This window comes from Macaca thibetana, chromosome 2, assembly GCF_024542745.1.
Source record: "Macaca thibetana thibetana isolate TM-01 chromosome 2, ASM2454274v1, whole genome shotgun sequence".
Taxonomy (NCBI): domain Eukaryota; kingdom Metazoa; phylum Chordata; class Mammalia; order Primates; family Cercopithecidae; genus Macaca; species Macaca thibetana.
The window spans coordinates 40,519,812-40,587,353 of NC_065579.1; the positions used below are offsets into that span (position 1 = coordinate 40,519,812).

At 41.8% G+C, this 67,542-nt stretch overlaps 1 protein-coding gene across 2 annotated transcripts; it reads left to right on the forward strand.

Annotated features, from left to right (window-relative positions):
• The first annotated feature begins 874 nt into the window (after window positions 1-874).
• Window positions 875-36,160, forward strand: CLDN18 (claudin 18). Of its 2 annotated transcripts, none has more exons than XM_050779728.1 (5): window positions 875-1,097; window positions 26,123-26,287; window positions 27,102-27,219; window positions 32,314-32,424; window positions 33,481-36,160. In XM_050779728.1, the coding sequence occupies exons 1-5, from the start codon at window positions 878-880 to the stop codon at window positions 33,650-33,652; spliced, it is 786 nt and encodes a 261-aa protein (XP_050635685.1). In that variant the 5' UTR covers window positions 875-877; the 3' UTR covers window positions 33,653-36,160. The 2 variants fall into 2 exon arrangements, with proteins under 2 accessions (XP_050635685.1, XP_050635684.1); XM_050779727.1 differs by lacking the exon at window positions 875-1,097 and adding an exon at window positions 12,774-13,211.
• The last annotated feature ends 31,382 nt before the right edge of the window (window positions 36,161-67,542 follow it).

The following is a 67,542-nucleotide window of genomic DNA, read 5'->3' on the forward strand; positions in this document are numbered from 1 at the left end:
TGTTTGTGCTTTTTGTTGATTTCACTGTTTAAAATGGCCCCCAAGCGTAGTTCAGAAGCACTGATTACTGTTTAGAAGCACAAGCAGGCTGTGCTGTGCCTCATGGAGAAAATATGTGTGTTAGATAAGCTTCATTCAGGCATGAATTTCACTGCTGTTGGCTGTGAGTTCAATGCTAATGAACCAACAATTTATACTAAATAAGCTGTTTTTAAACAGAAATACACATAAAGTAAGGTTATCTATTGATGATGAAAATGTTGTGAGCACAGGCTTGCAGGAGCCTGACCCTGTACTTCCCCTATGGGCAATGATTCAGTATTCACTAATTCGGTGTTCTTTGTGACTTTATAGAATGTAATTACCATGATTAATGAGAATCAACTATACTTTATTATGCCTCATAACGGGCCTTACCTAAGATTTGTAACTAAGGTGGCAGCGTGTATCTCAGTCCCCAGGGCCACATGGATGAAGCCCTTGTGTCTCCAAGTATCTTGTGGCTTAACTACTGGAAGCCCTGCCTGATCAATCTACAGTGCCTTCCAGGCAATCACCTCTGCACTTGCTTTACCCTCTACAGAGGGGAACCTGGTTAATCAGGAAAGAAACTCCCTCAAAAGGTAAACAGTGAGTAGAGTGTACATATGGCGGAAAACAAATGACTCTTGGTACCATGTTGTGGGAATTATCTCGCTTCAATAGATAAAGGAGTAGGGCAAGCCCAGGTGGCACTGGTGAGTAACCGCCTCCATTACATTGTCCATTCCTGACGTGTGCACCAGCCTCTCGGAGAAAACCCCATCCGTACACTCGGCAGTCTCAGAACTGCGCTGTCCACTTGTCGTGTGGCTCTGTGTCGACACTGTGTGCCGCCATGGCCGTGACTGCCTGTCAGGGCTTGGGGTTCGTGGTTTCACTGATTGGGATTGCGGGCATCATTGCTGCCACCTGCATGGACCAGTGGAGCACCCAAGACTTGTACAACAACCCCGTGACAGCTGTATTCAACTACCAGGGGCTGTGGCGCTCCTGTGTCCGAGAGAGCTCTGGCTTCACCGAGTGCAGGGGCTACTTCACCCTGCTGGGGCTGCCAGGTAAGGGCCAGGTGCCTGGCTGGCTGGAGGGAGAGATTGGAGGTGGAGAGGAAACTGCAGTCTATGCCTGGGCACCATGACAGAGACTGCTGGTGGGGGAGGAACTGTGATTCACGTTTGACAGGGGCAACAGCCACCAGCACCAGGGTGGAATTGGAGGACAGGAACCTTAGGGAGAGGAAGTTTCTGGAGCTGTCTGAGCTGCTGTTCCCCTAGTTGGATGGTGCCCAATTCTCCCAAAGGAACTTATTTTTTCAATGACTCCTATGTGAGCAATGGCATAGTCTCAATACCCATAGGAACAGGACTCAGGAGGCCCAGACTTCGGGCGCTTTGTTCCTTCAGCCCCAGAATTCCCCCTCACTGAGTTGGGGACTGCCTATCTCCTGAACCGAGTTCCATCTTCAGGCCTCCTTGTGCCTGACCTCAGCTTCCAGGGACACCTAAGTAAGCAGCAGCGATAGAAATGGGGCAGAGGAAGAAGGCAGAGAAAAAGAATTAGGTGGCTGTGTTTCCCTGGGACGTCAGATGGGCCCCTGCTCTGGGGCTCCAGGTTCCTGACCTCCAGAAAATACTGGCGACAAGGAACCAGACTCAGGGCGCTCTTTGCACAGGGGCTTCTGCTGTGGCAAATGGGTTCTGCCATGCAGGGAAAGGTGTTGCAGGCTGTAGTGCCCCCTTCCAGGGACTGGCATATTCACTACACAAGGATTGTGTTTACTCGCTTAGTAGATTGGTCATTTTAACTAAGAGAAAAATTCAAGTCACAAGAGTAGAGAATGTTAAAAATGTCTTTCACTCGGAGAGTAAGACAATGAATAAACTTGTTTTTAATGTTGCTTATTTGTTTCTTTCACAAATACATATTGAAGTCTTGAGAGGGGCATTCACCTAAGGTTGGCAATGTAAACAGGATCAGAAATGGAAAAGATGGGGCTTTCTCCTCCAGGAATTTGCCATTTGACTCCAGGGTCAAGACTTAGACACACAAAAAAGGTAACAAGAGAAGACTTGAATCATATGGTGATTTATTCTTTTATACATTCAACACTTATTTATGGAGAGCTTCCTATAACCTCAGGAATCTGTGGGCCTGCCATTCCCAAAATATAAAAGAGTGCACCAGGCTGGGTATGACAATATGCCAAGTGAGGGGGACAGAGGGCCAGTGCAGCAGGAGAGGAGGGTGAAACTGCAAGACTTCGTCAAGGTGGAAAAACCACAAGTGTCTTGTGAAAAGGAGTTAAGATTTGGAGATAGCAGCAGTACAGAAAGGAAAAACAGCATAGGCAAAGTCATGAGGGTGCCACCACCCAAGTCTTACTCAGGGGCAATGAAAGAATGACCTTGGCTGGGGAAGAAAGTTTTTGTGGGGACGATTATGGAGAGGAATGGATGCCAGGCTAAGGCGTTTGGAAGTCATTGAGAGGTTGGTTGGTTGGTTGGTTGGTTGGTTGTTTGGTTTGGGATTGTGGTATTTCAAGGATATTAATCTGGCAAGATGATGCAAAAGAGATTGAATCAGTAGGACAGTCGAAGGCAAAGGCAGTAGAACCAAAGTGGGAAGGAGGGACTGGGTATAAGCAGCAGAACGTGAGCCAGATGGGTGGGTAACTGGCAGCTGGTCAGTGGGGTCTCCCTCCACTAGGGACCAGAAGGAAGGTGAACCACTTCCACATTCCTATATCCTGCTGACCCCTCCTTAGCTCTTGGTCTAACCACTTGCCACTGAGATTCTCCCTCACTGCAGATACAAAGTGCCCAAAACCTGCCCAGTGGCTAGGACTTGGGTCCATGCAGTTACAGGCCATAGTGGGGAGAATCAGCCTATGGCTGACCTCATGCCACACACAGCACCCACAGTGACATCTGAGGGCTTCATTCTGCTTCACAAAGGAGAAATAACAATGACAAATCATGCACTAACACTTGAGTAGGCAACTGCCCTACAATATTTTGTATTATCTCTACGGCCACCTTGTTAGTTTGGTACTACAATTATAACTTTTTAAGACAAGAAAACTGATTCTGAGTAACTTGCCCAAGGACACTTAACAGATGTAGCCAGAGCTAAAACTCTGTCCTGTCTGCACCTAAGCCCTGGCTTGCAGCCCTAATAGCGAGCCCTAAGACACAAAACAGAAATCTCTCCTGACCCAAGGTAGAAATTCCCAGTGCAGAAGCACCTTCCTGTTCTCATCGCTTGCCTAAGCCTGATGCTGCAGGCCCATAGAGAATTCTCCTTGAATGGGGTCCTGGACTAACAACAGCTGTCAACATCCCCCCATTCTATATATATATAGAATATATATAATATATTTTATATTGTATATATAATATATTTTATATTATATATATAATATATTTTATATTATATATATAATATATTTTATATTATATATATAATATATTTTATATTATATATATAATATATTTTATATTATATATAATATATTTTGTATTATATATATAATATATTATATATTATATATATAGAATATATATATATATATATTTTTTTTTTAGTAGAGACGGGGTTTCACCATGTTAGCCATGATGGTCTCCATCTCCTGACCTCATGATCCACCCGCCTCGGCCTCCCAAAGCGCTGGGATTACAGGCGTGAGTCACCGCGCCCGGCCACATCCTCCCATTCCTATGCTGGAGAGATAGAGAGATGGAGGCTCAGAGGAGCAAGGTGACTCGACCAGGCTCAGAGATCTAAAACCAAACCAGACTGAATCTACCTGTTATGCCTTCTCTTAAAACGTGTGTGTGTGTGTGTGTGTGTGTAAAATAAAACTATTTGACTATTTAATAGATAGTTTATAGAAGTATTTTTCAAAGAGAATATTATAGATTATAGAGTCCCTTTTAAAAGAAAAAATTCTTACATACCATCAAGGTTGATCTAAAGTATACTTATTTTAATGTTATTTTAAGATATACAAGTATAACAATAGACTTAAATTCCTTACGCGTATGTCTTATACAAGTACAAAAACCACATTTGCAAATGTAAGATACATAATACTAAAAAACTAATAAGCCCATATGTAAAATGCAACTGAGTGTGAGAGATAGTGCTCATTTTCATTTGGGGTGAAACAGGACAAAGATACAGCCTCAAACAAGTGGATTTTTTTTTTTTAATTTCACCTGTTTTAGTGTTCAACCTTGATATTAACAACATAGATTCTCTATTCACATAGAAGTGTTTTACAAAATAATACTAACTTTAAGGTAATCATGCCTCACACTTAGCCACCACCCTCTCAGCAAAGCATTCTCTCATGTCTGGGGTAATGAGGTGTCTATGACTTGATAGTTCTCTGCAATAGTGTTGCTTGTTTAAGGAAAGGTTGTATTGTGGTGCTCCTGAAATCCAGCTCTAATGGCTATCTTAACCCACTTATTTCTAGAATTAGACCAAAAAAAAGTTGTTTGCTGTGTGTTTACTACCAGTAATTGTAGCAATCAGGTCTGACCAAGACAGGCCTGTGAAATGCTTGCAGGTGATGCTAATGTACTGACCGCCAGCGTGCAGGCATTTGAGTTTGGAGTTCTCCCAATTCTATTTTCTGTTTAAGCTACATGACTCCGTTCATTAGCAATTGAGGATGTCATTTGGCTGTCCTCTGGCGCAAATATGATCATAAACACCAACACAAACATAATCCGTAAGTAGTCAGCCAAAGGATCTGGAACATTCTTGTTTTAATTTGTTTCTCATTTACATTGAAATGAAAGTATGGAATTTTAAAATTTTCATTGAGAAGCTAACATACCCTGAGGATGGAAACACAGACCCTCAGGCTCAGAGGGAAGAAGACAGATACTACCAAATCCTCCAGAGAAACCCTAGGCATAGAACTGGTGGTCACCTTACTGGGCAAAGTCATTTCACTATGCCCATAACCAGTAGTCAACCTTTTCTGGACTGACTGGGTTTAGACAAGGTCCCTTCTTGGAGGGATCAAGGAACAAAAAGCAAAGGCCTTTGGTCCTTTCACACACATGGAAATAATAAGGAAATAAACAACAATATAGAAATTGTGGCATTAGAAGAAATATTTATTCATTCAACAAACATATATTGAATACCTACACTGTCCCAGGCAGTCTGCACATGGGGAATATAGGTGTCAAAGGACTCACGAATCTAGGAAGACAGACATACAGTAAACAGATCATTGCAACATAGAGTTTCTCAACCTCAGCACTATTGACATTGTGGGCCATATAATTCTTTTCTGTAGGAGCCTCTCCTGCACACTGTAGAACATTTAAAGGCATCTCTGGCCTCCACCTACCAGATAAGAGTAGCATCAATACCCATCCACACCAGTTATGGCAACCAAAAATGGCTCCTTACATTGCTAAATGTCCTCTTATGGGCAAATCATCCCTGGTTAAGAACCACAGCAATAAATTGTAGTAAGTGCCATGTCTGGTACAGCGTGCAGACCATGAAGAAAGGGAAGGCTTCCAAAAGGAATGACAGCTGCACTGAGTCAATAACAACAGATATGAACTACCCAAGAAGATAAAGAGACAAAGGGGTTTCCAGAAAGAGAGACCATCATCTTGGAAAATCACAGTGGCATGAGAGAGTGTACTATGTTAAGAAAATTAAAAGAACTTAGTTCTGCTTATGTGTGATATGGGCTGGGGAAGGTGGAGTGCACAGTACAATGATATCTGTTAAACACTTAAGACTAATATGTTTAAATATTTGGCAAAATCAAAATGAAAAAAGTTTTACTAAGAAATTTTTTAAAGACTTAGTAGAAATATACAATACAAGTTTCTAGATGGGAATGTTATTAAAATGTAAATTTGTCTCTAATTAACATGTAATAATAATAATAGAATTTATTAAGACCTTGCTATGTGCCAGGCATTGTTTTAAGAAATTAACGTACGCCTGTTGTGATTTAGCTGGAGAGTCAGAATAATAAAAATTTATTTAAAGAAATTAATATATGCCTGTATTAATATACATAAGTTAAATAATTATAAAAATTTAGGCCAGGCATGGTGGCTCACACCTATAATCCCAGCACTTTGGGAGGCCAAGGCGGGGGGGATCATTTGAGGTCAGGAGTTCGAGACCAGCCTCACCAACATGGTGAAACCTTGTCTCTACTAAAAATACAAAAAAATTAGCCAGGTGTGGTGGTGCACGCCTGAAGTCCCAGCTATTCAGGAGGCTGAGGCAAGAGAATCACTTGAACCCAGGAGGTGGAGGTTGCAGTGGGCCAAGACTGCACCACTGCACTCAAGCCTGGGCAACAGAGTGAGACTCTGTCTCAAAAAAAAAAAAAAAAAAAAATTTAGATAAACTACCTATACATACTTTAATCTTTGCAATTACCCTATGAAGTAAGTAGTAGTATTATCTCCATTTTGTAGGTGAGGAAACAAGCACAAAGAGGTTAAAATATTTGCTTAATGGCACTGTGGTAGTAAATGGCAGAATGAAGATTCAGACCATACAGGCGTTCTTCAGAGCCTGAGCTCTTCTCCTTTACAAGAATTCTTATCAAAATACCGGTAAGAGTTTCCCCATGGGAACTTGACGAAGTGTCTAGGTATAAGAAGAAGCAGACAAAAAAACAAAAGTTTTTTTTTTTTTTAACGAATAATAAAGTGATGGGCTAACGCTGCCAGATATTCAACCAAATATTAAAGCTTTGAAAGTTAAAAGTATGCTTTGGCACAAGGATGGACAAACAGATTAATGGACCAAAATCTAAAATCAGAAAGACATATATGTGAGTTGAATATAAGATAGAGAAGATTTTACAAAGCAATGAAGAAAAAGGAAGTTATTTAGTTAATGCTGTAGAAGTTATTGACTAGCTTTTTTGGAAGGAAAAAGTAATTACAGTATGACTAACAAATATACCAAAATAAATCCTAGATTAATTAAATATTTTAAAATATAAGATAATTTTAAACATTTTAAAATTACAAAATAATTCTAGAATAACTATCTCCTAAATGGAAACTATTCTCTCAGCATAGAAATAGTGAAGGAAAACACAAAGAAAAAGTAAACTGATTTGACTACATCAAATATTTATTGAGCATACTTTATCTACCAGGCACCAGGAAGCACATAGAATAAAATACATTATATGTTTTTTCCTAAATCATGAACGGAATTTGAAAGCAAATAATCAATGGGAAAAGATGTTTTTAGTAATTACAGCAATGTATTAAAATCCTTAACAAATACGTAGCTCAGATAAACTGACAGAAAAAGTGCTAAAATTCTAGTAAATCAGTGAGGAAGGAATACAAACTGACAATTCAAGAAAAGAACAAAAATCAAATGCTTCATACAAACTTGTTGGGTTTTTTTTTTCTTCTTTTCTATTTTTGATGATAAACTTTTTTTTTTATTTTTATACTTTCAGTTCTGGGATACATGTGCAGATGTGCAGGTTTGTTACATAGGTATACATGTGCCACGGTGGTTTGCTGCACCCATTAACCCACCATCTACATTAGGTATTTCTCCTAATGCTATCCCTCCCCTTGCCCCCCACCCCCCAACAGGCCCCGGTGTGTGATGTTCCCCTTGCTGTGTCCATGTGTTCTCATTGTTCAACTCCCACTTATGAGTGAGAACATGCAGAGTTTGGTTTTCTATTCCTGTGTTTGTTTGCTGAGAATGGTTGTTTCTAGCTTCATCCATGTCCCTGCAAAGGACATGAACTTATATTCGTTTTTTTTTTTTAAAGACTCAAACTCAGTAATTAAAGAGATGCAAGTTAAAACAAGTAATCATATACATATATAACTTGCCAAATTCACAATGTAGACTAGGATGTAAAGAGATAAGAACTTTCAAACACTGCTGTTAGGATAAAACTCATAGAAAGCAATATGGTTGTGTATAAAAAAAGATTTTTTAAAACTTCACAGTTTTTGACAATTTAATTTCACTCATAGGAATCTATCCTAAAAGAGTCATCAGAAATGCTGACAAAGAGTTATCTGTAAGATGTTCATCATAACACTGCCTTTTATTCAAAAAAATGGGGGAACGTACAATCTAACTATACAAAAATAGGTGAATAATAGCACTTCTATATAATGAAATACTAACACACTCGTATTAAATGATGTTTACAAGAGCTTTGGTGAAACTAATACAATTAAGTGAAAAGAGCAAAACATCAAACTATATTATCCTTTAATTATGTAAAAAATACATACAGAGAATTGATAAGAAGGAAGTATGCCAACTATTTTGTCTAGGGTTTAAAATTGTGAGCAATTTGTTCAAATTCTCTCCAAATTTTCTATTATGAACACCAAAAGGTGAAATTAAAACTTAGGGATATATAATGTAGTAATATTTTTGAAGAAAAAAATTAATAGATGTGTCGTTTTTCTCACTAGTATATTCATTTTACTTCTTCCTAATTCCTAGCTATAATATTTTCTATTGTTATCTATGCCACCATTTTTGCCTAATTACCATAGACAGTGTTATAAAAAGTGGTGGAAATGTTTTCTCCAATGTCAGTAAAATAATATAAGCTCCTGGAAGCTTACAACCTGAAATGACGCTGCCAGGGCCGTATTTAAACCTGAATGTAGGGATGATTTCCCCTAGGGAGTCAGCAAAAAATTTAGCTCCATTTTAAAGGTGATTAAACAAAGTTGTACCAACCCCATTATTGTTAAACAGAATCAGACCTGGACTTATCTGGTAGAGATACATCGATATGTTTCAATAAAGCCTATTGCCATAAATGAGAAAGTCATATTTTCCTCTGCAGACCCCCATTCATTTTTTGGCTGATTCGGCTAAAATAGTAGTCTGCTCAGAGTCCAGAAAACTTACCAGGAAGTAAAAAATCCTATCTTCCCGGTGTTTTAAAACACATCAATATTTATTTTACACAGAAGAAGTCTGTAGATTTACAATTTCCCTCCTCTCGTTCAGTCTTCTGCCTAGGAAGAGATAGTCTTAGTTTATCCTTTAAAATTAACTTTTTCTATTTTCAAAAAAGTGACACTGTCTCCATTTCAGTCAAGAAAGAAAATTTAATTCATTGTTATCTGAGTAACATTTTTCCCTATTTTGAAACTCTGCAGGAAAACATTTGCATAGGGAAACTGGGGGAAGAACTGCCACAGATGAAAAATAGATAACTTTAATCAACTATTGTTTTTTATTTTTCCATCTTCAATTTATGTTTTTGGTGGTATTCTAACACATGTACATGTATTGTCGGGGTAGTAGGTTAGACAAATGTCATAAATTGAACATCTGAAAATCAAATCGATAGAGCTTTTTAAGAATAAAAAGAGGCCGGGCACAGTGGCTCATGCCTGTAATCCCAGCACTTTGGGAGGCCGAGGTGGGCAGATCACGAAGTCAGGAGACCGAGACCACGGTGAAACCCCATCTCTACTAAAAATACAAAAAATTAGCCTGGCGCGGTGGCGGGCGCCTGTAGTCCCAGCTACTCGGGAGGCTGAGGCAGGAGAATGGCGGGAACCCGGGAGGCGGAGCGTGCAGTGAGCTGAGATTGGCCACTGCCCTCCAGCCTGGGTGACAGAGTGAGACTCCGTCTCAAAAAAAAAAAAAATTAAAAAGATACCATTTCCCCGTCTCTACTAAAAATACAAAAAATTAGCCGGGCGCGGTGGCGGGCGCCTGTAGTCCTAGCTACTCAGGAGGCTGAGGCAGGAGAATGGCGTAAACCCAGGAGGCGGAGCTTGCAGTGAGCCGAGATCGCGCCACTGCACTCCAGCCTGGGCGACAGAGCGAGACTCCGTCTCAAAAAAAAAAAAAAAAAAAAAAAAAAGATACCATTTGACCTAGCAATCTCATTACTGGGTATATACCCAAAGGAATATAAACCATTCTACTATAAAAACACATGCACATGTATGTTTATTGCAGCACTATTTATAATAGCAAAGATGTGGAACCAACCCAAATGCCCATCAATGATAGACTGGATAAAGAAAATGTGGCACATATACACCATGGAATACTATGCAGCCATAAAAAAGGAATGAGATCATATCCTTTGCAGGAACATGGATGAAGCTGGAAGCCATCATCCTCGGCAAACTAACACAGGAACCAAAAAACAAACACCACATGTTCTCACTCATAAGTGGGAGCTGAACAATGAGAACACATGGACACAGGGAGGGGAAAAACACACACTGGGGCCTGTTAGGGGTTAGGGGGATGAGGGGAGGGAACCTAGATGATGGGTCAATAGGTGCAGCAAACCACCATGGCACATGTATACCTATGTAACAAACCTGCACATGTGTCCTGGAACTTAAAGTAAAATAAATTTTTTTAAAAATGAAATAAATTTTTGAAATGAGGATAAAAAGCCTGCCTGTTGGTTGAAATAAAAGTAAGATAGACTCTATCCATGGAAACAGTGGTAGAATCATTCCTGAATTATTCCAACAACAGTTTTCAACCTAATTGGTCAATCTATGCCCACCAGCAGAAACCAGTGTCACTTCTGGCTGTCCCCTTCCCTCCTTCTAGAACTGGCCTTGTAACTCAACTCAAGGGATACACAGCTATCAACACTCCTTCACCGTAAATCATGTAACTGTTGCTTACCGTCTTCTTTTAGGCTTTCTGGCTCATGCTTCACTCTCTAGAAACACTGATCACAGAACCTAAAGTAAGGTGTGCAGTGAAGGGAAGTGTTGCCTCCATTCAAATTATGGGTAGTTCTTCCCTGTTTGCTTTCTGTGTTTGCTGGGAATAATGCTGTGGGAGCGGTGGCTGGGTGCACCCAAGATAACAAAATGTCCAGACACAGAGGCTTGTTTCCTGGAGAACCTGTAAAGATCTATATAGGTTAAAGATTGGAGTATGTATGTGGGTAGGTGGGTGGGTAGGTGGGTGGGTGTGTGTGTGTGTGTGTGTATTTCAGGGCCTTGAGGTCCAGATTTTGGAGAGTCTCATTAAAATGTCCCTGGAGGGCCAGGCGCAGTGGCTCACGCCTGCAATCCCAGCACTTCAGGAGGCCGAGACAGGCAGATCATTTGAAGTCAGGAGTTCGAGACCAGCCTGACCTACATGGTGAAACCCTGTCTCTACTAAAATACAAAAATTAGCTGGGTGTGGTGGCAGGTGCCTGTAATCTCAGCTAGTCAAGAAGCTGAGGCAGGAGAATCGCTTGAATCCAGGAGGTGGAGGTTGCAGTGAGCCAAGATCACGCCACTGCACTCCAGCGTGGGTGGCAGAGTGAGACTCCCTCTCAAAAAAAAATAAATAAATAAAATTTAAAAATATCTCTGGAGGCTGGGCACAGTGGGTCACGCCTGTAATCCCAGCACTTTGGGAAGCCAAGATAAGCAGATCACTTGAGCTCAGGAATTTGAGCCCAGCATGGGCAACACGGTGAAACCCTGTCTCTACTAAAAATACAATAATTAGCTGGGTGTGGTGGTATGCACGTGTAGTTCCAGATACTCTGGAGGCTGAGGCATGAGAATTGCTTGAACCTGGGAGGCAGAAGTTGCAGTGACCCTGATGACACCACTGCACTCCAGTCTGGGCAACCGAGCAAGACTCCATCTCAAAAAAAAAAGAAAAAAAAGGCTCTGGATCCAGAGGCCAGACATACCTGACCCCCACATCCATCAACCAATTCTCTAGCAAAATTTAGTTGTATAAACAAAACACAACACCTGATGTCTTCAGCCAAGTCTCTCTACTGTGATTATACAATTCCTAATATTTTGACCAATTCTAGTGAAAACTTTTCTGCAAAATGTAGAAGATAGTGTATGAGATCTGAAAAGGCTCTGGAGTGTTCTAGTTTAGATCTCACATGTTGTGGATGAAGAACCTGTGACCTACAAGGGCTTAGGAGTTTGCCCCCAACATGCCCAGCACATGGCAAGTTAGGGGCAGCGTCAGGAGCAGATCCTAAGCCTCTCGGTGACCAGGCGAAGGACTTCAGTCCAGCTAGCCCTGGTCCCTCCTCTGGCCTTTGTGGGACCTTCTGTGCCAGCCACAGAGTCCTCATGTGGTTGTTGTGGTACGAGTGAAAGCATGAGATGGAAATCAACGGGATCCCTGGCTTCCTCTCATCCCAGTTCCAATGCTTGTGGACCAAGAGCATAGCTCTAGGATTTGGCTTCGTGTTCTCAAAAGTGGGGATAACTTTGCCTGCCTCTGCTGCTCCATATGGAAATAGAGAAAGAGCGCTGGACTGGAAGCTGAGGTGGGAGCCCCACCCCTGCCCGTTTTTAGAGTATCTGTGGTTTCAGGCACTGGGACAAGTCCCTTAACTTATCTGTACTTTTCTTGACTCACAACCCAAAAATGGGGATAATAGTACCTACCCTACCCATTTCTGTAAGATCAAAATGGAAAGATGTAAGTGAAAAGTCGTTTATGAGTTGTGAGGAGAAAATGTGAAAAGTCTGGTTTAAGACAGAGCACGGTGGGTGCTTCCCAGGGCCATCTTAAGTAAGGTCAGCCAAAGTGGTCTGCAGTCACGTTCCCAGTGGTGGGGATACGTCAGCCTTTTCTCCAGAAGACGGCGCTCTCGGAGGAGCCAGAGCTGGAGGGAGGCCGGTCCGGCCTGGAGCAGGGAGTCCTTCTGCGCCCTGGCACGGCTCTGCGCTGAACCCACCCGGCATGCGGAGGGCAGACAAGTGCCTCTTGGGCCCGCTTCTCTAACAAATGTCAAAATAATGCCCTTGAACCAGGAGTGAAACTGAGCTATCTAAGGAAAACACTGTGAGCAAATACTGAGAGCCTAGGGAAACCATCTGATTAGAAGAGCTCCCCTCAGGAGCGCGTTAGCTGCACACCTTCCGCAGCAGGAGGGCGGCAGCTTCTCGCAGCGGCAGGGCGGGCGGCCGGGATCATGTCCACCACCACATGCCAAGTGGTGGCGTTCCTCCTGTCCATCCTGGGGCTGGCGGGCTGCATCGCGGCCACCGGGATGGACATGTGGAGCACCCAGGACCTGTACGACAACCCCGTCACCTCTGTGTTCCAGTACGAAGGGCTGTGGAGGAGCTGCGTGAGGCAGAGCTCGGGGTTCACCGAGTGCAGGCCCTATTTCACCATCCTGGGCCTTCCAGGTAGGCACCGCACACCCCAGGGCAGGGCCAGGTGAGCCAGGTGAGCGCAGGGAAGGGGGCGTTTGCGCTGAGCCCCACTCCCGCCTCTGGGTGAGGACCCTGGCAGCTCTGGCTCAGAATAAAAGGTGTGAATAAAAGGAGAAGCTGGCTCGTGTCAAGTAGGGCAACAGTCGTGCAGGAGAAAATCGGAGGGTTAATACTGAAGGTGACGGAATCGCTAGTAAGGAGGCAGGCCTCAAGAGGAATGGGTCTACTGTAAGGGTATGTTCATGATACCTGGAATAAACTCGTGTTTCTCAAGGAGAAAATAAATTGTGTGCATTACATGCACGTGGCTTGCTCCTGCCTGCACATACATGGCAGCAGGGAAGCAGGATGCTGAGTATTTTGTTATACCTGGAAAAGTTTATTGAGAGCTAATTTCATTTTCTTTCCATTTCAATTAAATTTTTCAAAGTTGGAGTCTCTGTGGGTACCAAAAAGAATGTTGCCATTAAATTATATTCTTTCTCTGCATTTGTATTAAGAATATCTGGTATACTGTCCTAAAAATCCTTGTATATCAAAATATAATTACAGAATTATAATTATATTGTGTCAGAATATAAATATAATTACAAATGTGACATCTTTTCACCCCTAAAGATGAAATAAACCCCTGCTTTTAATACAGATAATTACTTCAAATATGCATCGTCGCAACTTTGCATTCTGAATAATATGGGAGCTCTATTTGTATTTTTTAAATGCAAACAAGAAAATAATAGATCAAGCTAATTAGTGGCTCTAACGGGTGGCCAAGATGTGAGTGTGATGGAGAAAGGAAAACAATGTTAGGTTTTGCCTCTCTGAAACAAATACCTTTTATAAACAAGCGGATGGAAATAAATTTGCAAGAAATTGTGAAGAGGCTGCAGAGCCCTTGAAACTGAATTGAATTGTGAAAAGCAATTCAACTAATCCAAATTCATTTTCAGAAAGAAATAGAAGATGGGTGTCAGAGTAGAAGAACTGGATTATTTATTCTGTTTTTTGGAAGCCACTCATTGCAGGACCAATAGGATCACTGACTCTGTGGAAATACCTGCTTAGGGAAGCAAGGGAGGTAGAACCTGGCCAGAAAAAAGAGAACCAGCCTGAGGAGGGATTATGCTGTAGTGGGAGGGGAGAGGTGAGCCTCAGGAAATGCGACACCGAGTGTTGAGTTGCTGATTATGTCTAATTTTAACTATCATATAAAGAAAAAGATTGTCCTCATATTCAAAATTAAGGCATGATATCTTATGACTTCATGTTCAATAACCTCTCCCCAGGGCCCTACTACATATTATCAATCTCTTGCTCACTCTGTATCACAGTCTCCATACATGGGGCTCCTGAATATTCCCACTCTCCTAAATGGGCAAACCCCATTGCCTCCACTGTGACTTGTCACTCCTATTCTATCAACAGATCCTATCTCCATGACACCCTCTTAGAATAGCTCCACCTCTCCCCCTTGACAGAACAAGATTCTCCTCCCTGCTTTCCTGCTAAGGTCAAACTCTCCTGCTAAGGTCAACCTCCCCAGCAGGGCTCTGAAGGCCTCATGCCACCTGTCTGGGATCATGCCCTGTTGGTCATCCCCTCTCCTCCTTGCCTCTTTCATCTCTTCTCCTCACTTATGCATACGGCCTCCTTTCCGGGGAAATCTGTTGATCCTGATCATTGTCAAGTTGTGTCTCTCTCCTGGGTCACTGACAAACCAAATTAAAAGACTACATTTTTCCACTACCTCTCACCCTTAGCCTTTCTCAGTCTGGTTTCTATCCTTCATCTCTTTAGAATGTTTGCTTTTTTGACCATAGCAGAGGATAAAGAGGAGTCTTTTAGTCACTAACTCCTAGTTCTCAGTTCTCATCTCCTTAGACATTTCAAAACCCAACCAACTTCTGTGGTTCCCCATTCCCAGCTTAATTAGGTGCACACATAACAGCCTGACACCAAACCTTCCTAACCCCTCACCTAACTTCCCTGGCGGTCTCTTACTCCCCCATCCTGTTTCTTCTGTCCTTTCAGTACCCTGGACTTGGTCCTGGACACCCATTGCTCCTGCTCCCCTGAATTCCCCCCTCCACCACCCCAACTGTCCTCTCACAAATCTTCCCCCACACCTCCTCAAGCCCCCAAATTGAATAAAGATTCCACAAGTCTCTGTACCAAACCCAGAGCATTCTCATAGCATTGAGCATATTCGCTCCTCGTGACACTGCTCTCAAATCTGGGAAGCATTTATTGCATACCTACAAAGAGTACACATCACAAAACTGGCCTTGTCGGCGCCGTAAATTCCAGCGGAGGGGACAGGCGTGTGCGTGAATATCAAAGCAAAGGCAACACATGGCATGAGGCTTTGACACAGATGTTTGGAGCACCAGAAAGGAAGCGGTTATTCAGTAGGAAGAGTCAGGAGGGGGGAAAATCAGGACAGTTTCAGTAAGGGAGTTCTGTTTGAGTCAGAACTTTAGCTTATTAACTTGGTTATTTTTACATTTGTCTCATTCAGCTTCTATGTGGCGGTTCCCTTCAGCTAAATAAGAATTATTTCCCCAGTTCCCAGAAAAGGGCCTGGTAGAGTGAGTATTCAGCAAAGGACTGATAAATTAAGTTGAATTAAATAGTACGAATAGTTCATTTTAAGTGTTTATGCAAGCCATTGAACTAAAAACAGGTTAAGGTCTTCCTCCAAAAAGGACAGTAAATCATTTCTGTACTACAAACCTTTTGTTATTATGGCTCCATATATAAAAAAGGACCTGGTCCTCCTCCTGCCTGGAACAGATTCGTTTGTTCATCCAATCATGTATTTAACAAATATCTCTTGCATGCCTACTGTGTTGCAGAGGCTAGAGTTCAGAGACTCTATTAGTCAGAGTAGTTAATGTCTGCTGCTGCAACAAACAAACCTAAACATCTCAATGGCTTAACACAACAAAAGTTTACTTCCTGCCCACATAAAGTCCACTGTAGGAAGAGCAGCCTCCTTGTAGCTACATTATTCAAAGTTTCTGGGGCAAGAGAGTAAAGGCTTGAAGGAGGCACAACAGTTCTTAACTGCTTCAATCTGAAAGTAACACATGTCACTCACAGTGCATTGGCCAGAACTAGCCATATGGCCCCAGGAGCTGGGAGATGTAGGAGCACATAGCTATTTGGTGAGCACCTACTGTCTCTACCACAGGGAGCATTTGAATTGTAACTGCCTGGGCTGCAACACATCAACCACACTTATTTCAGTTCTGCCAGACAGATAATTCCCTGAACATCAAATAGTCAAAACCAATGAGATTGCAGAAGAAGATATACCATTAATTTATATTCAAACAAATATGATTGAATTATATGTGTAAACTATCATCTGATATAAGATAGTATATAGTGTGTAATTCAGAGCTAGACATTTTGGTGGGCATGGCCTGGAATCAGGAAAGAGGAGGGGTTTGAGGTAAATTTTTACAATGTAAAAGTTCCCTAGCATTTAATAACAGAGGAATGTAAATATTGCCATGGTGGGGGCGGGTAAAAGCACATTTTTTTCAAAAAGCGAGGAGGAAGAAAGGAACAGTGGATGAGGGAGAGAGGAAGGGAAGGCGAGAAAGAAGAAAGTAGAGAGGGAGAGAGGAAGAGAGGTGGGAGAATTGGTGATGCTAGGTACTTTTATTCCATGTCAAGCCAGACAAAGACCTCTTAGAGAGGGAACCCAGTTGCCACTCATGGAAATCTGAGATGTTTCAGACCCACAAAAGGAGAGGTCCTTGGCTCTCTGAGAAGGATTTTAGGGAAGCTGGAAGAAATGACTTCCTCAAATCCCATCTGGAGGACAGCAAATGTGAATGTCAGGGCCAGTAGCAACGCATTGAGGGCTCTTGGAAACTGTTGGTCACAAGACCATCTGTTGGTAAGCTCTGTCGGTGGTAAGATTGTGGCCAGAGGACTCTGATATGCCTGTCTTTCATCTCCCACAAAAGGCCCACAGCAAGCATAGGGGGTTGGAGAAGTAGGAAGTGGGTGCTGCTTTGTGTCCTGTCTCCTAGTTGTGCTGTGAAAAGTCAAGCTGGGCTGAACCACCATGGGAACTGGGGGACAGTTCCCAGCAGCCACCACAGAAGTGTACCCCAGTTCTGCCTATCTGAGTTGAGGGAAGAGGATTTCACCAAAAGCCAGAAAAAAACACTTCTTGGGATTGAGTTTGCAGAAAAGGGGGTACTTTAAATCACTGAAAATCTGTGGCCTTCAAGAAGAGTGTGGACTTAAAAGCAGACAGTCCCCATGCAGCAGGAGTGGCTACGCTACAAATTGGCACCCCAAAATACAAATATCTATTTGATGACTTAGATAAGGAATGGGCAGGAGCTGGGAGTGGTGGCTTACACCTGTAATCCCAGCACTTTGGGAGGCCAAGGTGGGAGGATTGCTTGAGGCCAGCAGTTCAAGACCAGCCTGGGCAACAAAATGAGATCCCATCTCTACAGTAAGTTTAAATTTTTTTAAAACTAGCTGGGAACAGTGGTATATGCCTGTAATCCTAGCTATTCGGGAGACTGTGGCAGGAAGATCACTGGAGCTGTAGTTAGAAGTTGCAGTTAACTGTGATCATGCCACTGTACTCCATCTTGGGCAACAAAGTGAAACTTCATCCATCTCTAAAAATAAAATATTTGAAGAGCGTAAGAATGGGCAGGAAGATTACCAGGAGGAAAAGGCTCGAAAGAAACTCAAAAGCTAAAGGCAACAATGCAAGGAGATAAAACAGCCCAAGAGGACACTTGTGGGGCTCCTAAAGGAGCTGGAAGGAATAACAACCAGCCAGGACCTAATGCCTAACTTCCCATCAGAAACAGCCGTGTAAAGTATTTTCTTGCACTTGACGAGGAACTGGGGAAGACAGACCTGAAGCAGAGGAGCTGGATGAAATGCCTGGAGGGAGAAATGTAAGTTTGCAATGATTCTCCCAGAGAGTTTAATTTTGACCTAGAACCCAGAAAAGTGTCACTTGTTAGCACAGAAGTAAGCCTTAAAGTGTTTACAGAAAGGCAAAAGGCAGATACCTATAATACTTTAGTTAATAATCATAATTATCACTGGGCACAGTGGCTTGCACCTGTAATCCTAGCAATGTAGGAGGCTGAGACAGAAGGATCATCACTTGAACGCAGGAATTCAAGGCCACAGTGATCATGCCACTGCACTCCAGCATGGGCAACAGAGCAAGATCCCACCTCAAAAAATAAATATAAATAAATAATTATAATAATCATTACCAGTTATTAAATTCTTCCTAAGCACAATCTCTGTTCTTGCAAAATCTCACTTAACTTTTCATTCATCTGACAAAAATGTATCGTGTCTCTTTGGAACTTACAGTTGTAGAAGAATGTAATTCAATGCAACAGGCTGTATTGTGTAAACTAAAGATAGATTAATGAAGTAAATGGTGGTGGTAGCAGGACTGCATACTTGTATGTTACCAGCTCTGTATAACTGATAGCTCAAGATTCAATCTCATTGTATTCCACACAGTTGATACAGCATGCAGTGCTCTGAGGACAGTGCCAGAAGTAAAATAACTACTATTTATTGAGCTGCATATTGGCTCTTCAGCTTAATCTTTACAAAAATCAGGAAAATGTGTATTAGCTTTAGGTTTAAAAAGTTGAAAACTGAGGCTGGGGGTGAGGGAAGGACATGCCCAAGGCCTCATGGATAGAAGATGGCAGAAACAGGATGTGAACATAAGGCAAAGACTTCCAAGTCTGCATCCTTTTCCCCTGCCCAGACCCTGTTTCTAAATGCAGGAATGGGCTGCCTTTAGAATTGAAGAGCTTGGTCTAGGCTTGAGCACAATAAGCGCAGAGGGTATATGGGCGTTGACCCATTTGTAACAATATCATCAATGATGTGAAATTAGGAGTATGAATTAAGTTTAAAGCATGGATGACTTGCATCCCATTCATACTTGCCTTCCCTGGAAACAGTGGAAAGGACGAGTAAAGGGCCAACAATGAGCAGAATGGAGAGGGGGCAAAGATATGGCAAACTCATGTCCCTGGCTCCATAATGTCCCTGACTTGACATCACAGTCAAGTAATGCTTTTTCTAAAGTGCTTGCAAACATTTTGACTAAATTTGGTAAAGTGGTAAGCCTTACAGTTAGAGGGAAGTGAGCTAGAATCAAGGGCACAGCTTGGCCACCTACATCTCTGGACCTCACTTTCCCCATTTGTGAAACGCCTCACAGTAAGACATTTATATGAAAGTGCTGGACCAGGCACGGTGGCTTACTCCTGTAATCCCAGCACTTTGGGAGGCCAAGGTGGGTGGATCACCTAAGGTCAGGAGTTCAAGACCAGCCTGACCAATATGGTGAAACCCAGTCTCTACTAAAAATATGAACAAATTAGCCGGGCATGGTGGTGTGCGCCTGTAGTCCCAGCTACTCAAGAAGCTGAGACAGGAGAATTGCTTGAACCCAGGAGGCAGAGGTTGCAGTGGGCTGAGATCACCCCACTGCACTCCAGCCTGGCTGACAGCAAGACTCTGTCTCAAAAAAACAAACAAACAAACAAACAAAAAAACAAAGAAAGTGCCCTGTGACCCATTTACAAGATCTAGCTCTTGGCATCACTAAATCATCGCTGCTGTGTCTACATCACTCAGGGTTCTCAAACACTTAGGACATTTGATCTTCTAGCCTTTTTTTCCTCCAAACTCAAAAACATTTTATGAATTCAAATATCCAAAGGAGAGATCACTTAAGGCCCTGTGTTCTCCCTTCCTATCCCCATCCTACGTGTTCTGCTTACTTCACTATATCTCAGCCCCTTTGCAGGCACTGAGGGTCTTGATTTTTTTTTTTATATGACTATCTACATTTTCCCCCTTCTGCTTCAGTGTGTAAAAACAACAGCCACGGGAGAGTTACAGAGTTTCCTATCAACCTATAAATCATATTTACACACACAGGAGTGAAGTTTTAAACCAGACCACATTTAATCCAGAGAACAGTTTCACAAAACCTTCACAAAATCTAAATCAAAAATCCATAAGGGAAAAAAGTGAGACTTCTCATAAGTATCCTTTTTAAAGGAGCTTGTCTGTTTATTTCTTGCTATTGGCTGAATGGTTTCACTGGTTATGAAACCAGTTTGTCTTTCCCCATTTTCCGGTAGAAGAAACCAGCCCTAGAAGGTGAAGTGATTATAAGTTAGTTATAAAGTTGGGGAGTCTATTGGTGTTCAGTAAAGCTGCTTTCTCTCTCTTCAAAAGAGAAAGATATTTCAGCATCAGCATGCCTCTTCAAATATGTGGACAAACATCTAAAAGTTACACGTTATTGTGTATGATGAAGACACCACAGGGAGCTGAGAACAGGTCTACACAGCTCAAGAGAAACTTCAACCTAGGTAAATGAGGCTGCTTGCCCTGATTTCTCAATGAGAAAAGCTAGGAACCAGAATGCCTGCTCAGCTTGCGGCTGTGGTGGTCCCCATTTAGATGGCAGGGGCAGCTACCACAAAGCATCATGCCCTAGGATGGCCTAGTCAGTGGTGCAGCATCATTTCTTGGTGGGGAGACACATCATCAGAGTTGTAGGTGGATCTCACCTTAAAGGATGTCTTAGACAGTTCCTGCTGCTATAACAAGATTACCTTAGACTGGGTAATGTATAAACCACAGAAATTTATTCTCACAGTTCTGGAGGCTGGGAAGTCCAAGATCAAGGTGTCAGCAGATTCCATCTGGTAAGGGTTCATGCTCTTCAAAGATAGTGCCTTTTGCTGTGTCCTCATATGGCAGAAGGGACAGAAGGGCAAAAGAGACAAACAGGCTCCCTCAAGGCCTTTTATAAGGACACTAATGTCATTCCTGAGGGTACCTCCTACAGACCTCACCTCTCAGTAGTATTGCACTGGGGATTACGTTTCAACATATAAATTTTGGAGGGAAAGACACATTCAAATCATAGCAGAGGTGAAGAGGAAGGTCAGTGAAGATAGAAACCACCTATGCCGCCTCTCCTGTCAGCTAGCTCCCCTGCTCATTGAGGGTCTTGTGTTCATTTTTCCTGATCTTCCCCACTACTAAAGGCTGCTAGGTCCAGGCCTTTCTTTTCTTCCTCTTTTCAAATTGTCTTCCCCTCTTGTCCATAGCAATTCACACACATGGCTGTTTCAAATCCTCAACCATATTTTATCATCATGTGAGAGGATTCACGTTTGTATACAGTTAGTACAAGTCAAAGCTATGTGGAGTTGCCAAGGGATACGTTGTTTTTAGGGAAGGAGAGGAAACTGATATTTATTGAGCCTGGCTTAGGTTTATGCCAAGTAGCATCTGATCCTCACATATCTATGCAGGAGATATCTTTGACTCCCTCCAGAACTGAGGACTCGTTTTCATTGAGCTTAAATGACTTACCTAATAACACTCACCTGGTGTCACATTGTTCTGTAGAATTTTACAAGGTACTAAGGACTTCTGTGTTGATTCCCTGGAATCTCTAGAGAATCTAGCCTCTCCCATCTTATTCTCAAGAGCCTTTCTTCTGGGGTCTGGCCTCAGACTACCGTCTTCTGAGCTCCCCTCCTTTGGGCTCCTCCATTAGCCCTCTTGTCTCCAGTCTAGGACCAAGCTATGCCTGAAGGTATGGCTCCTCCCATCCCCCTACTCCACCAGGGCCCCGGTCCAGGCCTTTGGCTGCTAGTGAACTGCTGTCCCATCATCCTCACTCCCACTTCCACTTAGTGATGCCAGCCCCCGAGAACCCTCTTTCAGCCCAACTCTCCGCTCTGAGTACCTCTGCTGAGCCCTTCTTGAAAGCTGTTGTCTCGCATTATTTCTTGAAATTTTGTTATCGAATAATTAAATGAAAATCTCTGGGGGTGAGAACAAACATTAATATTTCTTTAAAAGCGCCCCCAGAAGATGCTCAGGTGCAGCCTGTGTTGAAAAAAACCACACCCAAGAGCACCTCACCTGTCAGCTCACAGCTACTTGGGGAATTAAGGTGTTTTGCAACAGGGAGGGAACACTGAGTTCCCATTTTTCTGTTTGCTTCTTTCAGCCCTGAATCCTGCCCACCCTTCAGGTCTGATAACACTTCATTGTTCATTGGGAAGAATGCTGTAGTCACACTTTTGGTGCAGGGAATCAGGCTTTAGAGCCTGTTGACTCACCTGTTATCAGCTGATAAGCCTCTTGATCAGAATATCAAGTAAGAGAAAAAATGGCTAAAAGAGAAACCTACCTGCTACCTGCTTTGTGGCAGTTTTCTCTGTTTACTTATCTATAGAGAAGATTAGGATCCCAGAGGGTAGGACCGTGCAGGTGGAGGGGAAGGTGAGTTTACCACCATGAATCTCCATGGTCATTACTAGACATAGGAGGTTTCTAGCCATAAGCAGGGGAGCCAATTTCCTCCCACTTACTGGCACCTGCCCCCATGACAGTTGCCAGTGGGACCAAGACTGATGATCGTTGTTTGTAGAATTCTCTTCCCAGCAGAGAAGCAAAGTTAAAATCAGAAGTTTCTTTAGGGAGAAGAGAATCAGAATCAAGTATATAGAGATCAGTGGGATAGAACTAGAATAGGTGGACACTGTCATTCATACTTCAGACAGATATCTGGTGAGAAGGCTGCTAGGGCCTCTGTTCCTCAGACATTGCAGGAGGCACTTGAACAAGTTCTACATTATCTAACTCTCCTTTTTCAGAATTTCTCATTGATTGCCGATTTTTCTGGCATGACAAATTGCTTTATGATACAAACACACCTTAAAGTGAATATGCTGGCAGCTCCACTGATGTTTGACTCAGATGCCCATGATGTTGGCTGTTGTAGGAGAGGGAAATCTTCCCAAGGTGATTGGAGAGAGTTCTCTCCCAGGACTGCTGGAGGAGATGGGAATGCTGTCATCTTGAGAGTCACATTTATAAATAATCTACCAGGCCAGGTTATTCCCTAAGACGATTTGGAGAGTGCTTTCTTCCACATTCTTAGCATCCATTTCGGAGCATGATTGTTTATGGTTGCGTCTCCAAATTTGGAGGATACATTCTGTAAGAGTTTACAGATCCTTGTACCTTGATGGAAGGCAGGACTCTACCTGTTTTTCCAGAATAAGGTGCCTCAAAACAATGTGCTGTGATGGAAAAGTAATGATTTTGAGGCAGTTTTGGATTTGACTCCCAGTTCCGCCTCCTTTCCCTTGATGTGTGTCCTTGGACAAGTTACCTCACCTGAGTGTCCATTTCTTCAACCACAAAATGGGTGATAATTATATTATCTGCATCGTAGGGTTTTTTTTTCCCATGGATTACATTTTTTAATGTCTGAAAATTCCTTACTAGCTTTCACTCAAAAGTAGCAACTGCCTGTGAAAACTAAAGCAGGACAGAACTTTCTGTTTTGTTCACAGTTTCCTCTGAGCCTTTTGCCTATAGCCCTATAGGCAGATTCCCTCAGTATCTCCTTCAAAGAGAAAAAAAGTGATAAGCATTTCTCCTGTGTCTTTTCCATTTCCAAATCTCAATTTTGCCTGGGTATTATTAACTGGTCTCACTGAGGGTAGGAATGACACCTCCTTTGAGTGTACCCCACAATCCCCTTCTAGTTAAAACTTGGCAAGGTCTCCATCTGCATTTCTAGCTGGCTCCTGACTTGCTCCCTTGGGTCCAGGTGACAGGGGGAGCCTCATGAGGGTTTTGCTTCTCCTTTTTAAAAAATTCCTTTCTGGAAAACTACCCACCAGGATGCGAAAGGTGGCGATCTCCAAGAGTTGGAATAGCAGGTTATTGTTTTTTATTTCCTGTTTATAGTTTTCTATACATCTTGAAATTTTTATATTGAGCAGTTATTGTTTATATAACTAGGGAAAAAATCAGCAATTTCCCAAAAAAGAAAAATGATGCCCTTTACTTCTTCTCTGATACCACACTGTGGAATGCAATGTCTTTGCAGCTGTAAGACTTGGTGCGAGAGGTCCCCTCACATCTGCAAGGGGCTTCAGCAGCACTCTGGTCATGACTTCGAACTTGGAGGCGTGGAAACTCTCCAAAAACAATAAGACTCTAAAGGTTAGCATGTCTAGACACTGATGAAACCATCTTTCATAAGTTAGAACCACTTGATTTCAAGTAACAGAACCCCAACCTGAATTAGTTCAAACAGGTAGGGATTTTAAAATAATAATAATAATAATAATGGTGCTGGGATAGCACCTGAAACCTAAGGAAAGAATGTATGTGGACCATAGGAAAAGCTGGAGTCAGGAGCTCAAACACTGACTGTCAGGGCTCTCTACCTCCCTGTTGGGTTTGGTCTGCTTGCCATTATACAGCAGCTCACCGCCTGAAGGAAACCTTGGACGCCCAGGACAGCATCTTATACTTTCAGTCCCTGGAGAGAGACTGGCCGGATGCTCTCTGTGCCCAGCACAGGCATTCTGTATAAGTGTCTCACCTGCCCGGTTTGACTCAGATGCCCATGCTGGATTAATTTGCCATGGTCAAGGCACCGGGTATAAAGTCAGGGCCTGAAAGATCGAGGTCAGTATCACTACTCAAAGTAGGGCCTGTGTACCAAGCTGGCGCACAAACTATGTGTTACCCACCTGAACAGTTCTGGTACCGAAATCAAGAATAAATATTTCTAAACATTTATAACAATTTGACATGTCTGTGACACTCAAGCAGGTGATTTTGTATTTTGCCAGGATGTCAATTTGTGACAGATTGGAAATTTAAATTTTTAAGTAGTTTGAAAAACACTGATTGAAGACATGGCAACTCCTTCAAAAATCATGGACTTAGGAAAAAAGGGGATATACTGGAGGAATAAAATAATTGGTGTCTAGCACATAAGTATCTCCACACAGTTTTGCAGTTCAGCTCCACCATACCAACCCACACTAGGGGCCTTGCCTACTGGAACACATGAAGGACTAATTTGTCTTCCTTGTTAAATTATTTATACTTGTAATAGACACGCTTAGTGACTGTCATTCCCCACTTTGGCATAAGCTCCATGACAACAGAGACCATGTCTGATCTGTTGTTAGCTACTGTCATCCCATGGCCAGTCAGGAGGGCTCAGTAAACAATGATTGCAATGAGTCACAGCAATTTAAGGATGCACTAGAAACAACTTTGGGTATATCTGGAGGTAAGGGCACTGCAGAAGAGTCCCTGTAGGGCCTATACATACGACTGATTCCTAGAAAGGGAACCGCTGATAAACTGTGGTCCAGTTGAAAGGCCTAATATTGTTATATTGATCTTTTTATATACATCTAAAACCTACAGCTCACCATAATCTTAGTAGTTCCTTGTGGAAAGGGACAAAATTGAGTATCCTTGGTATATCACTTAGCAACCTTGGCTTCATCATATGCTATAAATGAATTCTTGGTTTCCTAAAGTGGACACAACTATGTAAAACTTTTATCACATACGGAAGCACAAGAGAAGAAAAATATTTGGGTTAGAAGTCACAGCTATAAGCTCTATCAGTAATTCGAACTCTCACCTTAGACAAACTATTTTCCCTTTCCGGATCCCAGATTATCAAGCTGTAAAAATGAGGAAGCTGAAATAGGTACAATCCAAGGGCCTCCCCGGTTCCAACCATCCATAATTCTCTGATTTCGTAGACCTCTGAGTGCATGTCCTTCATCAGTCAGAGAATTGTAAGTGATGTATTTTGTATTTCCCACAATTCCACATCCTTTGACAATGGCAAGGTTCACAGTTTATGGACTTTGCTGTCTCTCAGGTGTTTGGTGCAGGTTAGTTGTGGTTTATTAAACCAGAGCCGAATCAAGTGTGCTGAGCTGGTCTGATTCGTCTGCTGTGTCTTGCCCCTTGTCCCACAGCCATGCTGCAGGCAGTGCGAGCCCTGATGATCGTAGGCATCGTCCTGGGTGCCATTGGCCTCCTGGTATCCATCTTTGCCCTGAAATGCATCCGCATTGGCAGCATGGAGGACTCTGCCAAAGCCAACATGACACTGACCTCCGGGATCATGTTCATTGTCTCAGGTAAACACAGAGCCTGGAGTTCCCACTTCTGGAATGTCAAAGCCAAATCATTCTGGTGGAGAAAACGTGACTCCTCCCTACTCCTGAATGTGGTTCAGAACTTTTCATACTGAGATTCACGATCTGAGTGTGGAGGCCCAATTGCGTATCATGAGTGCTAAGGTCCGTCTTAGCTGCCACTCCAACCCCAATAGAAGAGGTTCTTAGCTGGATGCAGTGCTTCACGTCTATAATGTCAGCACTTTGAGAGGCCAAGACAGGAGGATCACTTGAGTCCAGGAGTTCAAGACCAGCCTAGGCAGCATTGTGACACCCCATGTTGATTAAAAGAAATGGTTTTTTATTAAAAAAAAACAAACAAACAAACAAAAACAAACAAACAAAAAAACTTAGTAAGCTTTTGAATCTTAAATTCAGCTGGAAAAAAAAGGTTCTCAACCCTAAAAGAGTCATGTGACTTGATCCCTAAAAGGCATTTTTTTGGCGAGGCTTTAGAAAGTGATTTTAAGGGAAGATATCTTGACATTACCAAAGAAACAGACCAAAAATATTTGGACTATTGAGCCTTGGTCCCAAGATGTATGAAAAATTTCTTTCTGTACACACACATATTCTTCCACAATTAGCAAGATAAAACATTCTAAGCACCTATCACAATGTTTAGCACATAGCGAGAATTCAGTAATCAATGCTTGGTTATAAGGATACAATATTCTGCAGCCTACTCATCTAAACTCATCTAGGCATAACCTGCCTCAGAAACATTGTAATCCCTTGAAACTAACTCTGGAGATTTCTTTTTCTTTGCCCATAGGTCTTTGTGCAATTGCTGGAGTGTCTGTGTTTGCCAACATGCTGGTGACTAACTTCTGGATGTCCACAGCTAACATGTACACCGGCATGGGTGGGATGGTGCAGACTGTTCAGACCAGGTAACCTCCTAATCTAGGTCTCGTCATTCACCATGATGAATATTGTTATAAGAATCTGATTAAACACATGCGCCTAATGTGACTGTCAGTGCCTGAAATACCAAAAATTTATCAGAGACAACCATGCCATATCATAAATCAACAATCACCTGTAAATTCATAAACTTCATTTCAGTGAAATATCCTTGGTGATATGACTTGAGGCTGATCTGACATTTGCATTGAAATACAGTGACAGTTCATAGTATTTATCTAACACTCTTACACAAGCCCCATTGTGGTGGCGATGAAACAGGCACTATTAACCCAGGCAAGTAAATGAACATCAACTTACATCTACAGTCCATAACTGGAACCTGGCTAGGAACAGGTAAATGTTTGAATAGAAATTAGCAAGGTGCAGTAGGGGTGAGAAAAGTGATGTTCCTTTCTGGTATAGCTGCCTCTTTCTCTCATTCATTAATTCATTTATTCTACAAATGTATTGATCACCTGCTGTAAGCCAAGACATGTTCAGAGTGCTGGAGATACAAAGTCCCCGCTCTCACAGGGGGTACAGTCTGGCAGAGGGAGCTGAAACCCCACTACAATTTGGTGTCTGAAGGAGAGTAGAACTTTTAAAAGACGGAAAAACAATACCAATGCCCATATTCATGTAGTCACTTTAAACGGATATATCTCATAGCAAGAAGCTGGAGCAAATTCCTGAAAAAGAAAGATCTTGTTCTTGGGAAGAAATATAAATATTAGACCTCAGTGACCTGCATCTCTGGATGCATGCACTTGGCACTTTTTCCAGCCACATCAACATGAGGTACAGACGGAGAATGAGGGTATGATAAATCCATTACCCTCCGGCTCCCTGGAACTCCAATCCCCACTCATTTTTCTGCTTTATTTCAAGAATGTAAAGGAAGTGATCCCCAAAAACTTCCCCAATCCTACTCTATGTTCCTCTCATGGTCTCTTAGTTACAGGTGCAACTTAGAAGTAGGTTGACCAACTCATGCCAGTCTGCCTGAGACTTTCCCAGGTTTAGCACTGCAAGTTCCACATTCTGGGAAACTCCTCCATCATGGCCAAACCAGAACGATTGCTCAGGCTACTTAGAAGAGCCCACCTTTCCCAGAGCATTTGGGTACCTGGGGTCATTGCGCTTGCCCAGAGGAGCCATCTACCAGCCACTTTGCACTTAGCACTAATACCTGCCATCACTCTCACACCATCTCCCTAGCACCGGCCCCTGTCCTGTGGGCAGGGAGCTTCAGTCCTGGAATTAAGACTATAGAATTCTGAAAGGCCTCCTGAACTTCCCCCTCCGTGGATGGGCAGCTGTCTTTCCCTTTCTTTTGTCTTCTCCTTTTCTCCACCCAGAAGGCTTACAAGACAGCCCAGCTGCCAAGAAAGACCTTGGCAGTCACCTTGATGGAGCTTTGGTTCCAGTGCCCCACTTGGTCCTGGAACCCCCCTCCTTCTCCTGTTCCCCGACTCTTATTATTGCCACGTTGTATGTAACAGTGGCAGAGCCTAAGCCCCAGACTAGAGCGGCAAACTGCCTGCCCTCACACTGTACATAGACTGCAAGGTATTTTGTATAAAACATTTCATTTTATAATCTGAACCAATCACCAACTTTTAACAATTAGAAGGGTTAGGCCAGGAGCGGTGGCTCACGCCTGTAATCCCGGCACTTTGGGAGGCTGAGGTGGGCAGATCACAAGGTCAGGAGTTCGAGACCAGCCTGGTCAATATGGTGAAACCCCGTCTCTACTGAAAATACAAAATTAGCTGGGTGTGGTGGTGGGCACCTGTAGTCCCAGTTACTTGGGAGACTGAGGCAGGAGAATCACTTGAACCTGGGAGGCAGAGGTTGCAGTGAGCCGAGATCGCGCCACTGCACTCCGGCCTGGACGACAGAGCGAGACTTCGTCTCAAAAAAAAAAAAAAGATTAGAAGGGTTAAGGACTGGGTCCCTCAGAAACAGATCCTGAGAAGAGGATCCCAGTGCCAGAGTTTATTAAGAAAAGGGAGATGGGTTAGTAGGAGAGGGAAGCAGGGCCGGGAAGGAAGGGAAGCCAAGCACGGGCGTGATTTCAGGTGAAGCCCTGGGACTCAGCCTGATCCTGAGGAGAGCTGTGCAGTGCAAATTAGACGCCAGAGTTGTCTCAACCCCAAACTAAAGAGCTGAGCTTTCATACCTTGGTGCCAGTCAGTCCCTGTGGGCAGAGTGGCTTCAGTGGCTAAACCAAAGCTAGAATTCCAGAGGCAGCCACAGGGGCCAGCAGGTAAAGGCAAAGGAATACACAAGCAGGGGAAGAGACCCACAGAAACAGTTAAATGGTAGAGCACCACTAGGGCCTACGACAAGGAGACCTCACCGCCCACACACATACGCATACTCTGTTTTCCAGCTTTGTGTAAAAACTCAGAAGATCTGGTAGCATTGCCCTGGGCCCTCATTCTCATATGACCTCCATCTCTGCAGCTGAGAGGCAGCTGCCCTTCTGGCTAGGACTCATTCTGTCCAGTTTACCACAGTCCCCACTCTGCCCGCATAGCCCAACTCATGCTTATAGGGATTTTTCCATATATTACAGTTGAGAAAACAAAATTATGTTCTTCTATCTAGCTCACTTCACTCATTTAAGTTTCTTGCCTGTCCCAGGTAAGTATTTAGGTTTGCTAACCTTGACCCAGAGTATCTAAGTTGAGGAAAAGGACTTCGTCCCTCATGCCCAGAAGATTCATTAACAATGAGAGCTTTGAAGGCAAAGTGACCTGAATTTGAATCCTGACAATATCGTGTCCTTCCTGGGTCATTGGAGAAGTTCCTCAGCCTCGCTGAGCTTCAATCTCTTCGTCTGTAAAATGCGAGTGACAGATACTATCACAGTGGTTATTGGGAAAATTAAACAAGACAGTGGTAAAAAGCACTTATCACTGTATCAGTAAGGGCTTCATACATGGTAGCAATTGTTGTTATCATCATTAGCATTAAGCAATCACTCAACCATCCATAGGGGTATCAAGGACAGGGGCTCTGTCTGTGTCAGGGCCCACGGACCAGGGCTGTCACCAGGAAATCACCTAGGGACCACCCTAGGAAGAGCCCCAGGAAAAGATCTGCTGTTCAGCCCCCAGCCACACCGGGTAGGATGACGGGGCAGGGCTCTTCATGCCAAGGCAGAAGCCCTTAAACCAAATTTCTGTCTTTTTCCCAGTCCAAGGAAATAAAAATAGCCTATAGGTAAATTTTCTCCCAGAACTTTTTCAAGGACTGAACTCAGTCAACCAGTTTTGCTCTACATATTAATACTACACTTGGTCATGAAGCTTACTTTAATCCTGCTAAATGTGTGTGCTTTTTTTTTTTTTTTTTTTTTGAGACTGTTGCCCAGGCTGGAGTGCAATAGTGCGATCTCGGCTCACTGCAACCTCCGCCTCCTGGGTTCAAGCAATTCTCCTGCCTCAACTTCCCAAGTAGCTGGGATTACAGGCACCTGCCACCACGCCCAGCTAATTTTTGTGTTTTTAGTAGAGACAGGGTTTCACCATGCTGGCCAGGCAGGTCTCGAACTCCCGACCTCAGGCGATCTGCCTGCCTTGGCCTCCCAAAGTGTTGGGATTACAGGCATGAGCCACCACACCCAGCCAATGTGTGTGCTTTTAAAGCACATCTAAAGTATTGTATTTTCTTAGGTTGCAGAGGTTTGCACACATATTACTTGTCTTCCTATTGTTGGTATAACGTTCTTAGCTTGTGTCGTAGACTTTAAACATATTAGTAATTCATCGAGTTCTACAAACAGTCCCTGTGCTCTTTGGGGAACGCAAAGGGAAACTTCCAAGGAGAGGCACTCCTTTTCCGTGCTGAGCTCTCCTTTTCTGCAGAGCTCGTGGAGCTGGAAATCAAGTTATCAGCTGGCATTAAAATATGCACTGACATCCTAACAGTTTTTGGTCACTTGAAGAAGGATACTGCTCTCCACCATCCAAAAATGTCCATTTGGGATCACAATTATTTTATTCTCAGGAGATTTTGTTCTCAATCCTGATCCGATGTAACTGAGTCCCATTGGAGGCAGGCCCCCTAGGCGAAGGGCACCAGCTTTGGAGTCAGACCACCCCAAGGTAGAATTCTCTTGTGAGCTGGAACAGAAGCACCACGAGCACAGCGTCTCTGTCTACCTTGTTCGTCCAGTGTCCCAGTACCAGGGCAAGGCTCTGCACATTGTAGGAACTCAATAAAGACTTGTTGAACAAATAAGTAAAGACATCAATAAAAGAAGGAATAGTCACTTCAACTTAGTTCCTTCTGAAGGTAATAGCTCTGCCTGCATGGATGGTTGTAAGGGTTATTTGAGATAAGTTAAGATGACTGCTTATTGGCCCATACTGAGAACTCAAGGAACTAAAATTCCTTCAGAAATAAGAATTTGAGATTGATTTTTTTTTTTTTTTTTTTTTTGGTCAGAGTCTCACTCTGTTGCCCAGGCTGGAGTGCAATGGCACAATCTCAGCTCACTGCAACCTCCACCTCCCAGGTTCAAGCAATTTTCATACCTTAGCCTCCTGAGTAGCTGGGATGAGAGATGTGCACCACCACACCCAGCTAATTTTTGTATTTTTGGTAGAGACAGGGTTTCACCATGTCGGCCAGATTGCTCTTGAACTCCCGACCTCAGTTGAACCTTGGCCTCCCAAAGTGCTAGGATTACAGGCGTGAACCACCGCGTCCAGTCGGGATTGATTTTATATCTCTCAAATTTCTCTTGCCAAACCTTCAAGACACTTTCTTTTGCCAGTAGAGAGGGGAAGGAGATTTCTTGAGATGTTTCACAAAGATTTATAATATTACAGTTGAGTGATGCTGGAATCCCCTGCTGTTTTGCCCCCTCGGTTTAGTCCCAATTCTACTCTCCAGGGTACCTGATCAGTTGGCTGTGACTCACAGGAGTGTGTGTTCAGGGGCATGGGCAGGGATGGATGTGGAATCCAAAAGTGGGGACAGAAAGAACAGGCACAGCCAGGTGCAGTGGGCAGAGCCTGGAGAGTTGAGTCAACCATATTGACAGCCACCATCTCCCCACCCAGGTACACATTTGGTGCGGCTCTGTTCGTGGGCTGGGTCGCTGGAGGCCTCACACTAATTGGGGGTGTGATGATGTGCATCGCCTGCCGGGGCCTGGCACCAGAAGAAACCAAGTGAGTCTCCCTGTTCCGCTGCAACTGGACGTTTTATTTGTTCAGGGTCTATTTTAATGTATAACTTGCAGCCAAAAAAAATTAATCTAGGTATATGGAAGAACTTTATTTGACTTAAGGATTATCGAACTTTCTCTTTTAGGGGAAACCTAAAGGATAGAATGGGAATATTTCAGCCTAGATTGATTTAAATGTGATCCTATTTGTAAGAAAAATCCATCCCTCTTGGTTCCTTCTGAGATTGTTTCGTAACTCCATGGTTCTCAACTAGGAGCAATTTGCCCCCCAGGGGATATTTCGCAACATGTGAAGACATTTTTAACTGTTACAATTTTGGGAGGGTGGGGGAAAGTGATACTGGCCTCTGGCAGGTAGAGGCCGGGGATGCTACTAAACACCCTACAGTGCACAGAACTGTCCCACAGCAAAGAAGCATCTGTTCCAAACCGTCAACAGTGCTGCTGCTGAGAAACTCCGCTGTAACTCCCCACATTGAACTGGTGTGGGGAGAGCTGGATTCTAGTGTGGTTCTGCTGCTGACCACCCCTGTGACCTCCAGCAGGTTATTTGCTCTCTGTGTGCCTCTATCACCTCATCCATGAGATGAGCAGCTTGAGGCAATGAGCTGAACGTAGGTACCTTCCAGCTCACAAATTCTATGATCCTTTGATGTAAAATGTTCCCCTGGACATTGTTTCTGGTTCAACTTTGTTTTTATTGATTAACAGAGGGAACTCATTAGTTACTGAGGATTTGGGGATACCTCTCTCCACCATCCAGAAATGTCCATTTGGAATCACAATTATTTTATTCTCAGGAGATTTTGTTCTTGGCTCAGCAAAGCTCTAAAGTGCAAGAACTTCTGTTCCACTGCAGAGGCAGAAAAACCAGTGTACCAAAAACCAGGGTTACTAACTATCCTGGTTTGCCCCGGACTGATGGGTTTCCAGGGACACTGTACTTTCAGTGCCAAGACTGAGACAGTTTAGGGTAAATAAGAGGTTGGGCCTCCTGACAAAGACATCTACGATCTTGGAATGTTTATTTTTCTTTCAGCTACAAAGCCGTTTCTTATCATGCCTCGGGCCACAGTGTTGCCTACAAGCCTGGAGGCTTCAAGGCCAGCACTGGCTTTGGGTCCAACACCAAAAACAAGAAGACATATGATGGGGGTGCCCACACAGAGGACGAGTTACAATCTTATCCTTCCAAGCACGACTATGTGTAATGCTCCAAGACCTCTCAGCACAGGCAGAGGAAACTCCCAAAGAGCTCACCCAAAAAACAAGGAGATTTCATCTTGACTTCTTCTTGCTTTTGACTCACAGCTGGAAGTTAGAAAAGCCTTGATTTCATCTTTGGAGAGGCCAAGTGGTCTTAGCCTCATGTCTCTGTCTCTAAATATTCCATCATAAAACAGCTGAGTTATCATTTATGAATTAGAGGCTATAGCTCACATTTTCAATCCTCTATTTCTTTTTTTAAATGTAACTTTCTACTCTGATGAGAGAATGTGGTTTTAATCTCTGTCTCACATTTTAATGATTTAGATAACTCCCCCCTCTTCCTCCTAGTCAATAAACCCATTGATGATCTAGTTCCCAGCTTATCCCCAAGAAAACTTCTGAGAGGAAAAGGAGTAGATCGACAGACATTATTTTCTGCTGTTTGACTTTTGCCTCCCCACCCCTAGCTTGGCTACTAATAAACACTTACTGAAGAAGAAGCAATAAGAGCAAGATATTTGCAATCTCTCCAGCCCATGCTCTGGGTTTTCTTACGCTGTGATCTTAAACATTACCAAACCGAAGTGATCTTCAGCTTGAGGCAACCAAGCCTTTCTACTGCTGTTAGCATCTTCTTATTCCAGCAAGACCATTCTAGGAGTTTCCTGAGCTCTCCACTGGAGTCCTCTTTCTGTCACGGGTCAGAAATTGTCCCTAGATGAATGAGAAAAAAAATTTTTTAATCTAAGTCCTAAATATAGTTAAAATAAATAATGTTTTAGTAAAATGATACACTATCTCTATGAATTAGCCTCACCCCTACATGTGGATAGAAGGAAATGAAAAAATAATTGCTTTGACATTGTCTATATGGTACTTTGTAAAGTCACGCTTAAGTACAAATTCCATGAAAAGTTCACTGATCCTAATTCTCTCCCTTTGAGGTTTCTATGGCTCTGATTATACATGATAGTAAGTGTAAGCTATGTAAAAACTAAATAATGTCTGGGCGCAGTGGTTCATGCCTGTAATCCCAGCACTTTGGGAGGCTGAGGAGGAAGGATCACTTGAGCCCAGAAGTTCAAGACCAGCCTGGACAATGTGGAGAAACCCTGTCTCTACAAAATACAGAGAAAAAATCGGCCAGTCATGGTGGCATACACCTGTAGTCCCATATCCTGGGAGGCTGAGATGGGAGGATCACTTGAGCCTGGGGAGGCTGGGGCTGCAGTGAACCATGATCAGACCACTGCACTCCAGCCAGGTGACATAGCGAGATCCTGTCTAAAAAATAAAAAATAAATAATGGAACACAGCAAGTCCTAGGAAGTAAGTTAAAACCAATTCTTTAAAAAAAAAAAAAAATGTTGAGCCTGAATTAAATGTTATGTTTCCAAGTGACACATATCCACATTGGCATGGTTACAAGCCACTGCCAGTTGGCAGCAGCACTTTCCTGGCACTGTGGTCGGTTTTGCTTTGTTTTGCTTTGTTTAGACATGAGGTCTCACTTTCCAGGCTGGCCTCAAACTCCTGCACTCAAGCAATTCTCCTACCCTGGCCTCCCAAGTAGCTGGGACTACAGATGTGTGCCATCAAAACTGGTCAGTTTTGTTACTCTGAAAGCTGTTCCTTTCTCTGAATTCATCTAGAGTGGTTGGACTGTCAGATATTCGGGCAAAACTGGAAGTTCTTTGTAACCACACACCTTCCCTGAGCTTACATCACTGCCCTTTTGAGCAGAAAGTCTAAATTCCTTCCAGGACACTAGAATTCCATCCCAGTTCCAAAGCCAGACAGACCCCCTAGGACACTGAGGTAAGAGCAGTCTCTAAAAACTACCCAGAGCAGCATTGGTGCAGGGGAACTTGGCCATTAGGTTACTATTTGAGAGTAAAGTCCTCAAATCAATAGCACATACAAAAGTGACCTCCAAGGGGATTGGTGAATACTCATAAGGGTCTTGAGGCTGAATAGACTATGTCTGGAGAAAGAACAGATTATGCCCCATTAAATAATAACAAGTTGTGTTCATCAAGAGTCAGAGCAGTGAGCTCAGAGGCCCTTCTCACTGAGACAGCAACATTTAGACCAAACCAGAGGAAGTATTTGTGGAACTCACTGCCTCAGTTTGGGTAAAGGATGAGCAGACAAGTCAACTAAAGAAAAAAGAAAAGCAAGGAGGAGGGTTGGGCAATCTAGAGCATGAGGATTGTTAAGTGCTCTCTGGATTTGAGTTGAAGAGCATCCATTTGAGTTGAAGGCCATGGGGCACAATGAGCTCTCCCTCCTACCACCAGAAAGTCCCCTGGTCAGGTCTCAGGCAGTGCGATGTGGCTCAGCTGGGTTTTTAATAAGCACATTCTCCATCCAACACTTAATTGTTTGAAAGCCTCCATATAGTTAGATTGTGCTTTGTAATTTTGTTGTTGCCCTATCTTATTGTATATACATTGAGTGTTAACCTGAATGTTTTGTTACTTAAATATTAAAAACACTGTTGTCCTACAGTTGAATAGCTTCTGCTCTGTTTTCATAAGTTTTGGGAAGTGGAGGTGGGAAGTCCCAGCACCTCAATGCCGGATGCGTCTTCATGGGAGTTTTTCTGCTTTCAGAATCCGTTTCTGCTCAGTAGCAGCCTAGCTGCCTAGAGGACAGCTAGGTGTTGGTCCAGACCAGTTTGTGGTTTCTGCAAGTTTGGAAGCCTTAATGAAAAGGAGTTCCCAGAGCAATCAGGCATGCAGCATGGGGTCCAAGGATCCAGTTTAGCCTGTCTGACCCTAAGTGCACCAGCCCAAAGTGTCTAACGTCATTGGCCTGTTTGTGGGCCAATAAAACAAGAGAGCCAGTGCCTGCCCTCTTGATGCTGCCAAGGGTTGGGTTGACCAGCTCGATAAACTGAGGCAGTATCAAGCTACAAAAACAGCATAAGCTTTATAGTCAGAACAGCCCAACCTCAAATCCAGGTCATACTACTTCCCAGCTATGTTAGCTTGAGCAAAGCCCTTAAGCTTTCTGAGTCTCCGTTTCCTTATCTGTAAAATAGGGATGATAAGGATAATGGAATAATACAAGTAAAGGACCCACTTAAGTGACAGAAAACCAAGCAGCACAACTTTAAGACAAAGAGGGCAATGTTTATGTAACTGGGATATCTGAGGCCAGGGTTGGCTTCAGACACAACTGAATCAAGGGTTATGATTAAGACTCTAGTTTTCTCTGCCCATATCTCAGTTCTGCTTTCTTCTCTGTTGGTTTGCTTCTCAAGAAGATTGTGAGTTGTTGTGTTGGCTGCTTATATTTCTAGCCATAAAGCCATGTTTCAGCTATGGGAAACCTAGCCAAATGGAAGCATCTCTTTCCTTCTATCCATAGGAGAAAAATTCTAACAAAATACATTAGATTATTTGAGTAATGTACCCATCCCTAAACCTCTTCCAATAGCCAGAGCAGTGGAATCTAGTTTGGTGAAGCCTGGGTCCCCCAGTCAAAACATGGAGATTTGTCATATGCCCTGAAGACTTGTATTCTAAGGACCCAGGGTCCTTAAAAAATCAGGCAAACTCATTGCTTTGCCTCATTATTTTCTTCTTTTGGTTGAAACTGCAGAGCAAGTTTCAGAGATATAACTTCTGAGGTTCTCTGACTGACCAAACAGTATATAGTACAGAAGGGAAGGATCTGAGAGATTACTCTGGTTCTCAAAGCAAGCTGATAATTAAAACCTAAAAACTTAAAAAAAAAAAAAAAAAAAAAAGACAAAAAGAAAACACTTTACATTCAGTTTTAAACAAGTGAGATTACAAAAATCATCAGTAGAAAGTTGTCCTTAGTGATGTAATTTTGAGCTATTGACATTTAAATTTTCTAAAACTTAGGGGCATTTTGAAGTCTCCTTGTACAAACACAGAAATGGACAAACCAAGCCATGGAGTACAGGCTCAAAATAAGACTCAGCACTGTTACTCATAAAAATCCCTGGGAGTCCCCAGTTCTTTCACCTTTTACTTAGGTAGTATCCAGCCCCTTCTTGCCTCCACAGTCAACCCTATCCAGAGTTGACTACTGCAATGGCCACAATTTTTGCCAAAATGCCTGATATCTCTGAGTTGACGTGTTCCACTGGAGAGAGCACTGGGCTTGGGATCAAAAACCTGGATTTCTGGTTCTGACTGCATTGCCAACCAATTATGTGACCTTCAGGATCGATTACAATGATTCACTAACATATTTTCATTATCTGGCTTCTGTACTGAGTCCTCATGATAAGCAGTACTGTGCCTAGTGCTTTATATACTTTAACTCTCCAACAATGCTGATCTCACCCCACTAGTGGCCCAGCACTCCTAAACACTCAAGGATCACACACACACTCACACTCACACTCACACATACACACATTTACCACACAGTCAGTTCGATTTTCAGAGCCTCATCAGGGACCATCACTTCTTTGATTTTTCTACTCTTGAGTATTTACATATGCCTCAGAACTGCTTTTGAACAATTCCATTCCTTCAGCTAAAGTTAGGCTGATTTTTCATACTTCCCAACACACGGCTAGAAAGGGAAGGGGTATACTCTTCATAATAGCCCAAATAAATGTGAAATGAGCATATGAGGCCCTTAAGAGATGATGATAAGCAAAAAGTTTCCTTGTGGTTTAATATTCAATATGTAAGATACTATAATATACTGTAGAGACAAAATGTCATTAAAATGTTTTAAATATGTCCAAATTCTATTCTGAAGTAAGGGTATTTAATTTAGATACCCCAAAAAGTGTCTATCAGTGATGGCTTTTAGTATCCACACCACCACAATATTCAATACTAAATGCAGCTACTCCCTAATAACCAATAAGATGAAATCTTAGTCACCCCTGCCACAGTGGGTAGCTAAAAGAAAGCATAGACTTCTTCTTCTTCAGAGAAACTTCAAGGGGTGGGTGGGTCCTACTTGCAGACCAAGGATCATACAAATTCCATACATAGAAAATACTGTACTTTGTCCTATCTTTTAACTTAGATTTTCAGGGTAACATAAAGGTAGAATTAAATGTAATATGGAAGAAAACTGGAAATATTTCTTCCTTAATCCAGCAACCCTCCTTCTTTAAATTTCTCCTAAGGAAATAATCATAAATACTTATGCTCAAAGGTATATATCAATTGTTTAAAATAATATTAACTGGATCAACCTAAAAATCTAATGAGGGGAAGATTCCTAATAGTCTTTATATATAAGTAAGCTATTATATAGTCATTAAAATTATTATAATATTTTTCTAACATTAAGTCTATTTAACGGTGTATTGAAAAACACCCTGGAAAGAAATATATTCCAAAATATTTTAAGTAGTTGTTTCTGATTGGAGATATAATGATGATAGTTTTTTATTTGTACTTTACAGTCTTTGCAAATTTTCTTCAATGAGAATAGCTTCATTTTATATCTAGAGAAAAAAATAAAACTAAAAACTGAAGAATTAAAAAATAGAAAACAACACCCAGACATGAAGTCCACAGGAGCAGATATAGCTCATTACCTGGAGACATAACCATCTCAGGCAGCTTGGAAGGAGGAAGTTATTAAGTCATGGCTGAGTAGAGCTCTCTGTTTACTTTGAACCAATAAATTAAAATGGTCATGAGCCCAGAAACTGACCTCACACTATGTTGCTTTAGCTTTTCTTCTCCTTTGGAGACCCTTTGGCAATTGGCAATCATTTCCCCATTTACTCACTTCTACTCACCTCTGAAGATGGGAAAGCCGAGGCCCATACCTCTGTTGTGAACAAGGACCAGAAAGGAGAAATGACATGCTCAAGGCCTTTACACAGGCATATCAGGGGAGCCAGAACAAAGACTAGAGTCCATACCAGGTTAGCCTCTTGCTTGCTCCACAAGGACACACAGACCTCATCTCCTCCCATCCGCTGGCCTTCTCAGTTTCCAACTTCTTTTCCTGACTAGAAGAGCCATCCAGAAAGAACACGATGGGCTTGCTTCAGGATGGGTGGCCTAATGTTGGCAGGTGCTCTGAGCCAACCAGATCCACCTGTGTGGGGAAATATCCAGAACAGACCCTGAGTCCCCAAATGTTTATCACCTGGAACTCATCAGACCTGCATCTGATAAGGAAGGGGCTCTGGATGAGCTATGCACAGAGCAGCCTATCTTTAAAGAAGAAGACTTTTGGGTCCTTGATGAGTTTTTCAAGGTTTCTAAGAGATAATTTCAACCATGTGTTATCACTGGATTCTACTCAGGAATGTTAGGCATCAGGGAAAATTCAGCAGCTATTGTTTTTTAGTTGGACATAGCAAAGCTTCAGAAACCCAGTTTTAGTCATTTTCTGTTACTTATCACAGAATACCTGAAAGTGGGTAATTTATAAAGAAACAAAATATATTTTTTACAATTCTGGAGGCTGGAAAGTCCAGGGTCAAGGGGCTGCATCTGGTGAGGCCCTTCTTGCAGATGGGGATCTCTACAGAGTCCCAAAGGAGTTCAGGGCATCATGTGGTGAGGGAGCTAAGTGTGCTAGCTCAAGTCTCTCTTCCTCTTCTTATAAAGCCACCAGTACCACTCCTATGATAACCCACTAATCCATTAACTCACTAATATATTACTCTATGAATGGATTAATCCATTCATGAGAGTGAAGTTCTCTTAAAGGCCCCACTCCTCATTATTTCCACTTTGGGAATTAAGTTTCAACATGAGTTTTGGAGGGGACAAACATTCAAACCATAATACCCAGGCTTATGTAAAAATGAAGAAAACAAAATAAACTTTTTCTCCTTGAAAAAACATTAGAAAAAAAGAGAAAAGCACTGATGGCAGAAAAAATCACTCTGAGCCTTTAAAAAATACAGATGATTATTAATGTTAATATTGCTGTCATTATCATTATCATTATCATTATTGAGAATCTACAATGTCCCAGACGTAGTTTCAGGCCCTTTTCTTACACTATTTCCAACCCTCAAAATAGCCCCAGTGAGACAGGTATTATTATCCCCAGCTCACAGGTGAAGAAACTAAGGCTCAGGGAAGCTAAGTATCTTGTCCAAGTAAGGTGACCAACCATCCCAGTTTGTCCAGGACTGTCCCAGGTTCAGCACTGAAAGTCCCGTGTTCCAGAAAGCCTCTCAGCCCTGAACAAACCAGGACAGCTATGCCAAGTCTATATAGCTAATAAATAGAAACGTGTGGATTCCAACCTGGGTTTGTCTGACTCCACATCTCACTCTGTTTCTAATATGCCAGAGAAAATCTCATTAAATGGGCAAAATAAATTCATAACTACATTTTTTTAAATGGAAGGAAGAAAAACGGGAGAGAGAGAGACAGAGCAAAGGAAGAAGAAAAAACAAATGAGCAAAATAAAGAAAGATAGGGAGAAACTCATATAGATATACTTTAAAGAAAAAAATATTTACCAATGAAGCCAAGAAGCATAATACTTAATTTACAGTAAATTTTTATTTTTTAACACTCAAATATTTAAAAATGCCCAATAAGAGCCTGTCTCTGTAACTAGTGCATAGACAGATGGCAGAGATAGGGGAGGACATTGGGCTACCCGGTCCCTCAGCCTCTGCAAAGCTCTCAGTGGGCTCTGTGATGTGTGTACACTCTTAAGGGCTTCCATGCTAAAGAGGACTCTGGTGTGATGCCACCCAGAAAAGAAAGGAAAGCCCCCAGCACCCCCAAGGTGGACTGTCTGTAGGAGAAATACCTGTTCCCTCCAGTGGTGGCAGCTACACAAACATTACAAGGTTGGGTTTGGACCAGGGCTCACTTCATCCCAGCAGCCACCTTAGGCTAGAGCTTCCCCAGCAGCATCTGGGATCTGAGTCAGTTTCCATCAGCACTGAGAGGTTTCCCATTCCTTTCTCATCTCAAGTGGAACTGGATGTGACCTGCTCACTCTGGTTTCGAGTTTTTGACCCGTCCAAGCTTTCCCTGTTATCAAAGCTGCCGCCCTTAGCCCTTGTTGACAATAAAAAGCTTATTTATTTTGTTCGACAGGACAACTTGAATTTCCCCAAAGAATGTTTTGAAAAGTAAAACATCAAACATATTAAGTATGTAGGACTTTGCCGCCAATACTTATTGCCCAGAGGAGGGAGGTTGCCATGGCAATGCCTCTGGTAAGGAGAATGAAGTCTGGCTGAAGGGTGAATAAAGTATCACAGTGGGGCACAGGCTGCCCCGCCAGGCAGCAAGCCCCTTATGATACTGGAAGTGTTTGCCCAAGTCTTAAGAATTAAGTCATAATTAAGAGAGAGTAAGAAAAACAAATGTCCAGCTGCAAAAAAAACAAAACAAACAAAAAAAATGTTGAGGGGTGGGGGAGTCAGAATGTAGACAGAGATATTTTAAAAGTCAGCAGTGAGTGAACGTGACTATGCCTTCTTATGACAGCTGGCAGAACCCATCCACCAGTACCTTTTGTGCAAACAGGCCACACCCCATCCATCTGCAGAAGGGTACAGCTAATGGAGTAGAGAGAGCCCAAAAAGGAATTCATTGGAGGGCTGGCATCAAATGAGCTTCATGGCCTCTTCGGTAACACACCAAAACTTCCCAGAAATTAACACAAAACCTAGGCAGGAGGAACTCAGCTTCCAGTATGGCTTAGTAAGCTCCTACCAGGCTAACCTTCCTGCAGATAACAAATATAAACTCTGTACAAAATATAAAAAGTAACTACTTGAAGCCACTAGAGAGTGAACAAAGTCAGACATATTCTGAAGGGTAGTTGACATTTAAAAGAGAGGAAAGGCATAAAGAAAATTTCTGTTTTTGAGGCTTCTGGCCCAAGGACAAGCCAAAGACAGGTGGCATGAAGTACCTAAAATCTGTTAGAAAATCTGCAGTTTTTCTGGCCTGAAGAACCATGAGACAGAGTTCAGGGCAACTATAGCCACTATAAGGTGAGCAAAAAATCTTAGAAAAAAGAGACTCAGGGGAGAAGATCCCAGTTTTCTATAAAAAACCCTTCCTGAGTCTCTAGCTAAACCCTAAGCCATGCAAGTATAGGGCTGACTACAAACAGCTGACTTAGGATCCAAAGCTAAATGGAGACCTGAGATGTCCCCAAGACTCAAAGTTTGCTGTACGAGTACAAGCAAATTAGTTGTCTTCTCCAGCAAACAAACAAAAAAAAAAATCAATACTCTTTGGAAGACTATAATAGCATCTAGAGTCTGAAACATAATATTCACAATATCCAGGATGCAATACAAAATTATCTGACATGTGCGTGACATGGCCTATGTTTAAGAGAAAAGGTGATCAATGGAGACCTGACCCCAAGATAACCCAGATATTGGAATTAGCAGATGAGGACTTTTAAAGCAACTATTGCAACTATGCTCAAATACATAAAAGAAAATATGCTCATAATGACTAAAAAGACAAGAGATCTCACAGAGAAATAGAAACTATTCTTGAAAACAGAACTTCTGAAACTAAAAATACAAAATCTGAAATTTAAAAATGTATGAACTTAGCAATGTGGAGATAACAGAGGAAATCATCAGTTAACTTGAAGATAGATCATTAGAAGTTATCCAAAAATAGAGAAAAAATTTTTTAGCAAAAACAGAACCTCAGGGACTTGAAGGATAATATCAAAAAAGAAACAACTGAGGCCAGAAAACAGTGGTATTTTTTAGGGGCTGACAGAAAAAAAAATGTACAAATACACTTCAAGAATGAATGCAAAATATAGTTTGCAGATAAAAGGAAACCATGAAGATTCATTGCCAGAAAATCTTCACTATAAAAAAAATGCTAAAAGAGTTCTTCAATCTAAGGGAAAATGATACTAGATGAAAACTAGGATCTCCAGGAAGACATAAAGAGCATCAGAAATAGACCTTGTTGAATAGGACATTGGATATCACTAGATGTATAAAGCAAGACACAAAGCCTGAGAATTTGAGGCAGTCAGGCATTGCACCTCACTTTCCACCATCACAGCGGTTCTGGGCAGCTGTCAGCCTTCCTACTGTCTCACATAACTGGGAGTATGAATCCACCTATAGAAGCACATATTGCTGTACATACAAAGAGGAAAGACAGTAGAATTAAGTAGGTAACAGCAATAGGTAAGTCTTGGCAGTCTGTAAACCCAATACTAAAGCAGGAAAATCTTAACTTTGTAAACTGAATTGAAAAAATATTTTTGAAAATGTTACTTTGTACATATTTAATGTAGAGGCGAAAAGTTTCAGGATGAGAATTCCCTCATAATCGGCATATCTCAAAGGCATCTCTTAGTGGGTCTCCAGATAATAAGCAAAGCCAGTACCAATGACAAAGAATTCATCAATGGTCATTCTCTGAATGTCTTGCCTCATACTAGGAGGTAGTATCATCTAAAAAAAAAAAAAAGATACGTTCACTTCATATTTCTTACCAACTTATCAGTTTGTTAGACATTTGTTTTTATGTTTTGATCTCTCTTTTTATGTGTGCTAACATTGAATATTTTGTGTGATATGTGTGTCCCTTTGGCTTGTGTTTATGGACGAATTGAGTATTGGTAAGAATAAAGGAAATTTCAAAATCCTTGGTTCTCAATCAGAATGTGCTAAAAAATTAGAGACTTCCAGACTCCTGGAAGAATAACAGCAAAAAAAAAAAATGTAATTTTATGCCAAGTACATTGAGTTGATTGATAAAAAATATCTGCTAAAACAACTTTTTCACACTAGGATGGTTAACAGGGACATTGTGTGTATATATGAAAGTTGTACAGAGATAAGATTTTAAAAGAAATGAAACTAAGACTACTCTGTTTGCATTTAATCACCTAAAATCTATTTTTAAGAAAGGATTACAGAGTTATCTATTAGTCATCATCATTGATGGCAAATAGTTCAACTCTCCTCTCCCTCCAGGTATATTTTCCTCCAGGATGTGAAAGAAAAATATTTTCCAAAGCAGTTGTCTTTAGGCCAGATTCTCCCAAGGAAATAATTATGGCCCCTGCAGTGGACAATTTAATCCCAGAGCAGCTGGTGAGGGTACGGTTTGCAGAGTAGGATGGGACAGACAATGAGTGTAAAGACACTATTGTGAGATCCTGTAGCTGACTGCCCTTCAGTTCTTCTGCTCTGCCCTGATTCATGTTTGAATGGAATGGAAACTCCAAAACCAGGCTGAACATGAGTTCCTCCACTTACATGCAACCCCTTAACATTCTTTTTTCTTCATAGAAGCTAACTCTTCTTTCTGTGAACAGTAGAACTGGCACTTCAGTTATTGTTCTCCAAATTGGGTTTCATACACTTAATATATTTTCAAGATTCAGTTGTATTCATTTAGTCAACAAATATGTATTAAATATCTATTTTGCAAAAACATGAAGAAACTTTGCTATTAAAATATAATATCTACGAACCATGTAGCAAATTTTTAAAAAATTAAAGAAATAAAGGGAAAAAACTAGACTGCAGTAGGTGAAACTGTTGAGTCCCATAGTAGGCACTCCTTATGGATGCATCCACACCCCAGGACATGCACGAGCTCCCCATACAAAAACACCTCTCACTAAAGTTAAGCTCACTATCAAGAATTAGAGAGCATGTGGAAAAAAAAAAAAAAAAACATGATGAGAAAGCCACCCAAGGTAATAACCAAGAGAAATCCCATCTCAATATCTATAGCTAATAGAAAAATCTAAAAGAAACTGTAAAATAAGCATATGTAAAATGTCCAAAAAAATAAAGAAGGTGTAGTGGGGGGATGGAGGAACCTGTGGGATTTTAAAATAAACCAAATAAAAATGCTGGAAATCTAAAATATAGACACTGATACAAGAAACACAGGTAAGTTAAACAGTGGACTAGACACAGCAATAGTGACTGAGGAGAGCAAGTCAAAGAAATGACCCAATATGAGAAGGAAAGAAACATGATGACTGAAAAGGCTTTGGAGATATGACACACAGGATGGGGAACTTCTCAACATGCATTTAATTCAGGTTCCAAGAAAGGAGAACAGTCAGAATAAGGAGAAGAAATGTCTCTATACTTGAAAACATACATTCTAGTATTGAAAACACTCTGTCTTCTGAGAAGTATTAAACCATGCTTAGCTACACTTTAGTGAAAATGGAGAATATCAACAATAAAAATAACATCTTAAAATAAGAAAAAAAATATGTATTACATACCCATGGCAATGAGACTGACATCAGTACCAAAAAAATGACAGAAGACTTTGTAATCATTTCTTCAAAGATCAGAAGGAAGACGACTGTCAAGCTAGAATATTACACCGAGATAAATCATCATTCCAAAGTAAGGACAAGATAAAGAGTAGCAACAGCAACTGTGATCAAAGCCTTCATGGGACCAGCATAGAAGATACTGGAAATTCCAGCTGTCATCATGCTCCGAATGTGTAAGCCACTCAGGATTCTCCTAGCAAAAAAGGGTCAGACCTAAAGAACTGGAGATCCTGTTGACCTTGTTACATGGGGAATCCGATACAAATTTCACTGAGGATTCTATGCAGACACTCAAGAGCAGGTGGGCCTTGAATAGTAGTCATCATCTTAGTTTTAGTGTTATTTACCCATCTGAAATGGCTTCATTAGTTTGAGAACTACAAAGATACATACACTGGGTGAGCAGAGGGCCCAGATTAAATGTAAGCTGTGCTCACCCTAAGACGCATACATCTATGAATACCTTGGTCAAGTATTTTCATATGCAAGGAACAGAAAACCCACTCCAAGATTCTGGCTGTTCCTGCCAAGTGCTTACTCATCAACTAACAACGGTTGCCCCACCCAGATCCAATTCTGTGTGAACTTCTAATTAAAGCATCTACTACTGCCTAAGCAGAGTCTATGTTTCTCTTAGTTTAAATTCTCTCCAAAGAGAAAATCTTATTGACGACTAGCCAGTGAAATGTTTGTCACCCCCTCTGAAGAGAGATCCCCTCTCTCAAGAGTCCACCTCTGATCCAATCAGCTCTTTCCCTGTGGAGCAAGAACTGTTGGCTTGCCTAATCAACATCCATTCCACCATCACTATCACTTTTTTCTTATTAATATTGTAAATCAATCCCTCCCTCCTATGGTGCTATCCTCAGCTCAAGGGGTATATTCTGATTTGCCTAAGTCATGGTGTCCCATTCTCCTTACCAGTGATTGGTTTAGGGGATGGAGCACATGACCTTGTTTCTTTTTTTTAAGTCTTTATTTTTTTAAAGGAGTTTAAGCTTACAGCAAAATTGAAAGGAAGGTACAGAGATTTCCCACATACATGCAGGTGCATAGAGTCCCCCATTTTCAACAGCCCCCACAGAGTGGTACCTTTGTTACAACTGATGAACCTACATTGACACATCATTATCACCCAAAGTTTACAGGATTTGCTCTTGTCACTGTACATTCTATGGGTTTGGACAAATGTGTGATGACACATATCCACCATTGTAGTATCCTACAGAGTGACTTCATTGCCATAAAAATCTATGCTCTGCCTTTCCCCCAGCCTCTGGCAACCACTGATCTTTTTACTATCTCCATAGTTTTGCCTTTTCCAGAATGTCATATAGGTGGGATCATACCCTATGTAGCCTTTTCAGACTAGCTACTTCCAGTTCATAATATGCACTTACAATTTCTTCATGTCTTTTCATGGCTTGATAACTTATTTCTCTTTAGTACTGAATAGCATTCCATTGTCTAGATGTACTACAATTATTTATCCATTCACCTACTGAAGGACATCTTGGTTGCTTCCAAGTTTTGACAGCTAAGAACAAATCTGCTATAAACATCTGTGTGTGGGATTTTGTGTGAGTGTAAGTTTTCAATTCCTTTGTGTAAATACCAAAGAAAATGATGGCTACATCATATGGCAAGATTATGGTGAGTTTCATAAGAGCACATGACCCAGTTTTGACTAGTGGTTCAAAAGGAAAGATTCTAGTATTTCTTCATTGAAGGGAAAACTTCTTTACTCTTAATGAAGAGACAACAAAAGAGGCAGCTCCATCCTTGGAAACATATACAGACACACACACACACACACACACACACACACACAGGTGCACACCTTCTTCCTCCATCTAAGCATTCTCATGTGTGATACATTGGAAGTACTGCAGCCCAAAGATGAACCAACATGGATGAAGGCAGAACAAAAGAAGCCTGGGGAAATGGAGCCAGAGCTCTACTTTATGTTCCTCACCTGACAACACCCCTCCTCTGAACTTTTTATAATGTGTGGTAAGTTTTCTTTTTTTTTTTTTTTTTGAGGCAGAGTCTCGCTCTGACACCCAGGCTGGAGTGCAGTGGCATGACTCACTGCAACCTCCACCTTCCGAGTTCAAGCCATTCTCCTGCCTCAGCTTTCCAAGCAGCTGGGAATACAGGCACATGCCACCACGCCCAGCTAATTTTTGTATTTTTAGTAGAGACGGGGTTTCACCTTGTTGGCCAGGCTGGTCTTGAACTCCTGACCTCAGGTGATCCACTCGCCTCGGCCTCCCAGAGTGCTGGGATTACAGGCATGAGCCACCGCGCCCAACCTTATGTGTGGTAAGTTTCTTTATTACTTAAGTCAATTTCAGTTGGGATTTACTATTACTTAAAGCCAGTGCATCTGAATCAAAACATGGACACCCACGCCAGTCTTCCATCAAAGATCACGTGTAGGTCCAACTCCCACAGAAATATCTACTGTGTCATGGGGGTTTTGTGGACTTGGAAAACACAAGGAATGAACAGTGTCCTGGGAAGTCCCATCTCATGAGAAAAAAAGTGAAAAAGAACAAGTTTGAGTAGGGATGAGAGATAATTCTATTGTCCTGTAAACTAGTGTGCATAGACTCATGTCTGAGTTCCAGGGCATACACATTGCAAAAAGTAGTTTAAAACAAAATTATATATATATATATGGCTGTTTCGCTAAAATCTCTGTGGCATAGTGAAAGGTGCTAGTAACTTTGGTGCCATGACCTGGCCATGTCAGGAGACCAAAGGAAGCTTCCTGAGGAGGAAGGGAGTCTTTGAATATTGGGTACTAAATGTACAAAAAGTGGTCCTTTTTGGGGCCAGGGACAACAAATTGTTTGATCTTAAATCTTAACTGCCAACTCAGGCCAATTCCAACTGACTATGCTGAGAAGGACTCAGGAATGGAAGACTGTCATGATCAATCGGCAATGCCTGTCATGGAACTGACTGGAAACCAGCAGTACACATGCCACATGCTTGCCCTCTTGAATTCCTTTTTGAGATGGACCTCGGCCAAATACTCCCTGCATCAGTGAAGATGCATTCACTCTAACACCCCACGTTACATATTCAAAAATCTTACATTTTATTTTCTCTACTCTTAAGCAAGGATACACATACAAAAGTGCACTTTTTAGTCCACTTTAGATTGGTTTAAATTAACCAATCTAATCATTGTTGAACAATCCCCCAAACCCAGGAGCTGTTCTTGTCACATTTATTGTCCCTTGTGCTTCAGGGTACTTGACAATCCTCAACTACTGCTGTTTCTTGAAGAGCAACAGCACTCCATCTAGTACATTTTACTTCAGAATGTTAGTACTATTGTTATTTTCAGCATTATTTTTGTCTGTCTGCCTCATCCTAAAGATTGTAACCATGAGTAGCTTTGACATGCTTCAAAACTTCTTTTGTTCTTCCAGGGAGCTTTTGGAGAGGGTCCCACTTCATGATGTCCCTATGAAACAAGGTCATGGAGAATCCTTTGAATTTACTTCCACGAATATTTCTTTGAGTACCTATTTTGTGCCAGGTGCCACAACAGGTATAAAGAGGAATAAGGAAGAAAAGAGAAGGATCATTTGTCGAGATTCTGGTCTGCTATGCAATGTGCTAATACGCCATTCTGGTGACTTGGAGGCGTTCATCTCATTCCATTCCCATAACTACCTCCCAAAGCATCTTTACCACAGTTACAGCTGAGGAAACTGAGGCTTGTGGAGGTTACATGACTTGCCCGGTCATTCATCTAGTGGTTACTGGTGCTGGGATCTGAATCATGTCTGTCTGACTCAAAGCCCATGTTTCAATTCTCCTGACAGGAGACCAGTTGAGAAGTATGGTTCACAAGTTGGGGAGGAGCGTGTCTTGGGAAATTTTGAGGCAGAGCACTTCCTAGCCCAGTGTATGAAAGCAGGTCAGTTATTAACCTATCTTAGCCTCAGCAACCCAGTCAACAGAGGCTAATACCTACCTTGCAAGGTTGTTGTGAGGATTAAAGATAATGAGTAAAACATCCAGCACACAGTATGTGGTCTATAAAGAATAGCTATGTTATTCAAAGCTATGTAAAAAATTACCATTTCTCAAAGAAGCAGCAGCTATTTTCTGATACAGTGAATTCTTGGAACTTGCAATGGGTGTGTATTGTGAAATTTAGGATCTAAGCTAGCAAGATTTTGCTATATGGCTCTGAGAAGGTATACGGTTGTCGCAAAAATCTCAGGAGTGTCTGCAAGATAAAAAAAATCTCAAAGCAGAGGCAAGTTCAGAGACTTGCTTTCCTACTCCTGAATCTTCATTCAGCTGAGCTACTGGCCAGGAATAACAAGAGGACTCACCATTGTTTGAGCCTGCCTGTGAATTTGCATAAAATGTGATTTAAAACAAAAACATAACCAAGGATCTGGCCCCCAGGAATAGCCATGGTATCTGCAGTGAGTAGAAGACCATTATTTATACTGCCTGGAATCCCACCACAAATCTTTACAGAAAGGCACAAACTCACATTGGATCAGGCTTTTGTTGGTCTCCAGGGAATGCTGACTTTGTTTATTAATGCCACAACAAATGTGTCTCTGAATAAGGGAATTGACAGAACACCTGTCTCTGCATTGAAACCTGATTAAAAGCAAGTCCAGCCCCTTCTAGTCTCTCAGGAGTCTTCACAGTTTCTAAGCTGTCCTTTGTGAGTCAGTGATGTCGAAGGCAGGAAAGCTCCATCCTTGCTTCTTCAGGTGATAATCCACACAGCACAGCATGAATACTCAAGCTCTCACACGAAGCAATGGTCTGTCTCCCATATAGAAAGAAGGAGAGTTGCCTAAGTGGAAGGACTTGATAGGAGCTGAAAATGCAATCCCATGACACCCAGTCCTCCCCTAACAAAGGTTTTTCCCTATCACCTGTCACTGATGCTGCAAATTCTACTCTGGAGGCAGAATGGTACAGGCAGGCAGCACTTCTTGAACCTTTCCTTGAAAGGACCCCTCAAACACAGGGGAACAGTGCGGATAGTTGCACAACATTATGAGTATACTGAAAACTACTGAATTGTATACCTTATTCTGTGAACTTATTATGTGCTGAAGTTATGTTATATGAATTATGTTAATAATAATAATAAATTTTTAAAAAACACATAGAAGAAATAGCCTATGTCCTTGCAAGGCCAGCAGGGCCAGGACTCAAATGGACAGCTCTAAGTATAAAGTCTTGTGCATGTTGTATTCTGCTCCAACATATATCTGTTGTAATTGTTTAAGGTTAAAGTTATTTACCAGTTAAAATGTTTAACTTTTATCCCCTCAGATATTCAAATAAAATTGATACCCCAGGTAGACATACCTCAGATGGAGAACCCTATGGCAGCACCACTCACTTGTGGCTTGAGAAACACAAAGGGGAGGTGGGCTTACCAGGGCGAGATCCCAAGGTGTGGATCCCAGAGTACGAATCCCAGGATGTGGATCCTAGGGTATGGGCGCCTAAAATGGTGCTGAAGTTCTGACTTAGGGTGACTCTCACTCACATTTTTCCCAGAATAAGTTCAGAACTCTGGGCTATCAAAAGCGCATTGTCACATGTGTGGACCCATGCATCCACTCTCACCCTTCCATGTTCTGTTCACAGTGCTGCCTCAGGTCTATGACATCCAATGGCAGCAGGCGTCATTCACCTTGTGCGTGCCCAACTCTGACTCCCAGGGCAGTCTCCCCACCCCTCACGGGCTGCATGCCACATATGAAGCAGGCCTCTGGGGGTGGTCTCAGCCATATCCTCCGAGAGCCTTCAAGACTGTTGCTCTGCAACACCAGTGGTCCCTTCCAACCAATGTCCTTTCTTGCCTCCAGTTGACATGGTGACATCATGCTCTCCAGCTTTAGTTTTAAGCCATGGCGGAAAATGTTTGATCATGCCTTGCACAATAGACATACCTTACTCTTCTCACTCCATCCACAGGCCTTTTGCCTACCCAACCTGCAAGTGGCTGTGTGTGGAAGGCAGGGGTATGTCAACATGGAAAGAAATCACATTCTAGGAATGTGGGGGTTAAGGCCTAAAAAGTCAAAGAGAAGACATGGTTTGTAGATGTGTCGTGCTACATTTCCATTATGAAATTTCAAATGGCAAATTTAACAAGACCAGAACATTATCATTCAGATTCTCTGCATACTCTGGGTAGGATTTGTATTTGTTCTTAACAACAAAGCACAGCAACAAGATTTGAGAGAGTCCTTGGAAGCCAGCATCCACAGGAGGCTGACATGTGACTCGGCATCACAAGTAAGCAATGATATCACCAGCAGGACACGTGAAGCCCAAATGCACCTAGATCTACTAATCTGTGGGTCTTAGGTAAGGTGACGTTCCCTGCCAGAGGTCCCAGAGTGCCCCACATAGCAACAGAGCTGTCACCTGCACCCTCCGCGCGCATCCTCCCTGTGCTCTGTGATCTACTGCCCCCTGCCGGCCTCCCTGGACTCACCTCATCCCTCTCCTCTCTGAAGTCCAGACGACCGTTTTCTGGCTTCTTCCAGGCCACTCTCAAATCACCATCTACACCCACTGCAGATCTGCACACACCCCCTGCCTCTGTCTCCCAGAACAGGGCCTTCCCCTTATAAGACCCAGCTCTGTCGCAGAGCTGCGTGGGCCCCTAATGATATAGCTGTGAACCCCATAATTCCCGAAGGGCTTTTTCAAAAGTCATTTTGTTTCTGCTATACATTAGCCACAAAAGAACTAATTCTAAAGAAAAAAAAAAGAAAAAAAGACAATTATGTGAAAAACGGCTCAGAACCATGAAATAGATGCTGATTATAAATATAGGCTTCAGGCTTTATGAAATGAGGCAGCTCTAAATTTTCAAAGAACAAAGAAAAAGCAAGAGGATTTTTTAAATATCAAAAAGACTTTCAGGTTATAATTAGTAAATTGACTAACCTTTTTAAAGGTAAAAGTGAATTTCTAAAGCCTGCAGCATTCATGGAATTATATATACTGTAAGTCTAGGGGACCGACTCTGCCAGCCTCACTTCACAGATGAAAAAACAAAAGGTTCCATGACTTTCCCAAAGTCATGAAACAAGTTTGTGGCTGCCAGGATTTTAATTGGAGCTCCTGACCTCCATCCTCAGTTTCTTTCACCCATTCTACAATGGAAGCTACTTTCACAAATAGGCAACAATGTTCAGATTACTTGGATAAATATATGGAGATGGTGTTTGTGGAGGTGGTGGTAGAGATGGTGGTGGTGGTAAGAAGGTGGTAATAATGGTAATAGAGGTAGTAGAGGAGGTGGTAATAGCCGTGGTGGTGGAGGTGGAAGTGGTTGTAGTGGAGGTGGTGGTTGTGGTGGTGGTGGTGATAGTGAAATGATGGTAGTGATGTTGGTGGTGGAGGTGGTGGTTGTGGTGGTGGTAGAGGTGGTGATAGTGATGGTGGAGTGATGATAATGATGGTGGTGGATGTGGAGGTGGTAGCGGTAGTGGTGGAGGTGGTGGTTGTGGTGGTGGTGGTGGTAGTGAAATGATGGTAGTGATGTTGGTGGAGGTAAGAGGTGGTAGTGGAGGTGATGGTTGTGGTAGAGGTAGCGATGGTGGTAGTGGAGTGATGGTAGTGACGGTGGTGGATGTGGAGGTGGAAGTGGTAGTGGTGGAGGTGGTGGTTGTGGTGGTGGTGGTAGTGAGATGATGGTAGTGATGGTGGTGGTGCAGGAAAGAGGTGGTAGTGGAGGTGATGGTGGTGGTAGAGGTAGCAATGGTGGTAGTGGAGTGATGGTAGTGATGGTGGTGGATGTGGAGGTGGTAGTGGTAGTGGTGAAGGTGGTGGTGGTGGTGGTGGTGGTGAAATGATGGCAGTGATGTTGATGGTGGAGGTAAGAGGTGATAGTGGAGGTGATGGTGGTGGTAGAGGCAGTGATGGTGGTAGTGGAGTGATGGTAGTGATGGTGGTGGATGTGGAGGTGGAGGAGGTAGTGGTGATGATGGGGGTGAAGGTGGAGGTGGTAGTGATGATGGCAGAGATAATGAAAATTGTGCTGGGGCTAGGCACAGTGGTGCACACCTATAATCCTAGCACCTTGGGAAGCTCAGATGGGAGGATTACTTGAGCCCAGGAGTTCAAGACCACCCTGGGCAATATAGAGAGACCGCCATCTCTATAAAAAATAAAAAATGAGCCGGGCATGGTGACACACGCCTGTGGTCCCTGCTACTCAGGAGGCTGGGGCAAGAGGATCTCTTGAGTCTGGGAGGTCGAGGCTGCAGTGAGCTGTGATCGCACTACTGCACTCTAGTCTGGGTGACAGAGCAAGACCCTGTTTCAAAAGAAAAGAAAAAGAAAGAAGAAAGAAAGAGGAAGGAAGGAAGGAAGGAAGGAAGGAAGGAAGGAAGGAAGGAAGGAAGGAAGGGAGGGAGGGAGGGAGGGAGGGAGGGAGGGAGGGAGGGAGGGAGGAAGGAAGGAGAGAAAGAAAGAAAGAAAGAAAGAAAGAAAGAAAGAAAGAAAGAAAGAAAGAAAGAAAGAAAGAAAGAAAGAAAGAAAGAAAGAAAGAAAAGAAAGAAAGAAAGGAAGGAAGGAAGAAAGGAAGAAAGGAAGGAAGGAAGGAAGGAAGGAAGGAAGGAAGGAAGGAAGGAAGGAAGGAAGGAGAAGGAAAGAAAGAAAGAGAAAGAAAGAAAATAGTGATGGTATGCATATGTGCTGGGAAGTTGAGGAGTGAGGGACAGTTCAAGGGCATTTCAGTCAAAGCTCAGATTCAGTTAAGAGTGAATATATATAAGAAACTGGTGGAATGAGGAAAAGGATTCAGCAGGTATAAACAAATCAATTACATGTATCTATAAACAAAATGACAGAAATGGTACAGCAGCTGAGGAAGTAGCAACAGGGTCATAAGGATCCTTCAGTGTGGGATTGCCATGCATGCTGGATACTTCCAGGCTGGGGAAAAGCTCCTAATAATGAGGCTTCTCGAGTGCAGGTACAGGTTGTGAAACCCATCAACATTTGTTGGTTGCCTTTTCTGTGCAAAGACCTCAGCTGGGCGTTGGCAACACAAGGGTATGCAGGAAAGCAAGAGAGGCCACACCCTGTTCTGCTCCATTTTCTATCTTTAAATGTTGTAGGTTTTGTGCTTTGTTTTGTTTTTTAATCACGGGAGAGTTGCGCGGCTGAATAAGACAATTCGTCAAGTCCTGCCGAACCGTGAGTGGTGGTGCAGGCTGCAGGAGCCCGGCTTATTTCTTACAGTGAAGTTCACCTGTCATTAAAAAGTGCCTGTGTAGCCATTCACTTTGTGGCCCACAGTGCCACCGTGTGGAAGGCACCTGTTGACTGGACATGCACAAAATAAAACCGAAGCAGTAGCAGCTTTTAAACTAATCCATCACCTTCACTCAGGGAACCCAAAGCACTCCCTCCATGTGACTATTATGCTCAATTTACCAAAGAAAAGGCTGTTGGATCTGTGGGTTCAATGAACCCTTAGTGCATCAGCTATGTGGTCTAAGTTCTCACTGATCTCCTCTCCAAGATCCCTGACTGAGGCCAGAATCACAGAATCAATGGGCACCTCTCTATTCTTTCATACCAATCATTTGATCCATTGCAATGATAGTTTATTGAGTACAAAATGCTGCTTCCTTTTCCACAAAAGCCTAACAATGGTCAGCTATTGCCAGTGGAAGAACAATTCAGCTCATCGCATCTTTTCTGGATCAGGCCCTTATATTCACCACCCTCTGAGCTTTATTTAAAGTCCTCTCTATCCCTTTGAAACATTTTTCTTTCTGGCTCCCTGCTTAGGTTAGCTCTTCTCGCGTGTCTTGTCATTAGGTGGAATAATGCATGAAGACACTCCTGGCACAATTACTGCCTCAGAATTGGCCCAGTTCAGCTTATCAGATGATGAGTGTCTGCTATGGGCAGATACAAGTGATATAAGCATCAGAGACACCTCCTTCCTAGAGAACTTAACAAATGTTAGTGTCTCCACCAGCAGCTCTGTTTTCTGTCTACTATGCTAAACGTTGAGCCTGCATCTTTACGTCCAGCTGGGAGACAGGCTTGCAACCTTTTGTAACAGACACAGGCATGAACACAGATGTAGAGAAGGCCATACAGGTGCAGGATAATTCCTTCCACACCCTTTCCACCTAAGCCTGGAGAGGACTTAGTGGACCTTTGCAGCTCCCCTAAGAAACTGGCAGTGAGGCCAAGCGCAGTGGCCCACGCCTGTAATCCCAGCACTTTGGGAGGCCGAGGCAGGTGGATCACCTGAAGTCAGGAGTTTGAGACCAGCCTGGCCAGCATGGTGAAACCCTGTCTCTACTAAAAGTACGAAAATTAACTAGCCATGGTGGCACATGCCTGTAATCCTAGCTACTCAGGAGGCTGAGGCAGGAAAATCGCTTGAATCCGGGAGGCAGAGGTTACAGTGAGCCAAGATCAGGCCACTGCACTCCAGCCTGAGCAACAGAACAAGATGCCATCTCAAAAAAAATAAAAATAAAAAAAGAAGAAACTGGCAATGAGAGACATGGGGAAGAGAGAAAAGTGTAGAATTACACTTGATGCTCTGTTGATTCTAAAGGTTACTTTACTCAGATTCCCTATAAGCCTAGAATTTGGTTATAGTATGTGAGTCAGTTTATTATAAATATATAATTCACTTTGGATTTTCTAAAGTTGAAAATGGTCTTAATCTTTATCTCAGTTACACACCACTACTAGGTTCCAGCCACGAGACCAAAGCATCTTCTACTTCCTAAATTGTGGGCTCAGGTTTTCAGGTGATAAAAACCTTTTTCAGGTTGTAACTATAAACCTATTATACATTTCCAATCAATGTCATCCCTGTATGTATAAGTTCAGGACATTCTTTAGTTTACCTCAGAAAATACAGCTAATTAAATTTTCTCTTTTTATATTGAACCATGCAGTCATGGAAGGGAAGAGCTGGTATGGTCCAAAGACACAAACCAGTGCAGCAGCTCCCAAGTGCTAGGCTGTGGACCAGAGTTGGTCTATTGCTAAATTTTCATTTGTCTAAGACAAAATATGGGGCCAGCTGTCCATTCTTGGAGAGCCTTATTTTCTTACTCTGCTGGTATTAAAGTATCCTTTATAAAATGACAGTTATTGTTGCATATTTTATATGCTGACTCGGCAAAATAAAAGTTAGCGACCTTGGGTCAACTGCAAAGCTTTTTGTTAACAGCCTATAGCACGCTGCTACCTCACACTACCAGGGACTATACTCCTGCATTACAGACAACTAGCCTGATGAGAATCCAGAACAGGAAGAATTGTGAGAAATGAGACTTTCTACTTAAAAGTATTCAGAAGATGCCCACAACTAAGGTTCAGGACTCAACTTCAAAAAAGATTTCTAATTAGAATTCATGAAGGCACCTACCCGTCAGAGCATTTATCCATATGCGGAGATTGGGACGGCCTCACAAGAATGTGATGTAATTTCACATTTGAAAAATAGTCAATAAAAAATTCTGAAAGAGAAAAATAATCAGAGTATCTGTGTCTTGCAAGATGGTAAAATATATGATAAAATTTCCATGACTAAAAATAGCACACTATTAGGACTAATAAATGGATTCAGCAAAGTTAAAGGATACAAAATCAACACACAAAAATCAGTTGCATTTCTATACATTAATAATGAACAATCTGAAAAAGAAATTAAGAAAACAATCCCATTTATAATAACATCAAAAGAATAAAATAACAATACACCAAATCAAGGAAACAAAAGATTTGTACACTAAAAACTTCAAAACATTGCTGAAAAAAAAATTAAGGAAGACACCAATAAATGGAAACACATCGTGTGATCATGGATTGAAAGACTTAGTATTATTAAGATGTAAATACTAACCAAAGTCATCTACAAATGTGATGCAATATCTATCAAAATCCCAACATTTTTTGCAGGAATAGCAAAATCTATCCTAAAATTCATATGGAATCTCAAGGGACCCTGAATAGCCGAAACAATCTTGAAAAAGAAAAACAAAATTGAAGGTCTCATGCTTCCTGATTTCAAAATTTATGGCAAAGCTATAATAATCAAAATAGTGTAGTACTAGTATAAAGACAGACATGTAGACCCATGGAGTAGAATAGAGACCCCAGAAATAAACACTCGCATATATGGTCACATGATTTTCAACAAGGGTGTTAAGACCATTCAATGGGAAAAGGACAGTCTCTTCAACACATGGTGTTAGGAACACTTGATATCCATGTGCAGAATAGTGAAGTTTGACTCCCCACTCCCCACCTTACAACATATACGAAATTTAACTCAAACTGGATCAAAGACCTAAACATAAGACCTAAAGCTATAAAACTCTTGGAAGAAAAGATAGGGGGAAATATTCACGACATTGGATTTGGCAAGGATTTCTTGGAAATGACACCAAAACACAGGCAACAAAAGTAAAAATAGATAAATGTGACTAAATAAAAATTGAAAATTCTTGTGCATCAAAACACACAATGAACAGAGTAAAAGACAACCTATAAAATGGGAGAAAACCATTTGCAAATCATATCTAACCCCACAATATATAAAGCTCCTATAACTCAACAACAAAAAAACCCAAATAACCCAATTTTAAAATAAGAAAAGGACTTGGATAAACATCTCTGCAAAGAAGATATACAAATGGCCAACAATCATATAAAAAGATGCTCAACATCACTAATCATTAGGGAAATGCAAATCAAAACTGCAATGAGATATTATTTCACATCCATTAGGACGGCCAATATTTTTTAAAAAAACAGAAAATAACAAGTGTCAGCAAAGGTGGAGAGAAATAGGAACATTTGTGCATTTTTGGTGGGAATATAAAATGGAAAACAGTATACAGGTTCCTGAAAAACAAAAAATAGACTATATGATTACTATATGATCCAGTAATTCCACTCTGGGTATATATCCAAAAAAGTTAAAAATAGGATCTTGGAGAAATATTTGCACAGCTGTGTTTATAGCAGCACTATTCACAATAGTCAAGATGTGGAAGCAACCAAGTGTCAACGGACAAATGGATTTTTTAAAACGAGATATATTCATACAATGGAATAGTATTTAATCTTTAAAAGGAAGGAAATTGTGACACATACTACAACATGAATAAACCTTGATTACATTACGCTAAGTGAAATAAGATAGTCACAAAAAGACAAATACTGTATGATACTACCATATATGGTATTTACAGTAGTCAAAATCATAGAAATAGAAAGTAGAATGGTGGTTGCCTGCAACTGGGTTGGGGGAGATAGGGAATTCTTTAATGGGTATAAAGTTTCTGTTGGGGAAGATGAAAAAGTTCTGGAAATTGGTTGCACAACAGTGTTCATATATCCAGCACCACCGAACAATACAGTTAGAGGTGGGTAAGATGGTAAATTTTACGTGTTGTTTTACCACAACTAAAAATAAATTTTTAAAAACAAAACTGTGCAACACCAAAATAGTACCAGAATAGTCAGATTACTGGAATATATAGAAAGTTCAGGAATACACTAACCACATACAATAATTTACATTTGATGGAGCAGGTATTTTTCAAGTGAAGAAAGGATGAATTGTCAAGTAATGCTGCTGAGATGACTGGCTAATTGTAAAAATAAAATAGATCCCTAACTTACTGTTAACATCCCTCAAAAAATCCAGATATACTAAATATTGAAATTTTTAAAACTTTTTAAACTAGTAAAAGAAAATATAGATGAACATATAGAAGTCTTGGAATGGAGAAAACATTCCTAATTATGACACCAAAAGCAGAAATTACAAAGTAAAACACTGATTAATTAGACAGCTACAACTTAAAATCTCTTTATAGTAAAGAACTCCATGAACATAGTTAAAAGGCAAATGATCGACTAGAAAGGAGAAAAAGTAACATATACAACAAAGGATTAATATTTTCAATATATTAAAAACTCTTAAGAGCAATAAGACACAAATTACATAATAAAAATGCAATCTCTAAAATCAAAAGTAAAATAAGGCATTCAGTAGCATAAACACAAAAAAGAACTACAAAGACTTTTGTTTGTTTGTTTGTTTGTCTTCTTTTTTTATTTTTTATTATTATTATACTTTAAGTTCTAGCGTACATGTGCATAACGTGCAGGTTTGTTACATAAGTATACTTGTGCCATGTTGCTGTGCTACACCCATCAACTCGTCAGCACCCATCAACTCGTCATTTACATCAGGTATAACTCCCAATGCAATCCCTCCCCCCTCCCCCCTCCCCATGATAGGCCCCGGTGTGTGATGTCCCCCTTCCCGAGTCCAAGTGATCTCATTGTTCAGTTCCCACCTATGAGTGAGAACATGCGGTGTTTGGTTTTCTGTTCTTGTGATAGTTTGCTAAGAATGATGGTTTCCAGCTGCATCCATGTCCCTACAAAGGACACAAACTCATCCTTTTTTATGGCTGCATAGTATTCCATGGTGTATATGTGCCACATTTTCTTAATCCAGTCTGTCACTGATGGACATTTGGGTTGATTCCAAGTCTTTGCTATTGTGAATAGTGCCACAATAAACATACGTGTGCATGTGTCTTTATAGCAGCATGATTTATAATCCTTTGGGAATATCCCCAGTAATGGGATGGCTGGGTCATATGGTACATCTAGTTCTAGATCCTTGAGGAATCGCCATACTGTTTTCCATAATGGTTGAACTAGTTTACAATCCCACCAGCAGTGTAAAAGTGTCCCTATTTCTCCACATCCTCTCCAGCACCTGTTGTTTCCTGACTTTTTAATGATCGCCATTCTAACTGGTGTGAGATGGTATCTCATTGTGGTTTTGATTTGCATTTCTCTGATGGCCAGTGATGATGAGCATTTTTTCATGTGTCTGTTGGCTGTATGAATGTCTTCTTTTGAGAAATGTCTGTTCATATCCTTTGCCCACTTTTTGATGGGGTTGTTTGTTTTTTTCTTGTAAATTTGTTTGAGTTCTTTGTAGGTTCTGGATATTAGCCCTTTGTCAGATGAGCAGATTGCAAAAATTTTCTCCCATTCTGTAGGTTGCCTGTCCACTCTGATGGTAGTTTCTTTTGCTATGCAGAAGCTCTTTAGTTTAATGAGATCCCATTTGTCAATTTTGGCTTTTGCTGCTGTTGCTTTTGGTGTTTTAGACGTGAAGTCTTTGCCCATGCCTATGTCCTGAATGGTACTACCTAGGTTTTCCTCTAGGGTTTTTATGGTATTAGGTCTAACATTTAAGTCTCTAATCCATCTTGAATTAATTTTCGTATAAGGAGTAAGGAAAGGATCCAGTTTCAGCTTTCTACTTATGGCTAGCCAATTTTCCCAGCACCATTTATTAAATAGGGAATCCTTTCCCCATTTCTTGTTTCTCTCAGGTTTGTCAAAGATCAGATGGTTGTAGATGTGTGGTATTATTTCTGAGGACTCTGTTCTGTTCCATTGGTCTATATCTCTGTTTTGGTACCAGTACCATGCTGTTTTGCTTACTGTAGCCTTGTAGTATAGTTTGAAGTCAGGTAGCATGATGCCTCCAGCTTTGTTCTTTTGACTTAGGATTGTCTTGGAGATGCGGGCTCTTTTTTGGTTCCATATGAACTTTAAAGCAGTTTTTTCCAATTCTGTGAAGAAAGTCATTGGTAGCTTGATGGGGATGGCATTGAATCTATAAATTACCTTGGGCAGTATGGCCATTTTCACGATATTGATTCTTCCTATCCATGAGCATGGTATGTTCTTCCATTTGTTTGTGTCCTCTTTTATTTCACTGAGCAGTGGTTTGTAGTTCTCGTTGAAGAGGTCCTTTACATCCCTTGTAAGTTGGATTCCTAGGTATTTTATTCTCTTTGAAGCAATTGTGAATGGAAGTTCATTCATGATTTGGCTCTCTGTTTGTCTGTTACTGGTGTATACGAATGCTTGTGATTTTTGCACATTGATTTTGTATCCTGAGACTTTGCTGAAGTTGCTTATCAGCTTAAGGAGATTTTGGGCTGAGACAATGGGGTTTTCTAAATATACAATCATGTCATCTGCAAAGAGGGACAATTTGACTTCTTCTTTTCCTAACTGAATACCCTTGATTTCTTTCTCTTGCCTGATTGCCCTAGCCAGAACTTCCAACACTATGTTGAATAGGAGTGGTGAGAGAGGTCATCCCTGTCTTGTGCCAGTTTTCAAAGGGAATTTTTCCAGTTTTTGCCCATTCAGTATGATATTGGCTGTGGGTTTGTCATAAATAGCTCTTATTATTTTGAGGTACGTTCCATCAATACCGAATTTATTGAGCGTTTTTAGCATGAAGGGCTGTTGAATTTTGTCAAAAGCCTTTTCTGCATCTATTGAGATAATCATGTGGTTCTTGTCTTTGGTTCTGTTTATATGCTGGATTATGTTTATTGATTTGCGAATGTTGAACCAGCCTTGCATCCCAGGGATGAAGCCCACTTGATCATGGTGGATAAGCTTTTTGATGTGCTGCTGAATCCGGTTTGCCAGTATTTTATTGAGGATTTTTGCATCGATGTTCATCATGGATATTGGTCTAAAATTCTCTTTTTTTGTTGTGTCTCTGCCAGGCTTTGGTATCAGGATGATGTCGGCCTCATAAAATGAGTTAGGGAGGATTCCCTCTTTTTCTATTGATTGGAATAGTTTCAGAAGGAATGGTACCAGCTCCTCCTTGTACCTCTGGTAGAATTCAGCTGTGAATCCATCTGGTCCTGGACTTTTTTTGGTTGGTAGGCTATTAATTATTGCCTCAATTTCAGAGCCTGTTATTGGTCTATTCAGGGATTCAACTTCTTCCTGGTTTAGTCTTGGAAGAGTGTAAGTGTCCAGGAAATTATCCATTTCTGCTAGATTTTCTAGTTTATTTGCGTAGAGGTGTTTATAGTATTCTCTGATGGTAGTTTGTATTTCTGTGGGGTCGGTGGTGATATCCCCTTTATCATTTTTTATTGCGTCTATTTGATTCTTCTCTCTTTTCTTCTTTATTAGTCTTGCTAGCGGTCTGTCAATTTTGTTGATCTTTTCAAAAAACCAACTCCTGGATTCATTGATTTTTTGGAGGGTTTTTTGTGTCTCTATCTCCTTCAGTTCTGCTCTGATCTTAGTTATTTCTTGCCTTCTGCTAGCTTTTGAATGTGTTTGCTCTTGCTTCTCTAGTTCTTTTAATTGTGATGATAGAGTGTCAATTTCAGATCTTTCCTGCTTTCTCTTGTGGGCATTTAGTGCTATAAATTTCCCTCTACACACTGCTTTAAATGGGTCCCAGAGATTCTGGTATGTTGTATCTTTGTTCTCATTGGTTTCAAAGAACATCTTTATTTCTGCCTTCATTTCGTTATGTACCCAGCAGTCATTCAGGAGCAGGTTGTTCAGTTTCCATGTAGTTGAGCGGTTTGGATTGAGTTTCTTAGTCCTGAGTTCTAGTTTGATTGCACTGTGGTCTGAGAGACAGTTTGTTATAATTTCTGTTCTTGTACATTTGCTGAGGAGTGCTTTACTTCCAATTATGTGGTCAATTTTGGAATAAGTGCGATGTGGTGCTGAGAAGAATGTATATTCTGTTGATTTGGGGTAGAGAGTTCTATAGATGTCTATTAGGTCTGCTTGCTGCAGAGATGAGTTCAATTCCTGGATATCCTTGTTAACTTTCTGTCTCGTTGATCTGTCTAATGTTGACAGTGGAGTGTTGAAGTCTCCCATTATTATTGTATGGGAGTCTAAGTCTCTTTGTAAGTCTCTAAGGACTTGCTTTATGAATCTGGGTGCTCCTGTATTGGGTGCATATATATTTAGGATAGTTAGCTCTTCCTGTTGAATTGATCCCTTTACCATTATGTAATGGCCTTCTTTGTCTCTTTTGATCTTTGATGGTTTAAAGTCTGTTTTATCAGAGACTAGTATTGCAAACCCTGCTTTTTTTTGTTTTCCATTTGCTTGGTAGATCTTCCTCCATCCCTTTATTTTGAGCCTATGTATGTCTCTGCGTGTGAGATGGGTCTCCTGAATACAGCAGACTGATGGGTCCTGACTCTTTATCCAGTTTTCCAGTCTGTGTCTTTTAATTGGAGCATTTAGTCCATTTACATTTAAGGTTAATATTGTTATGTGTGAACTTGATCCTGCCATTGTGATATTAACTGGTTATTTTGCTCGTTAGTTGATGCAGTTTCTTCCTAGCCTCGATGGTCTTTACATTTTGGCATGTTTTTGCAATGGCTGGTACCGGTTGTTCCTTTCCATGTTTAGTGCTTCCTTCAGGGTCTCTTGTAAGGCAGGCCTAGTGGTGACAAAATCTCTAAGCATTTGCTTATCTGTAAAGGATTTTATTTCTCCTTCACTTATGAAACTCAGTTTGGCTGGATATGAAATTCTGGGTTTAAAATTCTTTTCTTTAAGAATGTTGAATATTGGCCCCCACTCTCTTCTGGCTTGGAGAGTTTCTGCCGAGAGATCTGCTGTTAGTCTGATGGGCTTCCCTTTGTGGGTAACCTGACCTTTCTCTCTGGCTGCCCTTAAGATTTTTTCCTTCATTTCAACTTTGGTGAATCTGGCAATTATGTGTCTTGGAGTTGCTCTTCTCAAGGAGTATCTTTGTGGCGTTCTCTGTATTTCCTGGATTTGAATGTTGGCCTACCCTACTAGGTTGGGGAAGTTCTCCTGGATGATATCCTGAAGAGTGTTTTCCAACTTGGTTCCATTTTCCCCCTCACTTTCAGGCACCTCAATCAGATGTAGATTTGGTCTTTTTACATAATCCCATACTTCTTGCAGGCTTTGTTCATTTCTCTTTCTTCTTTTTTCTTTTGGTTTCTCTTCTCGCTTCATTTCGTTCATTTGATCCTCAATCGCTGATACTCTTTCTTCCAGTTGATCGAGTCGGTTACTGAAGCTTGTGCATTTGTCACGTATTTCTCGTGTCATCGTTTTCATCTCTTTCATTTCATTTATGACCTTCTCTGCATTAATTACTCTAGCCATCAATTCTTCCACTTTTTTTCAAGATTTTTAGTTTCTTTGCGCTGGGTATGTAATTCCTCCTTTAGCTCTGAGAAGTTTGATGGACTGAAGCCTTCTTCTCTCATCTCGTCAAAGTCATTCTCCATCCAGCTTTGATCCATTGCTGGCGATGAGCTGCGCTCCTTTGCCAGGGGAGATGCGCTCTTATTTTTTGAATTTCCAGCTTTTCTGCCCTGCTTTTTCCCCATCTTTGTGGTTTTATCTGCCTCTGGTCTTCGATGATGATGGTGATGTACTGATGGGGTTTTGGTGTAGGTGTCCTTCCTGTTTGATAGTTTTCCTTCTAACAGTCAGTACCCTCAGCTGTAGGTCTGTTGGAGATTGCTTGAGGTCCACTCCAGACCCTGTTTGCCTGGGTGTCAGCAGCAGAGGCTGCAGAAGATAGAATATTGCTGAACAGTGAGTGTACCTGTCTGATTCTTGCTTTGGAGGCTCCTCTCAGGGGTGTACTCCACCCTGTGAAGTGTGGGGTGGAGACTGCCCCTAGTGGGGGATGTCTCCCAGTTAGGCTACTCAGGGGTCAGGGACCCACTTGAGCAGGGAGTCTGTCTCTTCACAGATCTCAGCCTCCATGTTGGGAGATCCACTGCTCTCTTCAAAGCTGTCAGACAGAGTCGTTTGCGTCTGCAGAGGTTTCTGCTGCTTTTGTTGTTGTTTAGCTGTGCCCTGTCCCCAGAGGTGGAGTCTACAGAGACAGGCAGGTTTCCTTGAGCTGCTGTGAGCTCCACCCAGTTCGAGCTTCCCAGCGGCTTTGTTTACCTACTTAAGCCTCAGCGATGGCGGGCGCCCCTCCCCCAGCCTCGCTGCTGCCTTGCGGTTAGATCGCAGACTGCTGTGCTAGCAATGAGGGAGGCTCCGTGGGCGTGGGACCCTCCCGGCCAGGTGTGGGATATAATCTCCTGGTGTGCCTGTTTGCTTAAAGCGCAGTATTGGGGTGGGAGTTACCCGATTTTCCAGGTGCTGTGTGTCTCAGTTCCCCTGGCTAGGAAAAGGGATTCCCTTTCCCCTTGCGCTTCCCAGGTGAGGCGATGCCTCGCCCTGCTTCAGCTCTCGCTGGTCGGGCTGCAGCAGCTGACCAGCACCGATTGTCCGGCACTCCCTAGTGAGATGAACCCAGTACCTCAGTTGAAAATGCAGAAATCACCAGTCTTCTGTGTCGCTCGCGCTGGGAGTTGGAGACTGGAGCTGTTCCTATTCGGCCATCTTGCTCCACCCCCCTACAAATGACTTTAAAACAGTAATTTAATCATGGCATCACACAAGTGATTACTATGATACTGCAAGGAAAAGAAGGGTTGACATACACCTAAAATACATGTTGGGAACTATCATGACCTAATGTATCTTTTATCATTATGCATTACACAAATGATGCTGCTAGGTCCAAAAAGAAAATATTTTATTTTTCATGTTATAACCTGCCAACTTTTGTTTAATGCTATATCTATCTCACATATATAGTGATATATAGGGATATATAGACATCCCAAGTAGGATCTACCTTAAGGACAAAAACAACTCCAAAAAAATTAATAATAAATTTTAAATTGTTTTCAGTAGTCATACAATAAGCAATAGGGTGGGTATTGTTATTTCTAAGACTATGATTGTGATGTTAACAGCCAGGATTTTTGGTATGGAAGACAAGTGATATAGATGTTAGATCAACAAGATAAAGTAAAAATTCTGTAGTCAGGAATTTGAATAGGGAATATCAGCATGAACTCACAATATTTTTATTGTATTTACAATATTTTTATTGTATTTCTTATCTCTGTGCACTGAAAGTTCTTAAAAACAAATAGTAATAGGCACTCCTAGCACCCAGATGTCTACAAATATAATTTCCTTCTAAAAGAAACCAGGATTCCCTCAGATAAATTACTAATTTTAGGTCTGGGACAAGAAAGGTATGCAATGAGCCTGGAAGGAAGCTATCAGACTACTAAGGTCATATCAAAATCATTCAAGAACCAAATTAAAGAGGCACCCAAAGACAGGACAATCTCAGCATTAATAAGGATAATAGCTACAAGTGATTTAAACAAATCAAATATATTTAAATATATAAGGTTGTATGGCACCTATTGAAGATACTAGGAAGCTCATTCATTATTCTGAAAAAAGAAAGATTCGAGCCTTCAGCTGCTTTACCTGTATGAACTGTACCTCAGGGCAACCAGACAGTTTGATGTGGAGGATTTCTCTTTACAGAAGTTTTCCAGCTAGTAAATGTCAAAGGAATAACAGACTTAGACTATCAAACTTTTACAGATCTCTAATTAATAGATAGGGCTGGGCACGGTGGTTCACGCCTGTAATCCCAGCAAGTTGAGGGGTCAATGAGGGCGAATCACAAGGTCAGGAGTTCAAGACCAGCCTGGCCAATATGGTGAAAACCCGTCTCTACTAAAAATACAAAAAATTAGCTGGGCATAGTGGTGGGCACCTGTAATCCCAGCTACTGGGGAGGCTGAGGGAGGACAATCATTTGAACCCAGGAGGTGGAGGTTGCAGTGAGCTGAGATCACACCACTGCACT

Coding starts and splice junctions, on each gene's coding strand:
- CLDN18 (XM_050779728.1), top strand. CDS start 878: ATGGCCGTGACTGCCTGTCAGGGCTTGGGGTTCGTGGTTTCACTGATT. Junction 1,098..26,122: donor CACCCTGCTGGGGCTGCCAG/GTAAGGGCCAGG, acceptor CTTGTCCCACAG/CCATGCTGCAGGCAGTGCGA. Junction 27,220..32,313: donor GTGCAGACTGTTCAGACCAG/GTAACCTCCTAA, acceptor CTCCCCACCCAG/GTACACATTTGGTGCGGCTC.